We start from the raw sequence: 60,948 nt of genomic DNA, 5'->3' as shown, positions 1-60,948 counted from the left end.
CATACAAATACTTTCAGAAACGACTTCCTGACACTTAAATCTACACTCGATGTTAACAAATTTCTCTTCTTGAGAAACGCTTTCCTTGCCATTGCCAGTCTACATTTTATATCCTCTCTACTTTGGCCATCATCAGTTATTTTGCTCCCCAAACAGCAAAACTCATTTACTACTTTAAGCGTCTCATTTCCTAATCTAATTTCCTCAGCATCACCTGATTTAATTTGACTATATTCCATTATCCTCGTTTTGCTTTTGTTGATGTTCATCTTATATCCTCCTTTCAAGACACTGTCCATTCCGTTCAACTGCTCTTCCAAGTCCTTTGCTGTCTCTGACAGAATTACAATGTCATCGGCGAACCTCAAAGTTTTTATTTCTTCTCCATGGATTTTAATACCTACTCCAAATTTTTCTTTTGTTTCCTTTACTGCTTGCTCAATATACAGATTGAATAACACAGGGAGAGGCTATAACCCTGTCTCACTCCATTCCCAGTCACTGCTTCCCTTTCATGCCCCTCGACTCTTATAACTGCCATCTGGTTTCTATACAAATTGTAAATAGCCTTTCACTCTCTGTATTTTACCCTGCCACCTTCAGAATTTGAAAGAGAGTATTCCAATCAACATTGTCAAAAGCTTTCTCTAAGTCTACAAATGCTATAAACGTAGGTTTGCCTTTCCTTAATCTTTCATCTAAGACAAGGCATAAGGTCAGTATTGCCTCACGTATTCCAACATTTCTACGGAATCCAAACTGATCTTCCCCAAGGTCGGCTTCTACTAGTTTTTCCATTCGTCTGTAAAGAATTCGCGTTAGTATTTTGCAGCTGTGACTTATTAAACAGATAGTTCGGTAATTTTCACATCTGTCAACACCTGCTTTCTTTGGGATTGGAATTATTATATTCTTCTTGAAGTCTGAGGGTATTTCGCCTGTTTCATACATCTTGCTCACCAGATGGTAGAGTTTTGTCAGGACTGGCTCTCCCAAGGCCGTCAGTAGTTCTAATGGAATGTTGTCTACTCCCGGGACCTTGTTTCGACTCAGGTCTTTCAGCGCACTGTTAAACTCCTCACGCAGTATAATATCTCCCATTTCATCTTCATCTACATTCTCTTCCATTTCCATAATATTGTCCTCAAGTACATCACCCTTGTATAGACCCTCTATATACTCCATTCACCTTTCTGCTTTCACTTCTTTGCTTAGAACTGGGTTTCCATCTGAGCTCTTGATACTCATACAAGTGGTTCTCTTTTCTCCAAAGGTCTCTAATTTTCCTGTAGGCAGTATCTATCTTATCCCTAGTGAGATAAGCCTCTACATCCTTACATTTGTCCTCTAGCCATCACTGCTTAGCAGTTTTGCACTTCCTGTCGATCTCAATTTTGAGACGTTTGTATTCCTTTTTGCCTGCTTCATTTACAGCATTTTTATATTTTCTCCTTTCATCAATTAATTCAATATTTCTTCTGTTACCCAAGGATTTCTACCAGCTCTCATCTTTTACCTACTTGATCGTCTGTTGCCTTCACTACTTCATCCCTCAGAGCTACCCATTCTTCTTCTACTGTATTTCTTTCCCCCATTCCTGTCAATTGTTCCCTTATGCTCTCCCTAAAACTCTGTACAACCTCTGGTTTTGTCAGTTTATCCAGGTCCCATCTCCTTAAATTCCCACCCTTTTTGCAGTTTCTTCAGTTTTAATCTACAGTTCATAACCAATAGATTGCGGTCAGAGTCCACATCCGCCCCTGGAAATGTCTTACAATTTAAAACCTGGTTCCTAAATCTCTGTCTTACCATTATATACTCTATCTGATACCTTTTAGTATCTCCAGGCTTCTTCCATGTATACAATCTTCTTTCATGATTCTTGAACCAAGTGTTAGCTATGATTAATTTATGCTCTGTGCAAAATTCTACCAGGTGGCTTCCTCTTTCATTTCTTACCCCCAATCCATATTCACCTACTATGTTTCATTCTCTCCCTTTTCCTTCTCTCGAATTCCAGTCACCCATGACTATTAAAGTTTCGTCTTCCTTCACTACCTGAATAATTTCTTTTATCTCATCATACATTTCGTCAATTTCTTCATCATCTGCAGAGCTAGTTGGCATATAAACTTGTTCTACTGTAGTAGGCGCGGGCTTCGTGTCTATCTTGGCCACAATAATACGTTCACTATGCTGTTCGTAGTAGCTTAACCGCACTCCTATTTTTTTATTCATTATTAAACCTACTACTGGATTACCCCTATTTGATTTTGTATTTATAACCCTGTATTCACCTGACCAAAAGCCTTGTTCCTCCTGCCACCGAACTTCACTAATTCCCACTATATCGAACTTTAACCTATCCATTTCCCTTTTTAAATTTTCTAACCTACCTGCCCGATTAAGGGATCTGACATTCCACGCTACGATCCGTAGAATGCCAGTTTTCTTTCTCCTGATAAAGACGTCCTCCTGAGTAGTCCCCGCCCGGAGATCCGAATGGGGGACTATTTTACCTCCGGAATATTTTACTCAAAAGGACGCCATCATCATTTAAACATACAGTAAAGCTGCATGCCCTCGGGAAAAATTACGGCTGTAGTTCCCCCTTGCTTTCAGCCGTTCGCAGTACCAGCACAGCAAGGCTGTTTTGTTTAGTGTTACAAGGCCAGATCAGTCAATCATCCAGACTGTTGCCCCTGCAACTACTGAAAAGGCTGCTGCCCCTCTTCAGGAACCACACGTTTGTCTGGCCTCTCAACAGATACCCCTCCGTTGTGGTTGCACTTACGGTATGGCCATCTGTATCGGTGACAAACACAAGCCTTCCGCCGTCCGTAGTTCATGGGGGGGTAATGAAGGTAATAAAGCCAAAATAAGCTTATACAAAAATGAAATTCAAGCAGCATTCTGTTTACTAATTCTCTGCATAATGTCCCACTGTGACATAATATATGCCGCAGGTCCCACAATAAACAAGGTCTAATGGTTTTACATTGGTTGATCTGGGCGGAATCTCAACAATTCCTGACAAATGTTTCACCCAGGAATTGCTGCACGTCACAATGTTAATGTGACGGTGCACTGTATTGTTGGGAGGAGGGGGACGAAATCTTCACTTAAGAACACTTGATGAACAGCTTATACAATTCATTTCTGCAACATGGTGACGTACTTTACAAGTGTCACTGTTCCTTCAAAAATGAATGGCCCTACAAATCCTCTTGACAGATATGTCACCCACATTGATAATCCAGGAAGATTAACAATTAATTCTTCTATAATGTGAGGTTTATCACTTGTCTGGTACACACATTTGTGGTGATTGTTGATTCCATTCAATATACATGTTATCAGACCAAACATGGCTTCAGTCAGCTGTTTGTTATTCAAGTTCATTCACGGAATTCAAGGCACCTATCCAGATGATCTTCGTTCACTGCATGAAGCAACCTGGGATTGTAGGGTTTCCACTTTCCTTGCTTTAACCCATTTGCTTATAGAGCCACAGACGTCAAGTCTGTTATTACATTGCCAACTGTGAGATGGGCTTAGCATCTACGGTGTTTCTTGGTGTTTTTTCTTCTCTGTTAATAAATAACATGACATGTTATATACCACTGGAAACCTGAGAAATGATTCTATTTACTGTTGTGTAACACACTCAATTTCCTTCAATGTTTTGCGAGTTACAAGCAATCATTTTCAGATTTTGTTAGGTTAATCCACCCTCCCCCCCCCCCCCCCCCCCCCCACCCCCAATTTCATTAACACCCTCCAGAAATGGTGTAGTGTACAAAGCAAGGAAGAAGAACAATGATACACGATACACAGCGTGATCATGAGGGATGTCTTGTGGTGTTGCATATGTTCTAACATTTCCGACTTAAAGTGCGAGTGTGAATCTGGGTTATTTCGGTTTATTCCCCAAAACCTTCCACTTCTTTACGAGGTGACTTACTTGGAATTTGCAGCCACCCTTCTTTACTGGATAGCCAGCTGCTGGAAACCCTCTCGACTCCTCCTCCGTCGAATAATGCTAGGTACAGGAATTTTTAGACTCTTCCTACTTATGAAATAAGTAGACGCACAAACTTTGCTTTTCATCAATTAACAATGTATTTGATTTTCACAGACAATAAAACCTCACTTTCAACATAAATATATAACTTCCGGTGAGTCTCTCATACAGCTGAATGTCAGAAACAAATTGCATTACAGTTAAAAAGAAAGTTAGCTTTGATACCATAACTTTTCTTAACATAAATCAGAAAATAAGTCTCAGTAGGTAGGATTCTGCCATCCCATGCTCATATCCAGAATATTGTGTGTTTGAGATGGTAGAAGGCTGAGTGGTTCTAGAATTAACACAGAAATTCTCGAATCACTACAATGCCTGTATTTCTTCGGGTATACCACATGAACAAAAATTTCTAAAACAGTATATCTTCACTCCTCAATACTTCAATAAATAGTAACGATAGATTTTATAAAGAATTTCTATCAAAAAAACTATACAATTTGAGAAAAATGTATAAGACAAAACTGCTGATTTTCATACATTTGAATGGTAAATATTAGGTACTGTGGGGAAAAATATTAGTATGTCAGTGGGTTGAAATGCAGCAACACTTGATTTGCTTACACCTGATTCACACACAGCTTGCCGTATAGCCTTCTTTGGAGATCTTGTGAAAGCTTGTACCACTGCATCCACTCCTACTTCATCCACTACCAATTTTTTCCTTCCACATCATCCCTTCTTCAAGATTATGCGTAATTTTGTTATTGTTACATGTGATGTGCCATCATCTATGTACTGCTTCCATGTTTTCATATTTCCAATAACATTTTCAAATCCACTTTCTCTGCTACGTGGACAAGTTTCTAGCCACCTTGTTATCTACATCTACATTGATACTCTGCATAGCGGAGGGTACCCTGTGCCACTACTCATCATTTCCTTCCCTGTTCCACTCAGAAATAGAATAAGGGAAAAATGACTGCCTATATGTCTCCGTATGAGCTCTAATTTCTTGTATTTTATCTTTGGGATCTTTATGTGCAATATATAATGGAGGCAACAGAATCATTCTGCAGTCAGCTTCAAATACCAACTCTCTAAATCTTCTCAGTAGTGTTTCTTGAAATGAATGTTGTCTTCGCTTCAGGGATTCCCAGTGGAGTTCCCAAAGCATCTCCGTAACAGTTGCATGTTGTTCAAACCTACCAGTAATAAATCTAGCAGCCCACCTCTTAATTGCTTTGATGTCTTCCTTCAGTCTAACATGGTAGGAATCTCAAACACTCAAGCAATACTCAAGAATAGATTGCATTAGTATCTTCCTCTGGTGCCCAAAATTAAAGCAACAAACCGCTGTTTCCCCATCCTGTGTCTAATTCGTGACGTAATCGTACAAACTGCCAATCAGATGTCCGTACATTCATGTACTGCACTGAAGACATTCTGGCCAATGCACAACCACGCCAATGTTGTCAGGACACCTACGAAACGAGATAGTGTTTGCCAGGTAGCCCCACGTCCACAAGCACTACGTACACAGTCACAGACAGTGCAGTACGGCACAGAGATGATGCCTACGAGGATCTCTGAGGTGGAGGGCCACAGAAAGAAAGGAAGCAAAACAGTCGCAAACTGATGTGGCCCGATAGCTTAATGTGAATCGTTCTATTGTTTCTCAGATGTGGATATACTTTATAGAGATTGAAACTGTATCCTGAAGACCAGGGCAGGCTAATCACATGTGACTCCAGACTTGTTGGGTTTGTTGATTTATCATAACAGTTAGGAAGGTCTAGGGAATGGTAGCAGAGGCGGTGGAAGACTTACTCGGCTCATCGTATCAAAATGTTCTTTAGTTTTAGAACAGTCATAGTAAATATATACATAATTTTACAATATTTAATGTCAAATAAAAAATTGTATAATATATTGCACAAGATCAGCCCATCTCTCTCACTGCCCTTCTTCCAACACATCATATTTATTGACTCGAAATAATGATATGTTATCACAAGAAAATTTCAACAAGTCAGTGTCTTAAAGTAAGGATACAGGACACACCACTACATCTGCGGACACAGGCTACAGCACAAGGATCCTACGAGGAGAGATCCTGAAGGACTTCACACCCATTTATCGTACAGGACTCCAAGTGGGGAAGGCCGGCCACACAACTGCCGACAGTCTGCGCCTCGACGTGGCAGTCCGACAGCCGCAGCACGCGCAACCTCTCCAGATAGCGTAGATCTGCGAACGCGTCCTCCAAGAGGCGTCGGCAGTCCGAGACTTCCAGCTCCTCCAGCGTCGCGCTGCAGCCCCGCACGAAAGTCAGGCTGCGGAGCCGCTGGCACCGGACGTGCAAGGTGCGCACTGGGCCCAGACTGCAAAGCCTCTCGAGGTGTTCGTCCCAGATGTACTTGCTGAACACATTCACTTCCTCCAACGCCGGGCACACGGCAGCGTCCGCTCCGGACGTCGCAGCGGGGACCTCCGAGGCACTGCCGCGGCGGCGACCCTTCCCGGAGAAGAGGTCACGGTGTATGTCTCTGACCCTCCGTACGGGACCGTCCGCACTAGCAGCTTCGCGAACCGGCCCGGCGGATTCACACGTACTTTCGGACGGGTTACAAAAATACGACTGTTCTACGACGAATATCCTCCTCAACGTGAGGCGGTCGACCCACGACAAGTAGAAAAAAATGTTTTTCTGCATCGAGTGGTCTATCACGAGGCACTCGGTATCAAAACACCGGAAGTACGGCTCCCACGTCAGGGGGGCGTCGCCGTAGTGGTGGAAGACGGTGGCCTCCGGCCAGGCGACGTGGATCCCGAACGAGCCGGAGTAGAGGAGGTAGAGCGTTTCCAGCTGCGGCACCGCACCCGCCGTAGCTAGCACTTCCCTCACGTTCCCCACGTCGTACGTCGCGCACTGCCAGCGCCTCCACAGCGACTTCTCCTCCCGTAGAATGGCACGCCACCTGCTGCACGTGTGCGAACACCACGTCAAGTCACACAGCCGCAAGTAGGAGAATATTTCGATGAGAACCTCGTCTGGAAGATTATCTATTCCACAGAGAGCTGTTCCCGGTGCTACTGTCTCTCTGTAAACAAGGAACAAAATGAAATAGCAAGTTATGTAATGCTGCAGAAACATTTGCAAATATACGAGGCGGTTATCATTAAACTTACTTGACAAGGCCTGCACGATAAATGAGTTACTGTAGGGCAGTGAAACTTTTTGGAAATATTTGTAAGGATATGCAGAAGAGAATTAATTAATAAACCTTGGAAAGAAAGATATTTTAATTTGCATACAAGTGGGTACCATTTGTAAACTGTGTACCAAGTTCACATTCCCGGTTACAAACATTGCTCAAAGTGACAACCCTTGCATCCGCAACATCCCAGAGCCACTAAGAGATGCCATTTCATTTCACAACTGTTCACGGCACACTTCGAACAGTGGGCTATGAAATGCTTAGCTGTCGTTAAACGACTCGTGCAATGCTTGAAGATTGCACATTGCATCCAGCATTCTCAGACAGGGCAACAGCAATTTCTTCAACAATTTGTGGTACAACTGGTCCTTGGCCTCCCCCAGCAACAATTCTGAAATCGCCAGTTAATTCGAACTCCCGACTCACGTTCTTGCTGAAAGAGGACCTCTCTGAATTTTTATAATCCGTCAGTAGCCAAGCAGAGCAGAAGCACTTTTGCTACTGTTTTGATAAAACAACGAGTAAAGTCCTGCTCACCTCGTCCAGACCCACGTTGACTGCCTGCAAGTTGCTGTTTGTGCTACAATGTACATCACTGCACCAGTACTGATGCCTAACAGCTGACACTGCTAGAAAAGCACGTGCTGCTGTGCGCAGTCTGAACATCATTCCTGTACAGTTGGGTACACTTACAGTAAATAGTTTTCCATCTACACTGGGTCAAGTAACAGATGTTTAATTATAACCACTCTGTACTTTATGACACTGTAATTCTGTCAGAGACGACACAGGACATGGAATATCAATTGAACAGAATGAATAGTGCCTTGGAAAAATGTTATAAAATGAGCATCAGTAAACGTAAGACAAAGTTAACAGGTAGTCAAATTAAAATTAGGTGACACAAAAACTAGTAGACAGGTTTCACTATCTGGGTAGCAAAATAACAAACAATTGTAAAATTGAAAAGAATAAAAAATGACAATAGGGGAAAAAAGTGAATTGCAAACACTTGATTAAGGATGGGTTCAAAGCAGATAATATGAGGATCATATGCCTGGCTTTTGCTAATGAGCTAATATTGCTGGCAAACAACATGCAATAGACTTCTGTGCAATATAGCTCCAAGGACTGTATTTAATATGACATGCGAGAGCCTTTTATGCAACCCTGGCACTGAGGCAAATGCATTTGTTCAGATGTAGACTCTTTACAGCAACACACCACCATTCTCACCTCAACCCTCACAGGACCCTTCACAGGACGTAATCATCCCACCAGTCTAGTTCAAAATCAGATTTCCCAGACCACCACATCCAATTCCAGTACCATTGATCCCTCCAAAAAATTATTTAGGAGTACACCTCTTCTCAATCTGTACAATCCTAGTCTCGAATGTAGTAATCAGCTACATCGACAAGGCCACAACTCCCTAAAATGAGGTTAATTCTGTCGGAGATTTTGCCCACCACACTAAGAATAGCTTTTCATCGTCCTCCCAATTTCCGCAATAGCCTTGTCAGACCGTGTGCACCTTAGTCACCCATCTCCCTACTCTGTGACTGTCCCCACTGCAAGACTCACCCTATGCACTCTCCTACCACCACCTTTTCCAGCTCTGTAACTGGCAAAACATATAATATCAAACGGAGAGGCACTTGCGAAATGACATGTCATATACCAGCAGTTACGTAAACACTGTTTGGCCTTTTACATCGGCACGACTACCACCGAGTTAGCAGTTGCAATGAATGGGTGCAGGCAGAGGGTGTATAGCAGCAGTCATTACAACATCACAGTCATGACCTCAGAGCCTGTTTCACCACACGCATTATCTAGACTCTTCCCCCAGACACCAGTTTCTCAGAACTCCACATGTGGGAACTGGTGCTAAAACATGTCTTCAGTTCTTGCCACCCAACTGACATTAATTTATATTGATTTCTTCAGTTTCTGCGTTTCTTCACAGTAACTATTCTTTTCTTTACTCATTTGTAGTTTTCTACATCTTTCACTTTCTGACCTGTCTATTTTCTGTCGTACCACTCCCACCTCTATCACATTCAATGCAGTCAGCTTCCTGCTCTTATTAACTTGTGCACAATGTTTTAGCATTAATCTCTGTCTAGCATAATACCCTATTTTCCACCTTTAAGCTTTCAGGTTTTCAAATCTTGCCCAGAGCAGTCCCCAGCAATGAGTCTTTCCTTCCCATCCTCTCCGGTAAGTCTACCCTGAGCTGTAGTTCTGAGCAACTTTTCCGAACTCTACTCCTTTTTCTAAACCTCGCCAGTCCTTTACCTTCAACCCTCTTCCTTCCCCTTCAATCGTTCTGCCAGAAGAACCCACTGCCTTGAAAGCTTGCACACATACTACCTTTTATATGTGTGTCTCCTGGCACCACTTGGTGAGTACATTTTTTATCTATCCAATTACATTATGTTTTCAACAACTGTATTTAACAGCAGATAGATCTATTGATCAACATCCATGAAGCATATCAAGAGAGCCAAAGCCACTGTTTTGAGGCATACATTTTTCTGTCCTGTCTAGTTTGATTTTCCTTTGTTTGACAGCTTCTATTTCATTGAGATCATCCGACACGGGGACCGCATGGTAACCACATTTTTATAAGTTTTTGTGTTTATGGTATGTGAAGTTTAGAATTCAAATATAACTCTCCCAGAGCAATTCTGTGCAACTCTCAGAAACACACAAGTATATTAACTTTGAAGTTTTCAACTTTTTTTTAATATGCTAAACTAAAGTCAAATTAGGTATCTTGAACAGAATGACCCCCTCAATACCAACCAGTGTGGTTTTTGTAAACTATAGTCACCTGAAACCTAACTCGCACTTTTCCACGTGACATACTGAAAGCTCTGGATCAATGCAACCAGGAATATGCAGTGTTTCTTGATTTCTGAAAAGCATTTGATTCAGTACTGCATATACGCTTATTGTCAAAATATGATCATACGGGGCATCAAGTGAAATTTGTGACTGGATTGATGACTTTTTGGTAGGGAGGACACAGCATGTTATCTCGGATGGAGAGTCATCGTCAGATGTAGAAGTCACTTCGGGTGTGCCCCAGGGAAGTGTGTTGGGACCCTTGCTGTTCATGTTGTACATTAATGGACTTGCAGACAATATTAATAGTAACCTCAGAGTTTTTGCAGATGATGCCATTATGTGAAATGAAGTATTGTCTGAAAGAAGCTGCATAAATATTCAGTCATATCATGATAAGATTTCAAAGTGCTGCAAAGATCGGAAGCTTGCTTTAAATGTTCAAAAATGTAAAATTGTGCACCTCACTAAACATAAAAACGTAGTATCCTATGACTGTAATGTCAATGAGTCACTGCTGGAATCAACCAACTCATACAAATATAAGTGTGTAACTCTGTAGGGATATGAAATGGAATGATCACATAGGTTCAGTCATGGTTGGTTGGTTGGTTGGTTGGTTTAAAAGAAGGGGGGAAGGGGGGGTGGGGGAGGGAAGGACCCAACTGCTAGGTCATCAGTCCCTCGTTCCGATTAAAATAATTCCACAAGAGTGGGAGTAAAATAACCGAGACATACAAAACATAGCTGGAAGAAAGGAGAAAGCCACAAGACTGACAGAAGAGCAACAAACACTAAAATGGGCAAAATGAGACAAGAAAACCACACAGAGACACAAGAAACACATAGAAGAGATCAAAACAAGAGCTCAGATTACTGTGGCTGGATGACCATGAGAATAAAAAGGAGAAACCAGCCACTCTGCAACTCATTAAAACCTACACCCTAAAAGCACTAGGGTGGAGGTCACAGAGCGACAAAGTACATGCGCTAAACCTTAGATCAAATGATAAAACCCACCCTCACGAATAAAATGTAAAACTAAAGCTGCTGTTGAGTCACTGTCACCCAACACCGAAGGTAGGGTGTTGGGAAAATTAAAAACTTGCCGCACAGTGGCTAAAAGTGGGCAGTCCACCAAGAGGTGGACGACCGTCATTTGTGAGCCACAGCGACACTGAGGTGGGTCCTCGCGACGGAGGAGGTAATCGTGCATTAACCACGTGTGGCCAATGTGGAGCCGGAAGAGGACAACTGATTCCCTGCGAGAGGGCCACACAGAAGACTTCCACACATACGCAGTCACCTTAATGACACACAGTTCGTTGTGCAAACTGTTACGCCATTCCGTCTCCCAAAGCCGAAAAACCCTGCGGCGTAAGACACAATGCAGATCAGTTTCGGAGATGCCCGTCTCCAGAAGTGGTTTCCGCGTGGCCCGTTTGGCCAGCCTGTCGGCAAGTTCGTTGCCTGGGATTCCGACATGTGCAGGGGTCTACACAAACACCACTGAATGACAGGACCATTCGAGCACATAGATGGACTCCTGAATGGGCACTACCAAGGGATGGTGAGGGAAGCACCGGTCGATAGCTTGCAGGCTGCTCGAGCAGTCAGTACACAAAAGAAATGAGTTGCCAGAGCACGAGCGGATGTGCTCGAGAACACGAGATATGGCCGCCAGCTCTGCAGTGAGAACACTGCAGCCATCTGGCAAGGAGTGCTGTTCAATATGTCCTCCACGAACATACCCAAAGCCTACGTGACCATCAGCCATCAAACCGTCGGTGTAAACCACTTCAAAGCCACATTACGTGTCAAGAATCGAGAAGAAATGAGCCGCAGTGTTAAGATAGCCCTTAAGGCAGTGCGAAAGGTCCAGAAGAATCTGAGGCCTCGGTGTACACTGTGGAGGTGTACGTGAATGGACCTTGAGGAGAAGTGGTAACAGGAAGGACTCCAGTTCAGACAGAAGGGACCGGATGCGAACCGCAATCATAAGTCCTGACCTGGGACGCCGATACGGAAGATGAACAGCCGTGGTTGGGAAAAGGAGACGGTAATTCGGATGCTCAGGAGAACTACGAACGTGTGCAACATAACGGGTGAGCAGCTGTTCACGCCTAATCTTCAATGGAGGGACTCCAGCCTCCAGCAGGACACTGGTCAGCGGACTCGTTGTAAAAGCTCCCGTCGCTAGGCGAATGCCACAGTGGTGCACTGGGTCGAGTAAACGCAATACTGAGGGTGCCGCCGAACGTAAACCAGACTCCCATAGTCGAAGCGGGATTGAACAAGGGCTCTGTATAGCTGCAGCAGTGTAGAGTGATCTGCACCCCAGTTGGTGTTGCTCAAGCAGCAGAGGGCACTGAGATGCTGCCAGCACTTACGCTTAAGCTGACAAAGGCGAGGTAGACAATTCAGTCGGGTGTCGAAAATCAGTCCTAAGAATCGATACGTCTCCACTACAGTGAGTAGATCACCATTAAGGTAAATTTCTGGTTCCAGATGAACGGTACGACACCAACAGAAGTGCATAACACACGACTGAAAACTGAAAGCCGTGGTCTAGAGCCCACGACTGCACCTTGTGAAGCTCAGCAACACCAGTACTGGAGAAGCAGTACGAAAGGCAGAAATCGTCCGCATACGGAGAAGGTGAGACCGACGGCCCGACAGCTTCTGTTAGACCGTTAATAGCCACTAAAAATAGAGACACACTCAATACGGAGCCCTGTGGAATGCCATTCTCCTGAATATGGAGGGAACCGGTTGAGGCACCGACTCGGAACGGAAAATATGGAGCGACAGGCCTCTGGACCTGATGGGATACCAGTTCAATTTTACACAGAGTACGCGAAGGAACTTGCCCCCCTTCTTGCAGTGGTGTACCGTAGGTCTCTAGAAGAGCGTAGCGTTCCAAAGGATTGGAAAAGGGCACAGGTCATCCCCGTTTTCAAGAAGGGACGTCGAACAGATGTGCAGAACTATAGACCTATATCTCTAACGTCGATCAGTTGTAGAATTTTGGAACACGTATTGTGTTCGAGTATAATGACTTTTCTGGAGACGAGAAATCTACTCTGTAGGAATCAGCATGGGTTTCGAAAAAGACGGTCATGTGAAACCCAGCTCGCGCTATTCGTCCATGAGACTCAGAGGGCCATAGACACGGGTTCACAGGTAGATGCCGTGTTTCTTGACTTCCGCAAGGCGTTCGATACAGTTCCCCACAGTCGTTTAATGAACAAAGTAAGAGCATATGGACTATCAGACCAATTGTGTGATTCGATTGAAGAGTTCCTAGATAACAGGACGCAGCATGTTATTCTCAATGGAGAGAAGTCTTCCGAAGTAAGAGTGATTTCAGGTGTGCCACAGGGGAGTGTCATAGGACCGTTGCTATTCACAATATACATAAATGACCTGGTGGATGACATCGGAAGTTCACTGAGGCTTTTTGCAGATGATGCTGTGGTGTATCGAGAGGTTGTAACAATGGAAAATTGTACTGAAATGCAGGAGGTTCTGCAGCGAATTGACGCATGGTGCAGGGAATGGCAATTGAATCTCAATGTAGACAAGTGTAATGTGCTGCGAATACACAGAAAGATAGATCCTTTATCATTTAGCTACAAAATAGCAGGTCAGCAACTGGAAGCAGTTAATACCATAAATTATCTGGGAGTACGCATTAGGAGTGATTTAAAATGGATTGATCATATAAAGTTGATTGTCGGTAAAGCAGATGCCAGACTGAGATTCATTGGAAGAATCCTAAGGAACTGCAATCCGAAAACAAAGGAAGTAGGTTACAGTACGCTTGTTCGCCCACTGCTTGAATACTGCTCAGCAGTGTGGGATCCGTACCAGATAGGGTTGATACAAGACATAGAGAAGATCCAACGGAGAGCAGCGCGCTTCGTTACAGGATCATTTAGTAATCGCGAAAGCGTTACGGAGATTATAGATAAACTCCAGTGGAAGACTCTGCAAGAGAGACGCTCAGTAGCTCGGTACGGGCTTTTGTCAAAGTTTCGAGAACATACCTTCACCGAAGAGTCAAGCAGTATATTGCTCCCTCCTACGTATATCTCGCGAAGAGACCATGAGTATAAAATCAGAGAGATTAGAGCCCACACAGAGGCATATCGACAATCCTTCTTTCCACGAACAATACGAGACTGGAATAGAAGGGAGAACCGATATAGGTACTGAAGGTACCCTCCGCCACACACCGTCAGGTGACTTGCGGAGTATGGATGTAGATGTAGAAATTTCGGATAAAAATCGGGAGCAGGACCCGAAGACCTCACTCCTACAATGTGGCCAGCATATGATGTCACCAGGTCATGTCGCATGCTCAAAAAAGATGGCAACCAGACGTTAGCATCTGGAAAAGGCTGTTCGGATGGCAGACTCGAAGGACACAAGATTATCAGTGGTAGAGCTACCCTGGCGGAAGCTGCCCTGACACGGAGCCAGTAGGCCACGCGACTCCAGAACCCGACCCAACCGCCGACACCTCGTACGTTCCAGCAGTTTACAAAGAAATTGTGGGGCTTGATGGGCCGGTAGCTATCCACGTCAAGTGGATTTAGACTGAGTTTGAGCACCGAAATGATAGTGCCACAGCGATGGAAATTTGGCATCACACCAGATCAAGATGAAGATGATGAGAAGATGTCACTTGCAGTCAGACGAGAGATGTTTAATCGTCTAATTGTAGATCCGATCTGGTCCAGGATCTGTGTCGGGGCAATGTGTAAGGGCACTGAGGAGCTCCCACTCTGTAAATGGGGCGTTATAGGGTTCACTGTGGTGTGTAGTGAACACGAGGACTTTCATTTCCAGGCACCGTTTGAGGGAGCGAAAGGCTGGGGGGTAGTTCTCCGACACAGAGGCTCGAGCATAGTGCTCAGCAAAGTGCTCGGCAATTGTGTTTGCGTCGGTAGGTAACACACCATTGATGCTAATGCCAGGGACACCTGTTGGGGTCCGGTACCCAAAAAGATGCCTGATCTTCGTCCAGACTTGGAAAGGTGACATACGACTCCCAATGGTCAACACGTACCTCTCCCAACACTCCTGTTTCCATCATTTTATAAGCAGGTGAACGCGGGCACGGAGCCACTTAAAGGCTATTAGGTGCTTACTTCACTGTAGAGCTTGCCTACACTCTTTAATTGCCTCAGCAACTTCCGGCGACGACCAAGGGACTGTGTTTCGCTGGGGGCACCCTAAACAATGAGGGACCGCGTTTCCCGCCGCAGGAACGATCGTTGTAGTGACCTGCCCAACGACAACATCCATGGCACAATGTGGGGGAGATTCAGTGGTGACAACAGAGGTGAAAGCTTCTCAGTCTGCCTTGTTTAAAGCCCATTTGGGTAGGCGTCTGTGGGCATGACGCTGGGGGTGTGACAGGAAGATGGGGAAGTGGAAACTACCACACAGGTCATCTTGTGCTCTCCAGTGGATAGATGGGAGAAGGCCAGGACTGCAAACTGAGTGATCAATGGCTGAATATGTGCCATCTGCCACACTGAAATGTGTGGGGGCACCTGTATTTAAGAGGCAGAAGTCAAGTTGTGACAGTAAATTTTCGACCTCGCTACCTCAGCCAGTAAGCAAGGCGCCACCCCATAAGGGGTTTTGGGCATTAAAATCTCCCAAAAGTAGGAAAGGTTTAGGGAGTTGATCAATCAGTGAGCCAATACATTCAGGGGTACTGCACCACCTGGAGGAAGATATACATTGCAGACAGTTATTTCCCGTGTCATACTTATCCTGACAGCCACAGCTTCAAGAGGGGTTTGAAGGGGCACAGGTTCACTACATACTGAGTTGAGGACATAGACGCAAACTCCACCTGACACTCTTATTATAGTCGCCACGATTCCTGTAATATCCCTTACAGCTGCGGAGGGCAGGGGTCCACATTGCCGGGAACCAAGTTTCCTGGAGGGCATTGCAGAAAGCTTATCAGTTGCCGTAGCTCAGCCAGGTGATGGAAAAAACTGCCGCAATTCCACTGGAGGATTACACGATCGTGAGACTGGGTAGGCACGAAACAGTCAATGAGGCTGCCTACGCCTTGGGGTCACCTGATACCACCAGATGAGTACCTGTGGGATCGACATCCATTGTGTCTGAGGGCCCAGTGAGATCTAGGTCCTCAGTGGACGCCAGAATCTGCACCTCATCCTCAGACACACAACTTGTAGGTAGTGGTGGTGTGGGTGCCACTGCAGTGCCTTGATTCTTGGAGATCTTTTTCTTTTTAGGTTTCTCTCCCTGCTCCTTAGGTTTGTCCTGCTGGGAGGGCTTCACTGATTCAGTCTCAGGGACTGAGGAGGACCGTGAAGCCCTACGACCAGCTACCTGTGGTTGCTCCAGCCACTGGCAGCTGTCAGCTTTGCCACTGGTAGGAACCTGGGAAGGGAGTGATCCAAGGGATACCTCCTTCCTGGAGAGAGGAGCCGAAGACGATTTACGCTTCCTAGGCTGAGAAGTGGTGACTGACGTCCCCGATGGTTTGGGGGGGGGGGGGGGGGGGGGGGGCTCCTGAAGTAGGTTGTGCAGGAGCAACAGTGAGGGAAGTGCCCCCCACCACCAAGGGGGCAGGTGGAGTCTGACAGCTCTGAGAGCCAACTGTACCCGGCAGAACGGAAGATGGTACAACCGTTGTCATAGCAGCAGCATAGGTTGGCATCATATGCACAGGATGTAGCCTCGGTGTAGGTCAGTTGGTCGAGGGGTCTTGTATTCCATTATTTTTCTTTCTTTCTGGAGAATCCTGCAGTCTGGCCTGCAAGGCGAATGGTGCTCTCTGCAGTTGACACAGATGGGAGGTGGGGCACAGGGAGTATTGGGATGTTAAGGACATCCACAATCCTGACAGGTGACGCTGGAAGTACAGTGGGAAGACATATGGCCGAACTTCCGGCACTTAAAGCACTACATCGGGGGAGGGACATACGGCTTTACATCACAGTGGTAGACCATCACCTTGACCTTCTCGGGTAATGTGTCACCCTAGAAGGCCAAGATGAAGGCACTGGTGGCAACCCGATTTCCCTCGGACCCTGGTGGACGTACCGGATGAAATAGACACCTCACCACTCTAAACTGGTGCACAGCAAAAGAAGGTCCATGTGAAATATGATACTCTGCACCATATTTAAGCTCTTATGGGGTGTGATGGAAACAGAAACATACCCCAGTTTGTCACAGGCGAGTAGTGCCCATGACTGGGCAGAGGATGCTGTTTTGATCAAGACCGACCCTGACCGCATTTTGGACAAGCCCTCCACCTCCCCAACTTGTCCTCTAAACGCTCCACAAAAAACTTTCACTGAGAAGAAAGATTCCCCATCAAGTCTCGTACATACAATGTACCAGGGTGAATAATCTTCGCTGCCATCCTTCGCCTGGCATTCCTCCCATGGTGTGGCAGGGGAGAGGGGGGGGGGGGAGGGAGGGGGGGGAGTGATTTGGAGTCACATTTGTTAGCACTGAATTTTGACCTTGATCATTTAGACACTGCTTGTGTTTGACCACCAGCAAGAGATAATGTGCTACACTTCATTGTGTGTCATCCACCCACTCCGAACAGGGGCCCTTCCCACACCCAGCTGTAGCAAAGGCCACCCTGTCAGGATGGCAATTGCTGGGAAACCCGATGCCCCAGGCTCCTTGGCATACGTGGGGAGTTAATGGTGCAGGCATCAGCAGAGCAATCCCTGTGTAGTCAGGGGGCTACAACCAACAGGGTACATGGTGACCCCACCACAGCAGACGCTAGACGCTGGATATCAGGTGCAAACGAGCTAAGAAGTCCATTATTGTCAACAGCGCAGAAAGTGATACTGCTCAGAGGATGGAGGAAAACGCACCAAGGAGGGTGACCACACCCAACACTTAGAGAATGAACGGAAGTGCAGATCCGCGTCGACAAGCGATGCGAGAGGTCTCAGTGCATGGAGACTATGCACAATGTAAGGCACCCTTCCCCAATTGGCTCGCTCTTCGGGAAAATTTTGAAAAATGGAGGGCAAACCCTACAGGGGACAATCACATAAAGGCCAAAACGTGAGAGACTCCTTTTAGTCGCCTCTTACAACGGCCAGGAATACCTCGGGAATATTCTAAACCTGGACCCGCACGGGGGTTCAGGCGTGGATAAAGCAGGTGGTACACTTCTGTTTATTGATATAATACTGGGGAAGTGCAATCAGTCTACTAAAGAGTGTTTACAAATCACTCATGCAACACATCCTAGAATATTGCTCAAGTATGTGGAACCCATACCAAATAGGACTAACCCGGAATAATTAACGTATACAGAGAAGGGCAGCATGAATGGTCACAGGTTTTATTAATCCAGAGGAGTGTGTCGCAGAGATACTGAAGGAACTGAAACGGCAGACTCTTGAACACAGACGTAGCACAGAGGCATAAGCATTGTGGCTATGTAGTAGACTCCTTGTTTGACATGTAAGGGCTTGGGTGCGAATCCTGGTGGAATCAAAATTTTAAACCAAAGGTGCACATTCTGTGAGCATTTTCGTGAAGCATTAAACACAAAAAACATAGATTTAACTTTTATTCTTTTTTAATTACACACTCATGATGAACAATCATTTATAAAATATCAGTAGGCTACTTAAGAATTTTTGAGTGCAATGTTGTTGTTGTTGTTGTTGCGGTCTTCAGTCCTGAGACTGGTTTTATGCGGCTCTCCATGCTACTCTATCCTGTGCAATCTTCTTGATCTCGCAGTACCTACTGCAGCCTACATCCTTCTGAATCTGCTTAGTGTATTCATCTCTTGGTCTCCCTCTACGATTTTTACCCTCCACGCTGCCCTCCAATACTAAATTGGTGATCCCTCCATGGCTCAGAACATGTCCTACCAAACGATCCCTGCTTCTAGTCAAGTTGTGCCACAAGCTACTCTTCTCCCCAATTCTATTCAATACCTCCTCATTAGTTATGCGATCTACCCATCTAATCTTCAGCATTCTTCTGTAGCACCACATTTTGAAAGCTTCTATTCTCTTCTTGTCTAAGCTATTTATCGTCCACGTTTCACTTCCATACATGGCTACACTCCATACAAATACTTTCAGAAACGACTTCCTAACATTTAAATCTATACTCGATGTTAACAAATTTTTCTTCTTCAGAAACGCTTTCCTTCCCATTGCCAGGCTACATTTGATATCCTCTCCACTTCGACCATCATCAGTTATTTTGCTCCCCAAATAGCAAAACTCCTTTACTACTTTAAGTGTATCATTTCCTAATCTAATTCCCTCAGCATCACCCGACTTAATTCGACTACATTCCATTATCCTCGTTTTGCTTTTGTTGATGTTCATCTTATATCCTCCTTTCAAGACACTGTACATTCCGTTCAACTGCTCTTCCAAGTCCTTTGCTGTCTCTGACAGAATTACAATATCATCGGCGAACCTCAAAGTTTTTATTTCTTCTCCATGGATTTTAATACCTACTCTGAACTTTTCTTTTGTTTCCTTTATTGCTTGTTCAATATACAGATTGAATAACACCAGGGATAGGATACAACCCTGTCTCACTCCCTTCCCAACCACTGCTTCCCTTTCGTGTCCCTCGACTCTTATAACTGCCATCTGGTTTCTGTACAAATTGTAAATAGCCTTTCACACTCTGTATTTTACCCTGACACCTTCAGAATTTGAAAGAGAGTATTCCAATCAACATTGTCAAAAGCTTTCTCTAAGTCTACAAATGCTAGAAACGTAGGTTTGCCTTTTATTAATCTTTCTTCTAAGATAAGTCGTAGGGTCAGTATTGCCTCACGTGTTCCAACATTTCTACGGAATCCAAACTGATCTCCCCCGAGGTCGGCTTCTATCAGTTTTTCCATTCGTCTGTAAAGAATTCGCGTTAGTATTTTGCAGCTGTGACTTATTAAACTGATAGTTTGGTAATTTTCACATCTGTCAACACCTGCTTTCTTTGGGATTGGAATTATTATATTCTTCTTGAAGTCTGAGGGTATTTCACCTGTCTCATACATCTTGCTCACCAGATGGTAGAGTTTTGTCAGGACTGGCTCTCCCAAGGCTGTCAGTAGTTCTAATGGAATGTTGTCTACTCCCGGGGCCTTGTTTCGACTCAGGTCTTTCAGTGCTCTGTCAAACTCTTCACGCAATATCATATCTCCCATTTCATCTACATCTACATCCTCTTCCATTTCCATAATATTGTCCTCAAGTACATCACCCTTGTATAGACCCTCTATATACTCCTTCCACCTTCCTGCTTTCCCTTCTTTGCTTAGAACTGGGTTTCCATCAAAGCTCTTGATATTCATGCAAGTAGTTCTCCTTTCTCCAAAGGTCTCTTTAATTTTCCTGTACGCAGTATCTATCTTACCCCTAGTGAGATAAGCCTCTACATCCTTACATTCTCCCTCCAGCCATCCCTGCTTAGCCATTTTGCACTTCCTGTCGATCTCATTTTTCAGACGTTTGTATTCCTTTTTGCCTGTTTCATTTACTGCATTTTTATATTTTCTCCTTTCATCAATTAAATTCAATATTTCTTCTGTTACCTACGGATTTCTACTAGCCCTCGTCTTTTTACCTACTTGATCGTCTGCTGCATTCACTACTTCATCCCTCGGAGCTACCCATTCTTCTTCTATGGTATTTCTTTCCCCGATTCGTGACAATTGTTCCCTTATGCCCTCCCTGAAACTCTGTACAACCTCTGGTTTAATCAGTTTATCCAGGTTCCATCTCCTTAAATTCCCACCTTTTTGCAGTTTCTTCAGTTTTAATCTACAGTTCATAACCAATAGATTGTGGTCAGAGTCCACATCTGCCCCTGGAAATGTCTTACAATTTAAAACCTGGTTCCTAAATCTCTGTCTTACCATTATATAATCTATCTGATACCTACTAGTATCTCCAGGCTTCTTCCATGTATACAACCTTCTTTCATGATTCTTAAACAAAGTGTTAGCTATGATTAAGTTATGCTCTGCGCAAAATTCTACCAGGCGGCTTCCTCTTTCATTTCTTAGCCCCAATCCATATTCACCTACTATGTTTCCTTCTCTCCTTTTTCCTACTCTCGAATTCCAGTCACCCATGACTATTAAATTTTCATCTTCCTTCGCTACCTGAATAATTTCTTTTATCTCATCATACATTTCATCAATTTCTTCGGCATCTGCAGAGCTAGTTGGCATATAAACTTGTATGTCTGTAGTAGGCATGGGCTTCCTGTCTATCTTGGCCACAATAATGCATTCACTATGCCGTTTGTAGTAGCTAACCCGCACTCCTATTTTTTTATTCATTATTAAACCTACTCCTGCATTACCCCTATTTGATTTTGTATTTATAACCCTGTATTCACCTGACCAAAAGTCTTGTTCCTCCTGCCACCAAACTTCACTAATTCCCACTATATCTAACTTTAACCTATCCATTTCCCTTTTTAAATTTTCTAACCTACCTGCCCGATTAAGGGATCTGACATTCCACGCTCCGATCCGTAGAACGCCAGTTTTCTTTCTCCGCTTGAGTAGTCCCCGCCCGGAGATCGGAATGGGGGGACTATTTTACCTCCAGAATATTTTACCCAAGAGGACACCATCATCATTTAATCATGCAGTGCAATAAATAATTAGAAATAAGAAGATATCCACTTTTCATAAAAATGGCAGTTATATGTGTTAAATAGAATATATATGATATATGGTGTATGTATTCAAACAATGAGAGAGAGAGAGAGAGAGAGAGAGAGAGAGAGAGAGAGAGAGAGAGAGAGACAGAGAGAGAGAGAGAGAGAGAGAGAGAGAGAGAAATAGTAAGCAGAACAAGCTTCACTCAATTACCAGTCTTGCACACGTTATGTATTCTATGCTTCACGGAAATGCTCATACAACATACAACTTTGTTTAAAAATATGATTCTACCAGGAATCAAACACATACCTCCACATGGTGCACGAGCCCTCTACCACGGTGTGGCACTGCCCATCGAAAAAAATGAACCTTATTTTAAAAAATGGAAACTCCAGATCAGAATATCAACAATATAACAAAAAGACAGATTGCCACGCACAGTTAAGACAACACACTGAGTTGCAGACAGGCACAATGAATGCACTTACACATTAGCTTTTGGCTCCGGCTTTCTCCAGAAAAGGAAACACATACATTCATTCACACAAACAAGCACACCTTACACACACGACTGCCTGGCCCAGATGGACATGGTGGTCCTATGTATATGAGATGTGTGTGTTTAATTTTCTGAAGAAGCCTCTGGCTGAAACCTTATGTGTACATGTCTTTTTGTTGGGCCTGTCTACACCTTAACATGTCATCTTTACAGTGAATAGCAATCTATCTTTTCCTTATATTGTTGAAACTTATTTTAGCATAATTAAACATGCCCAGGAAAATTTCAAATTCAATTATCACAAGAATTTTTTAGAGTTGCATGTACTGTAGTGCTTTGGGAGAGACATTCAAGTTCTGAACTTCACGTACCGTAAATTTAAAACATGACAAAAATCTGATATGCGTGTGGTCCCCTTGTCAGATGATCTCAGTGAAATGGTAGCTCTCGAACAAAGGAAAATCAAACTAGATAGGGCAATTATGCTTGAGGAAAAACGTACACCTCGAAATGTCTATTGTTGAATATCAAACTACAACGCAGTAGTCAGACTATCAATCCTCTATGCAGCAGTGTGTCTATCCCTAACCAAAAAGATCCCAATAGTGTGCCCTCGAATTACAAAAAAGGAAATTCCTGCAAAAGGTAGTGAGAAGCAAAATCTGAAATGCCATAACTCCATTTTAAAATTGCCCTTTACAAAGGAAAACCCGGGAGAACCGTTCCAATTTAATCCTCGTGCCACTGAAAAGATGACTGAAATAAGTATTAGTGTCAGTGGTGTTGAGAAACAGCTGAAATTGTTAAAACTGAACACAGCTCCAGGGTCCGACAGATTCCCTGTCATTTTCTATATAGTGTTTGTGGCTGGGTTATTCTCTCTTCTAACCATTATCTATTGTAGATCCCTCAAACAGAAAACTATGCCCAGTTCTTGGAAAAAAGCTGAGATCACACCTGTCTATAAGAAGGGTAGTAGAGATGATTCACAAAACTATGTCCAATATCTTTTATATTGATTTGTTGTAGAATCTTACAACATATTCTGAGCTCAAACATAATGATGTATCTTTAACAGAATGACCTCCTCCATGTCAACCAGCATATATTCTGAAAAGATCAGTCATGTGAAACCCAACTTACACTTTTCTCACACGACCAACTATATCCTCACCCACAACTAATTCTCCTTTGAAGGCATTACCTACAAACAAATCCGTGGTACGGTTATGGGCACCCGCATGGCACCATCCTATGCTAACCTATTCATGGGCCATCTAGAGGAATCCTTCCTAAAAACCCAGAATCCTAAACCCCTCACCTGGTTCAGATTCACTCACTGACGACATCTTTGCTATCTGGATTGAAGGTGAGGACACCTTATTCACATTCCTCCATAACCTCAACAACTTCTCCCCCGTTTGCTTCACCTGGTCCTACTCAACCCAACAAGCCACCTTCCTAGACGTTTACCTCCACCTCAGAGATGGCTACATCAGTACCTCCGTCCACATCAAACCTACTAACCACCAGCAGTACCTCCACTTCAACAGCTGCCACCCATTACATACCAAAAAGTGCCTTCCATACAGCCTAGCCACCTGTGGCTGTCGCATCTGTAGTGATGAGCAGTCCCTCTCAAAATATACCAAGGGTCTCACTGAGACCTTTACATATTGTAATTACCACCTCATACTTGTACTACCTGTGAAACCAGTCATGTGATCTACAAGCTAAGCTGCAACCACTCTGCTGCATTCTACATGGGCATGACAACCAACAACCTGTCTGTCCACATGAATGGCCACCAACAAACTGTGGCCAAGAAACAGCTGGACCACCCAGTTGCTGAGCACGCTGCCCAACACAGTGTTCTTCATTTCACAGCCTGTGCCACCTAGATCCTTCCCACCAACACCAGCTTTTCTGAATTGTGAAGGTGGGAACTCCCCAGCAATATATCCTATGTTCCTGTAACCCTCCTGGCCTCAACCTTCATTAGCCATTGTCCTTACCCATCCAGCCATTTCCCTGTTCGCATTCCAGTATTACACAGCCTTCCATTCCCCCAGCCCAAACTTTTTGTTTCTCTCTTTATCTGCAACCACCCCCTCTCCCCCCCCCCCCCCCCCCCCCCGTCTAACCACTCGACTGCACCTAGCTGGCCTACCCTCTCTTCACCTTGTCCCTGCACACTCTCACTAGTAGCATTTTATCGTCCCCCACCACTACCCTGCTACCCCTACCCCAGCCTCTTCCTTACCCCCACATAGTTGTCTCTCCTACCATGCACTGCTGCTCGCAGTCTGCCTTCAGCTGCCACACACTGTGGTCGCGTGTGTGTGTGTGTGTGGGGGGGGGGGGGGGGGGGGGGGAGGCGCTGCAGGTGTGCATGTGCATGTAGTTGTCTATTTTCAACGAAGGCCTTGTTGCCAAAAGCTCATTTTCCATCAGTCTTTTTGTTGTGCCTATCTCTTACTCAGTATCTCAGCTATATGGTGAGTAGCACATATCCTTTTCATAATACTGTTACATTCCCTTCTGGATTTTCCATTGTTTGAAAAATAAACATCAGTAAGGTACAGGAAGAGTCCAGGTTCAGAAAAGGAGTTAGACTAAGAAGTCCCCTATCCCCATATTTATTTAATATGTTCACTGAGACAGCTATTCAGATCCTGAGGGAGAAGATAAAGAAAATAAAATGGTTAGAGGATGCAATGTGTTGTTGTTGTTGTTGTTGTTGTCGTGGTCTTCAGTCCTGAGACTGGTTTGATGCAGCTCTCCATGTTACTCTATCCTGTGCAAGCTTCTGCATCTCCCAATACCTACTGCAACCTACGTCCTTCTGAATCTGCTTAATATATTCATCTATTGGTCTCCCTCTACAATTTTTGGCCTCCACGCTGCCCTTCAATACTAAATTGGTGATCTCTTGATGCCTCAGAACATGTCCTACCAACCAATCCCTTCTTCTAGTCAAGTTGTGCCACAAACTCCTCTTCTCCCCAATTCTACTCAATACCTCCTCATTAGTTATGTGATCTACCCATCTAATCTTCAGCATTCTTCTGCAGCACCACATTTTAAAAGCTTCTATTCTCTTCTGGTCTAAACTATTTATCATCCATGTTTCACTTCCATACATGACTACACTCCATACAAATACTTTCAGGAACAACTTCTTGACACTTAAATCAATACTCGATGTTAGCAAATTTCTCTTCTTCAGAAACGCTTTCCTTGCCACTGCCAGTCTACATTTGATATCCTCTCTACTTCGACCATCATCAGTTATTTTTCCTCCCAAATAGCAATACTCATTTACTACTTTAAGCGTCTCATTTCCTAATCTAATTCCCACAGCATCACCCGATTTAATTCGACTACATTCCATTATTCTCATTTTGCTTTTGTTGATGTTCATGTTATATCCTCCTTTCAAGACCATGTCCATTCCGTTTAACTGCTCTTCCGGGTCCTTTGCTGTCTCTGACAGAATTACAATGTCGTCGGCGAACCTCAAAGTTTTTATTTCTTCTCCATGGATTTTAATGCCTACTCTGAACTTTTCTTTTGTTTCCTTTACTGCTTGCTCAATATACAGATTGAATAACATCGGGGAGAGGCTACAACCCTGTCTCACTCCCTTCCCAACCGCTGCTTCCCTTTCATGCCCCTCGACTCTTATAACTGCCATCTGGTTTCTGTACAAATTGTAAATAGACTTTCGCTCCCTGTATTTTACCCCTGCCACCTTTAGAATTTGAAAGTGAGTATTCCAGTCAACATTGTCAAAAGCTTTCTCTAAGTCTACAAATGCTAGAAACAGGATGCAATGTAGCACATTAAAATGCACACATGGAAAATGAAAGCAATGGTAGTACAGAAAAATACAGAAGAAATTAAAACCAACATAAAAATTGATGACGTCAGAACTGATCAGATGAAACAATTTTGTTATCTCGGTAGTGTAATCCCACAGGACTGTACATGCTTAATGAAAGTGATGAGAAGGACTGCAGGCATTTATGACTAGGGTAGATGCTTTAACCAGCAAACATATGATTACAGATGTCAGAAAATCATTTGTATGGAGTAAACTGCCCTATGGGAGTAAAACTTTGATCTGGATACATTGGATAGGAATCAACTTGAAGTTGCAGAAATGTGGACACAGTGGAAAATGACAGGAAACGACAAGCAACCTGGAAGTCTTAAGGGTAGTCAACAAATATTAACAAAAAATTAAAAGAGAAAACTAAAATTTATTAGGCATGTCATCAGACACAACACTTTCACCGTTCACATTCTTGAAGGGAAAGTGGTGGAAAAGAAAGGGAAAGAACAATATAGGAAGAGGTATTCGGAAGACATCAAGAAGAGGATACCATCTGGAATATTTTTTGACATTAGTACAGCCTTTGATGTTACTGATCATGAAATTCTCTTGCATAAGTAAAATAATTATGGAATTCGAGGCCAGTCCGAAAGGTAAATCGAGTCAGACCTCAATAATCGTCAACACAGTACAGAAATAGAACTCAAACACAAGTGAAACACAGGAAGTTCTAGTCTTTGCAGTAATGAGGAAAAAAAATTATCAAGTATGGAGTCCCATTAGTGTCAGTGCTGTGATCTGTCCTATTTTTGCTGTATGTAAATGACTTGCATGATAAAATACATGATGGAATCACAGTACTTTTTGCAGATGACACAAACATTCTAATTAAATCGCACAGTGACAACAATCTGCAGAAAACTGCAGCATCAGTTATGCGTAGTTTCACACATTGGTTCAACACCAACAGCCTCATCATAAAATCGGATAAAACTGGGGCAATTAACTTTCACACCATATAAAAACCTCCATCCTGCAAACCCTGTTTTCAAAATTAAAGGAAAAAAGTCTCAAATGTCAGTGATACAAATGATATACATGTATATGAAACTGGGCAGAAGCTGAACCTACACATAAACACAGTAAGCACAAACTTACACAAATGAGGAGTGTATCGTACTGGAGTTATGTTATTTAACTATATGCCGCCTCACTTAAAACACCTATCAACATTAAAAATATTTAAGGTAAAGTAGAAACAATTCTTGCTTGACCACTACTTCTACTCCATCTCTGGACCGTCATAATACGTAATTTACTTTGAGTTTATCATGTAATCTCTCTTGCTAACCTCTGCTATTAAATGTATAAGCAATGTAGTATGTCAATTTATATTATTATCACACTGAGTGTGTTGACCATCTAGTTACAACAACTGCTCTAATCATTAATTAATTATCTTTAGCCTTGTCCTACATCATATGTAAAAACAATGTCCTAAAAATGATTCTTGGACTAAATAAATAAAAAAATAAAACAAATACATGTACAATTACGTGGAACTGAAATGAACAGCCAATGACAGGAGTGAGTGGATTCATTGACACAGCATTAGCCATTAGAATACATAAGTATATATGAAACTTTAACGGTGCACTTGCCTCGAGACAGTTGTCCCTTTGATAAGGTCATCCATTAGAAGAGTTCCTTACAGTTGCCAGTAAATCTCAATCCCTGCTTCAACTGCTTCCAGGCATCACTGAACAGGGAATCAGGTATTCCTCCTTCCTGAATATGAGATACTACTCCCAGTTTGCAGCAAATGTTACACACTGCAGAAACAACATCCTTGGAAGTGTTCGACCAAATTTATCAGTCATCTGTGGGCGAAATATCTAATTAGTCATCTTATGCATACAGTGGGAAAAGGACAGGATGTCATGGCAGCTAGCAAATAACAAGCATGCACAAACATAATAAAAATCCTAGAGAAAAAGAGTAAAATTATCTCACTTAATATTCACTCTTTTGTTTCATGTTTCAAACAATAACACACAGTTAAATTTATGTTTTTGACAATAGGGCTTTTTATACACCTACATAAAATGTATTCACAGTTCTGAATACCGAGAATCATCGGCAGTATAATGGAATGATGACAACGAAACTTTTTGTGGGACAGGGACTCGAACCTGCATTTCCTGCTTATTGAGGATCATTGCTTTAACATTAGGCTACCCAAGCATGTGTCTAAGCATCATAATTCTGACCAACACAGACACTGAAATATTGTAATTTTATATATCCGTGGTCCAAAAGTTACAAAAATGGAAAGACAGTTGAAAAATTATCATCATTACCATAGCAGGGTTCACAGTTCACAACTGCCAAAAGGTTACACAATTTAGCAGAATTAAATTTTGGGTAATGTTCCATATACGTTAAAAGTGTGAAAATTTTTGTACTCTAATCGTCTACAAATGAGCAAGTGTGTGCTAATGCAATTGTAATATCTAATTAAAAATAAGAGAGGAGGACAAAAATGTGCTAGTTGTCAGAAAACATGAATAATTTATTTATAAGTTCCTATATTTGTCTTTTTATTTGGGGTACACTCTGAGTGACAACAAGTGGCACACAGAGTGTTAGTCAGCAGATATTCCGAGATCACAGCAGTTGCTGCATGGTGCGCCTAGGGGAATGTCAGAGCATTTCATCCCCATACTTCCATGGACATAAAAAATAATTAATAAATATGCAAATGTTGAATGTATGAATTGAAAGCTATTAACAGTTAGTACCACAAATATCTATACTCTACAAACCACTGTGAAGTGCATGGCAGGGAGTCTGTCCCATTGTACCAGTTATTAGGGTTTCTTCCCCTTTGATTCTTAGAGTTGTTTGGTGGGTCCATTTGGGGGAGGGGACCAATCAGTGAAGACATTGGTCCCGTCGGATTAGGGAAGGATGAGGTAGGAAGTCGAACATGCTCTTACAAAGGAACCATCACAGCATTTGCATGAAGCGATTTAGGGAAATCACAGAAAACCTAAATCAGGATGGGCGGACGAGGATTTGAACCGTCGTCCTCCCAAATGCGAGTCCAGTGTGTTAACCACTGTGCCCCCTCACTCGGTCATTCTTAGAGTAATCATTAAAAGCCAATTCTTGAAACTTGTGTTAGTAGGCTTTTTCAGTCTGCCAGTTCAATTTCTTCAGCATGTCTGTGACACTCTCCCACAGGTCAAACAAACCTCTGATCTGATTCAAATGGCTCTGAGCACTATGGGACTTAACATCTGTAGTCATCAGTACCCTAGAACTTAGAACTACTTAAACCTAACTAACCTAAAGACATCACACAACACCCAGTCATCACGAGGCAGAGAAAATCCCTAACCCCGCCGGGAATCGAACCCGGGCACCCGGGCGTGGGAAGCGAGAACGCTACCGCATGACCACGAGCTGCGGACCTTCTGATCTGATGGTAGAGCATTTGCCCGCAAAAGACAAAAGTCTCGAGTTCGAGTCTCGGTCCGGCGCACAATTTTAATCTGCCAGGAAGTTTCATATCAGTGCACACTCCGCTGCAGAGTGAAAATCTCATTCTGGAAACCTTTGGTCATTCATGCTGACCTTCTCTGTATAAGTTCAACATCCCCTTAGTCCTATTTGGTGCGGGTCCCACACACTTGGGCAATATTCTGGAATGAGTCACATGAGTGATTTGCAAGCAACCTCCTTTGTAGACTGAGTGCACTTCCCCAGTATTCTACCAATAAACCGAAGTCCACCACCTGTTATACCCACAACTGAGCTTATGTGATCATTCCATTTCTTTTACTGAGAAAATTCTGGTCCTATGTACAATTGTTGAGGTGTAAAGGCTTCTATCCAGTCACTTGCTGACCAGTCTGGTGTGGCAGTTGAAGATAGCAAAACAAAGACTGGAAGTTTTAAATTTCACGTTCAAGAAATCATTCACACAGGAAAATTGTTTGAATGTGCAATCATTTGACCATCAAACAGACAAGCATCTCAGGCATGGAAAAACAACTGAAGGAGTTGAAAACAAGTTAAGTCACCAGAACTGGATGAAATCCCAAAGCGACTGGAAGAAAGCACGAGTGACTCCCGTGCATAAGTGTAAAAGAACAGACACACAAAATTATAGACCAATGTGCCTAACATTGGTTTGCTGCAGAATCCTTCAACTTATTCTCATTTCAAATATAATAAATTTTTCTTGAGACCAAGAAGCTTATGTTTGCGAATCAGCATGGTTTCAGAAAGCATTCTCATGCTAAATTCAGGTTGCCCTTTTCTCACAAGATACACTGTGAACTATGGATGAAGGGCACAGAAAGATTCCATATTTCTACATTTCCAGAAAAGTGTTCAGCACCGTGCACCACTGCAGACTCTTAAAAGGAAATACAAGCATATGGAATAGGTTCACAAGTATGTGAGTGGCTCGAAGACTTCTAGTTATAGAAACCAGTATGTTGTTCTTAACAGCAAGTGTTCATCAGTGACAAGGGTATCGTCAGAAGTGCCCCAGGGAAGCGTCATAGGATCATTCTTATTCTTTATATTCATAAATGACTTGGCATACAAGCTAAGCAGCAATCTGTGGTTGCTTGCTGACGATGCTATGGTGTATGGTAAGGCATCAAAATTGAGTGATTGTAGGTGGATGCAAGATAACTTAGACAAAATCTCTAGTCGGTGTGATGAAAGGAAAAATGTAAGTTAATGTGGATGAGTAGGAAAAACTAACCTGTAATGTTCGGATACAGCATTAGCAGTGTCCGGCTTGACACGATGACATTGTTTAAATACCTGGGCGTAACGTTGCAAAACGGTACGAAATGGGACAAGAGTGTTTGGATTGCGTTAGGAAAGGCGAATTATCGACTGCAGTTTATTGGTTGGATTCTATAAGAGTGCAGTTTGTCAGTAAAGGAGACCACATTAGGATGCTAGTGTGCTGCTGGGGGGATTGTGATCTGTACCAGGTCTGATTAAAGGAAGAAATCAAAGCAATCCAAAGGTGGGTTGCTATATTTGTTACTGGGAGGTTCGAACAATACGCAAGTGTTGCGGAGATGCTTTGGGAACTCAAATGTGATTCCCTGGAGGAAAGGTGACATTCTTTTTGTGGAACATTGCGTAGAAAATTTAGAGAACCAGCATTTGAGGCTGACTGCAGGACACTTCTGTTGCCTCCAATGTATACTGCGCATAAGGACCACAATGATATGACAAATTAGGGCTTATACAGAATCATACACACAGTCGTTCTATTGCAACTGGAAAGGAAATGGCTAGTAGTGGTGCAGGTTATCCTCAGCCATACAACAACATAAGGTGAACTGTCGAGTATCGATGTACATAGTGTTACACCCAGATATTTGTATGAGTTGGCTGATTTCCACAAGCTCATTGATATTTTAGTCATAGGATGCAATGTTTTTTTTTTTTTTTTTTTGCATTTTATGAAGTGCAAAATTTTACTTTTCTGAACATTTAAATCACATTAATACCACACAGGGAACAGTTGAAATTGTACTCCTGAAAAATCTCTTTGTAAGTAATATGAGGTTGTGTGGAGTTTTAAAAAAATTTATCAATATGGGAATCTGATTATTTAAAGAAGATAAAAATAAAATTATTTATTTATGGAAGAATCTGAATGATGAAAGTAGAGCTGATGCAGTCAGAAAAACTGAGCAGTAGTAGTTCGCCTCAAATAGTCCATAGACAGCCTACTGTTTGAAGAACCCACAAAGTGGAAGCGAATTATGTTAATTCCATATCTCTTTGTTCGCTTTATGTCCCCAAAGCAAAGTCATGTCTTTCACCATCATTCATATTGTGAGAGACTGTGGAGAGGTATCAGACTTTGCTATGTGGTACAAAACTTTGTTGCAAGTCCTGTTATCAATTCAACTGTTTTAATCTGCCAGGAAGTCCCGTATCAGCACACACTCTACTGCAGAGCAAAAAATTCATTCTGGAAACATTCTCCAGGCTATGGCTAAACCATTCGCCACAATATCCTTTCTTCCAAGAGTGCTTGTCCTGCAATGTCCACAGAAGAACTTATATGAAATTTGGAAGTTAGGAGGTGAGGCAACAGTGGAAGAAGAGCTATGAGGACAGGGCGTAAGTCTCGTTTGGGTAGTTCAGTTGGCACAGCTCTTACCCAAGAAAGGAAAAAGTCCTGGTTTCGAGTCCCGATTCGGCACACAGCTTTGATCTGTAAGGAAGTTTCATATCAGCGTACACACTGCTGCAGAGTGAAAAATTCATTCTGGAACAATTGTATTTTTGTTTAATATCTAAGAGCATTTCACTGTCATATTTATAATCCTACTGAAAACATATATTTTCCCATATTTCTCTGGTAGTTTCAGGCTTTTAATACACAGCCTGACAAAAAAGTGAAGAACCCAGAAGACATGGTCAGATGTCAATGAAACTTTGTATATGTGCACACCACTGGATGCCATATAAATGACAAGAGTTGCAATTCTATGTGACATGTACAATACCCACCAGAGGGCATTAATGTTGTTTGTGTTTAGTGTTGTTACGAGGTCTGACAGGATATATAAGGGGCATGAACAGTGTCAGATGTTACGTAATCACTGTGAAGGCAATGGAGATGACATGTATTCATGTGAGCCAGTATAATCAGCTAATTGGAAGGGGTCTCATTATGACTCTCTAAAAAACAAAGCAACAAAAACCCCATTAACTTTATTTTCCCAAGTGATAGCCTGTGCTTTGAGTAATATTTTGGAGGAGGGGTGGGGGATTTAAGGAACATTCCTTACATTGTATACAATATTCAATGTAACGGTAGAGGATTTGTTGTTGTTGTTGTTGCTTTTTGCAAAATCAAATACAAAATGTAAGTGTAGGCTACATTTCTTTCCGGTCTCGGTGGTTTCATTAAAAGGTATGGCAAATTATTTTCTACAATACTTACACTATAGAGTACATAACCTCCAAATTCCACACTGCCTGGATGATAAACAAAAAAAATGTAATTTATTTTCAAAAAGTTAGAAAGTGTTATTTTGTACCATCACAGTGTTGAAAATGACAAAACTTCCAAACTTTGAAATGCCACTAAAAAAGACATAAAATGCTAAAAGTTGGTATGGTTATTTATGTTCATGACAGGACGAATAAGCTGTTTCGTCCAAATCTCAGGTGGTGGATGAGGCGACCTGGACGACTTGAAATATTCTGTGTAGGTCTATGTGTAAATTTGAGCTACCCATTTTCATTTTATCATAAATTCTGTATTATTGTGAGATGATCCTTAGACTAATGAGTAAACAAAAACTTGACAACAAAAATATAAATGATGTTCATTAAAGTCATTCGGATGCAGTTGCTTCTATTTCAGGTGGTGTTTATTACGTAATATCCTATCAGGCTTATACTATAAGATTAATACCTCAGCTTAGTTTTAGAACTAAAGTGCTATTTCACTGTTTGCTACGAAACTTTCTCAGTTCTTTTATGTGGTTTAATGTTCTTAATTTTGTATCTCAAGAACACGTTGTTGAGAATACAATGCTGTTGGTAAATACAAATTTTAGAAAAACCTTGTTTTAGTAAAAAAAACTGTGGTTCTGACAGTTTCCAAAATGTACTTTCATTTTAATAAGATGGTGAATGTTACAGCATTACTATTACATATCAATTTAAGGTGTATACTACAGCATTCACTATATCACCAGTTTTAGCTGGCTAGCATCAATCTTTTTAAAGTTACGGGTATTTTTGTTTTGTGACATTCTTCAAACAGTGATCAATTTCCATTTTTTAAAAACTGTTTTATACATCAGAAGGGGCTGAAATAATGGACTTTTCGTTTGATCCTTGAGTACAATCAATAAAGGAAATAGCAATAAATATATTACCTAACATTTGGCTGCTTTGACACATGCCCACCCTACATATGGTGTGCGTAACATGAATAAAGGAGGGGGGCAGAGGTAAAGAGGAGGGAACTATGAAACGCTCGCTAAGGGTAACTCGATTTAACACCTCTTATTAACTATTCCAATATTACAGAAAACTTAAAACTTCTGTGTGTTTAATGTGTTATGGGACAATGTTTGGCCAGCAGCACACACACACACACACACACACACACACACACACACACACAGTTCAGAAAAGGTCTTTTAGTGTCATACTATCCTCACTTAAAACTCAATTCTTGTGGGTACAATTTAAGTGCTGCACCAAGTGAGTATGTCTACCAGTCCGTTGTGCGTAACAGTGAAAATATCACTACAGCTTTTTTACTAATTTTTCTATACATAATCATGGAACAAGAACTAGTTTGAACTTACTTTTACTAAGATAAAACCAACAAAACTGGAAACAGCATTTTCTATCAGGTAATAAAAAAAAATTATAAGTAAAGCACACTACACAATCAAGTATTCCTCAGAGAAGTCAGAGTGGTGATTAATAATGGAAGGCGATAATAACAGCACCCTGTCACATTACAATCCTGTAACAACTTTGCACGATCATGTCAATAACTACAGTGTTCAATAGTAATGCCTTGTCATTCTCCCAGGTTCAAAATCTCTCTCATTATGGTCAGATGCTGACAGCTTTTCAGTTTAACTAAGGGAAGGACATGCGAGTTTTCTAAACATATTGGATTTACAGCGGGGAATATAACATCAAGTTCGCGGTTCCAGACACATTGACAGCAGTGTTTGATGTGTGCAGCGATGAAGAGTGAAACTGTTTTTATATCAATGAACGTTATACATAGGGACCAAACAAATGACGTGGTGGTGTTACGCCGCAGAAATATTTAGGAGGATGAATTGACCGTTTGGATATACGTTTTCTGTGGTTTTCCTAAGTCACTTCGGGTAGATGCGAGAGGGTTCCTTCACTGTTGCCACGTCCGACCACCTATGCTATCCTTTTAAAGCAGAATTATATGTTCTAAGATTATGCATTATGTATTTGTTTTGCACTTATTATTTTCATTGATTTATAATGAGAAATTCTACATTATTGTGAGATGACCCTTGAATGAATGAACCAACAAATTAACTAACTGGGGTCTTTTTTAACCTATACACTGTCTGCCGATGAAACATTTCCGTTCTTGCATCGAAGGAAAGGATTTGATTTGGTGCCAGTCATGTAGCAAACTGTAACTGTATATACATTAACTTAACTTTCAGGTTTTCGTAATTGCCGAAATCAGAAAAAATCGCCAGCAGATCGTTTCCGAGTTGCAGATATTAATGTGGGGACTTGACGATGCCAGATTCAGAATAAAAGGAAGATAACAGTACATTATTACACTATGCGAAAATATTATTGTAATAAGAACTATTCTCAGGAACTCAACAGCAACGATATCAAACATTAACATACACTACACAGTACACTATAAATAGAATAAAGTTCCCACAGATGTTATTTAGCCTCAGCGCAATTTCATGAATATTGCAAATCACGCTGGAAACAAATGAATTCCGCTCCCAACAAATTCGAACAGCCATGAACAGAAGCACCATAGACATAAATAACATAGATTGCGCACGCTTCTATCTCACGTGCCTTTATTTGCATATCCCACACTCATGGTCTACGGGTCTTACATAAAAGTCGCGACACGAACTGCTGTTAGTGTTAACAGTTGTTACTTGTCACCGTTTGACAGGTGGAGCGACACTAGTGCTCCAAGTGGCGACTAAGGACAACGTCAGATGCGTCTATAAGAAGCATAATGTCCCTTTCCTACGTGACGTACGAAATATTTGAATTAGTTTTTTGCCTCCAAGAACTTGTGTAATAACAGAAGACATAGATGTTTCTAAAAATGATTCTAAAACAAGCGCAAGTAGGGATAAAAATCATGAGTCCATAGGCAAGCTACAACACATTCGAGAAGAAACACTTGTGACGTTGGATACAACTACAGGTTGCCACGTCGATATCAAAAGGATGTAATCACCAATTCACTCGTATGAAGCACAGATACGTACCTCTATGAGCAAAAGGGATCAACGCCCCACTTGACGTTCCGTAGGCCTACTGTGTTTTAATCATTGTCGCCTGTTGCCACATTATATTATTCTAAGTGCGACAAGAAACTGCCAAATAGTGGGAGACATATGTTGTGTGTGTAAACCCTAAGTGCTCAAATACAGAATTGCTGCCATATGTTAAATTTGCCATTAGAGACATTTCACCCAATGACATATTGACTAGAATGAGATTTTCACTCTGCAGCGGAGTGTGCGCTGATATGAAACTTCCTGGCAGATTAAAACTGTGTGCCCGGCCGAGACTCGAACTCGGGACCTTTGGCTTTCGAGGGCAAGTGCTCTACCAACGTTTTTTTTTTTTTGTTGTTGTTGATCTCATTTTGTTCTAGATTGTTCGTTGAATTTGTTCTTCGCGGACGTCTGATGACGCCTGTTCAGGTTGATCGTTGATTCGTTCACTCAGTTTTTTGTTACAGAGGGTAGCTAAAACCTCTGACCGAACACGCTGAGCTACCATGCCGGCTCCAACTGAGCTACCCAAGCACGACTCACGTCCTGTCCTCACAGCTTTACTTCTGCCAGTACCTCGTCTCCTACCTTCCAAACTTTACAGAAGCTCTCCCCGCGAACCATATTCACTAGTTTATCTGTACCTTCTGCTTCAATAGTGATATATAATGTCACTTATCCCACATTTTATTTGTATGCCTTCCACATCCCTCTAATGTATGCACTGATGGAAGCATAAACATTCTGACAAAACCAGTATGCCTAAGTTCTGTAATAAATTTAGAACAAACAGCTTATTTTAGTCGTTCCATATTTCTGCACGTTCCTCCTTCAATGGCATGCTAATCTGGCTTAACAGCAAGTCAACAGCATCCTATAATCTTCAAATTTTTTTTGTCCTTCACTTGATCCTTCTAATACACTTTCTGTTGCTGTCTGCACTTGAATTGACACTAATTTTCCTTGTCCCGTAATAGTTTGCAAGAAGTGTAGTGATCTGCACATTGACACTTTACACGCTTTTGCAAGACACGAATAACTGCACTTAATCTAGCCACTACATCGTCAAAGTAGGTGTGTGTTGTCGATTCAGATGAATCTCGCACTGGAGATTTGAACTGGCTGCCTCTGGGCCACGGTAGTGTTTTACAGCTTTAGACTGATTGCCGAATCTTTTCACAGTTTGCGCTTCATCGTCAGCTGAGGACGTAACGTTAGCGACAGCTCTGGACCTGGAACAAATCCCGCTCACTTAACCATATGCTAAGCCCCGCCCACGGTCACCCACATGTTCCAGCACCAAACTTCTTAGTGTCACAGGTATACCAGTCATGAAAACTAGGGAAAAAAATCAGTAATTAGTACTAATTTCTATTTTTCTGGTACCACTGCCAAAAGAGGATATTACTAAAGAAATAAAAATATCTATATTGAGTGTGTGAAGTGAAAACAAAAATAAAATTGTTTCATGAACCTTCTTCTGCAGTATCTTAAAAATCTGGCGTTTGTTAATCACAGTGAGCGCCAGTTTCCATCAACTTACTTACAAGGGAACCTCCCCATCGCACCCCCCTCAGATTTAGTTATAAGTTGCCACAGTGGATAGACCTTGAAAAACTGAACACAGATCAATCGAGAAAACAGGAAGAAGTTGTGTGGAACTATGAAAAAATAAGCAAAATATACAAACTGAGTAGTCCATGTGCAAGATAGGCAACATCAAGAACCGACAGAACACACGAGCGCCGTGGTCCCGTGGTTAGTGTGAGCAGCTGCAGAACTAGAGGTCCTTGGTTCAAGTCTTCCTTGGAGCAAAAAGTTTAATTTTTTATTTTCAGACAATTATCAAAGTTCAGGCGCTCACACATAATCAACTTCGCTCTCGAAAATTCCAGGACATGTTCAGATTTGCTTGGACATATGCAGGATTTGACGGTCTACACACGGAAAAATTTGAAAACGTAAAAAAATATGTTTTGACAGAGCACAGGGAAAAGTGTGCGAGTGTGAGACTTTTGGATTCATTTGTTGCAGTTTATGTGACAAACTCTTATGTTTTCATCACTTTTTTTGGAGTAATTATCACATCCACAAGTAAAACTAAATCGGGCAACGTAGAAGAATCTTTTTACCCATTCGCCAAGTGTACAAGTTAGGTGGGTCGACAACATATTCCTGTCATGTGACGCATATGCTGTCACCAGTGTCGTATAGAATATATCAGACGTGTTTTCCTGTGGAGGAATCGGTTGACCTATGACCTTGCGATCAAAAGTTTTCGGTTCCCATTGGAGAGGCACGTCCTTTCGTCTACTAATCGCACGGTTTTGCGGTGCGGCCGCAAAACACAGACACTAAACTTATTACAGTGAACAGAGACGTCAATGAACGAATGGATAGATCATAACGTTGCTAAAATAAAGAAAAATTTTTCGCTTGATGGGAGACTTGAACCAAGGCCCTCTCGTTCCGCAGCTGCTCACGATAACCACGGGACCACAGCGCTCCTTATCTCGGAATGTCCATGATGTTGCTTATCTTCGCGTGGACTACTCAGTTTGTATATTTTGCTTATTTTTTTATAGTTCCACACAAATTCTTCCTGTTTTCTCGATTGATCTGTGTTCGGTTTTTCAAGGCCTATCCACTGTGCCAACTTATAACTAAATCTGAGGGGGGTGCGATGGGGAGGTTCCCTTGTTAGTATAAGAAAGTCTGTTGAAAATATCTTTTAGTAGCAAAGCCAAGGATGCAGTCTATTATCTCGAGTGCCTAAAGTCAACTTGTGCATAAAGAAGCCAAAATCATTTTCTTCATTTGTTTGTGATTATCTCATCAAAATTAAAGAATACACATGTGAGATAATGTAGATATACTTAATGAAACCAATCAGATATTTCTGTATATGGCATACTTCATTAGTATTTCCATCTGTAACATGCAAATTTTTACTAATGAACTCTTATGATAGCTTGCATGTTCCAGACATGAGATTATTTTACTTTAAATTAGTCTTTAGTGTTCGAAAGTGTAGTAGCTTCTGGTGAGTGATATGTTATTGTTGTAAAGTCGTTGCAAACACCTTAGTAAAATGAATTGTTGATTTTCTTAGTTGTAGAGCTGTCTGATGTTTAACATTTGTATATAATTTCGTCAGTGTCATTCCAACCCATCTTATTGTACTTAAATGAGCGTTGGAATTCAGTTTTGTCAGCACTTGGAAACAACAGCCAGGACTAGGTAATTTGTGTATGATAAATTTAGCAAAACTGCATACCTATGTTTCCATTCTGACAATGCATAAATTCTGTAAATACTAGCAGTTCCAGTTTACCGTAATGTATTCACATAATTTGACAACATCCTGACAAATGATCAGGGTAGTGAGCATTATATTCAGATGTTTTGTTTTTTACGTTACACTTTTCAACTTGTTCTACACCTATGAGAATCATCTCATTTTTGGGTCTATGGAACAAAAACTGCATATAAACTAATAATTGGGATGTGGATCTAAGAAACATGCTAGCAAACTGGGACGGCATGAAACAAATATCACATTATGTTTTTTTAAGGCCATAACCAGTGTTCTTGATGTATTGCTAAATTCTTTTTCCACCCTGAAGGGGGGATGTAATGGACAATGTAAACATTTATTTAAAAAATCATTACAGCCATATTTACTAATGTACCAATCTAAAATTTTGCATGTGTAAAGCAGAAGAGCTGTGTTACAACAGAAAAATATAATAAAATATGCAGGATTAATATTTTGCTAGAAGTTAGAATTTTTAATTTTTTTAAATTTCTTTTTAATAAAAAGCCCTTAACTCCAATTCCAATCATGCAACCAATCTGAAAATTTTACTCAAGTGTTTTGAGAAGGTTATAAGAACTACAGTTATTAATTTATGGCACAAATTGTATCATTAACGAAGTTTTTAATTTTGCACATTCAAAATTAACTTTTTTCTGCATACAATCATCTAAAAATCAGAATGTAATTGCAGGATCTCGAATGTTTTATTTCCAGGGAGTCAGCAACACATTGCGAGCAGTTCCTGAAAATTTCATAGCATTAGTGCATATGCTTTTTGAGAAAAAGCTTCTAATAACATAAAAAACGTAAAACAGAGAAAATGAAGAGCAAAGATTTTCTTCTCATACTTCTACATGTAAAAAGATTACCTCAATTTCAAAATCCTCCATACTGATACTCCTCATCCTCCAGGTTTCTCTTCTGTCCTCTTCGAATCTGCCTGGCCTGTATATGCAGGTAAGATACTGACTGATCTGTTAGCTTTTTTGACCCTGCTCTCGTCGATGGTGAAAAATACTTTCGTCGTAAGCACACCAGGACCTATATAAACTCTCTTCAGCACTTCAATACTGCCATTATTTCCGTTATTGTAACATAAAACTGCACCATAAACACCTATTTTGAGAACTTCAAGTCCACAGAATGTCCTTCTTGAACACCTAACCCAAATTAAATTATTGAGGTTTTCAGTTGCATTTTGTGTCTTTCCATGAAGACACTTTCTCATTAAATCAGGGTTTGCAAGAAACCTGAACCTGTGCGTAATTGCATTCATAACAGGTTCTGGTAACAAGGTTTACCTGAATATGTCTCATTTCTGTTGTTGAACTTACACCAACCATCTTTCGGTCACAGATTGTGCATTGGTGTTTGGTTAGTGGATACTTTGTGGAAAAAAAAAACTGGCCACTCAGCGCGCATCATTGCCTCTAAATTATGTGTGTTTTTCGTGATAGCTCTCCCATAAAATAACTGAAGAGAATCAATTTCTTTCAGACTAAGCCTGCCTTTTCCTCCAAGAGATTTTCCATCCTCAAGTACTTCACCTTTCTTCTCTTTCGACAAGCGACAAAACCTACCACCTAGTCCCTTTTGGATGTGGCCAACACATTCCAACTTTTCTATTGTCGTATTGTACGGATTTTTATCTGTTATAGCTTTGAATGAAGAGGAGTCCTCATCACCAAGGTATCTAATAACGTACTGGTCCTCAGATCTGGAGAACATCCTCACAACTGCAGCAGGTTCCATGCCCCCACTTGAGCCACTATAATTTTAGAGCATGCTACTGCATGCTTTACTTGTTGAACACTGGTGGCGGTATTCAGACATAATTTCTACATCTACAACTTTACCTGAGTCAATACCAATAACTGATGCAACTCCATGCAGAGATGTGTGACCCCTTATCATCCAGGTAACATCTACACACACAGGTCAGTAACATTTGTAGGAGATACACTGCCATGAATATCTACCCCAGAATCAATTTCTTTTTGGTTTATTTCCATCAGTTCCTCCACTGCTTTGTTGATAGAAGCTTTGGCAGTATCACATACAGCATCAGACATTTCTTTATTTACTTTTTCAGACCTTGCACAAGGTGGAGGCATATTCAGAAAACCACACAATAAATTACCTCCTTCCCTGCCCTTTCCAAGGCATCTCAGAGCACATGTTAACCTAAAATCGCTTTCATAGGTACCAGTGTCAGTCTTTTTGGAGGAGGAAAATGAAAATTAATAGCCACACGAATTACAAATTAATTTAAAATCACAAGCTTTTCCCACTCCTCTTTCTTCAACAACAATAAGCCATTCCGTATTTTTACAGCTAACACATGAACATGAAAACTTCATGGCCCGGCAGAGAAGCTCTAAATCAATAAGTCTGAACCCAGAGGAATACATATCAACATCATTCACGCACCTGTACAATTCTCCTGTCCCAGATTGCGATGCTTCATTTCAAGCTGCTTCCTCTTTTTGGGTCTAGTTTAGCAGGGGATACAACCTGTCGGCTTTGACCAATGACGTCAGAATTTGCCAGAGAGAATGTATTACAAAGATGAAAGAGCTGAGAAGAATGTTCAGAAACAAAGGAATGCGAGAGAGAAAAACTTTACTTCACATATATAGGGGCCAGTAGTATTTTCACGTTAACGATATCGGGTATTTATGTCTTAGTATTTCTCCGCAAAATACAATGGAAAGAAATGAATGGAATATATTACTAGCAAAGAGTACATCACGTTACATGCACGGGTATGTCAGTTGTATCTTGAAACTCTTTCGAACTATATTGCTTAAGTGCAGTACGGGATACAAGTTTAGCGTACGTCGATTTCTTAGTTTTAAGTAGCATTGCTGTCCTGTTGTTCACTTGAAATATGTATCGCCTGTTTCACTAAACCGTAAATGAAACACCCGATACAAATTAAAAGCTCATTCGAAGTGTGTTGCCTAAGTACAGTACGGAAAACGAGTGTGTCGGAAGTCGATTTCTTCGTTTTCACTAGCATTACTGTTGTGTTCTTCACTTGAACGATATATCCTCCGCTTCAGTAAACCCTAAATGAAACACGGCATACAAAGTTTAGTTGTGTCGGGGGCTTCGCAAGTACACATTCGAAAATGTCGTACTGATACTAGAGCTGGAAAACTAAACAAGATCGACAGCTGTCAAATTTCTGTTACGTACTTCACAACACGAAAATACACATATTGGTGGAATAAAACAGTGAAATATGGCAAAATAGTGAAATACAGTGAAAGAAGCAAATGGAAAAGTGAACTTACCACACGGAAACGTCGAGGAATAACGGAAGCTCGCCTAGACAGACAGTTAACGAAAATCACATACCCACACTCACAACAAACACGACATTACGAAACCTCTCCCTCCCTCCCTCCCTCTCTTCCTCACACACACACACACACATTCCCCAACTCCCCTTCCCTCCCTCCCCTTCTCTGAAATTAACTGAGATGTTTGGGACGGTACATTTTGCCAACGTGTTTAGTAAAACACTCAAACAGGCAATATGTCCGCGGAATACTTTGTCTCCACGAATACTCATCTAGGTGGCTTTCAAGAGTCGAAATCTGACGTTTCCCTTTCCCTATAAGAGATTTTACCGCTGACCAGTAACCCTCTATCCTGTTAGTGCAGGCGCCTGGCGATAGAGATCTAAATTCAATGTTGTGGTTTACTACTAGATGTTGATAACCCCTATCCCCTAAATCCCTATATAAAGAAAACCCGTCTAAAATAACAATAGAACCCTCTGCAACCTGATCTTCAGTTAACCTAACCAAAACTTCCTTACTTCTATTTGGTACTACTGTAAACACTATATCGTCACAATGCTGACTCATACGACATTCATGCAAACAGAGCCACACAGGATATCTTAAACACCAACCGTTTGTGATTTTCATTATGTCTCTCAGGGCGAGCTCACATTTCTCGAACCACGTTCCCCTCGTAATAGATCGCCATAACCGGTCTCTGCTGCCCTACCATACAAATAAGTCGTGAGTGCGGCGACTTGATACACTGGTGAGGCGCATATGTTCGCCGCACTCACGACATCGGACGTATTCAGCAATGAGACCGCACATTTGCAAGAAGCAAATTGTGGTCAACATGTCTTCGCCCATGGCTTCTCTTAAATCGTCAAGATTCATTGGGATAGACAAATCCATTCCTATAAAAGAAAATAAGACACTAAAAATTGCTCTACAGAAAAAACTAATACTCCAAATTACCTCAATATCACTACGAAAACTATTAAGTACCGTCTGAATAAGAAACAAACAATTAACTTAATTAAATCACACGATTAATAATTTAACGAATACCAAGCGATCGCTTTTAGATTCACATTCAATTATTTTAATGATTGCGCTTATTGGAACACAGAACTGTTTCATTATCTACGTCTCGAAGTGAAGACATTACTATCTATGACTAAGGTATGACGTCATTGGTCAAAGCCGACGGGTTGTATTCCCTGCTTCATTAGACCCCTCTTTTTTATTGGTAACCCGATTTCCACGAAACTTTTGTTTCCTAAGCACAGTTTTTCCATCACTCATTATGCATAAATCTTGACTTCCACGTAAAGGTTTGCGAATTCAATCCTCCATCTACTAATATGTGTATTGTCAAAACATAAGTAAACTACATGCAAGAAAATTTTCAGGTGAAGATATAGATGCCAGCCAGAGATATAGATGAAAGGCAAAGATATCGAAAGAAAATAGCCTTCACACTGACAAAAATTCCGTTTCAGCAAGCAGTTTCAAAATGTTGGAAAAGGTGGAAGTGGCTGCCAGTGCAGAGTTAATCAGTTTAACAATTTGAAGGCATTTCTAATGCTGCTATCACGATAAAATTCACACACAATAATGATTAAACTGTGAAGATCATGAAAATAATATTTTTGAAAAATCGATTTTTTGGACCAAAATCCATTACATCCCACCTTAAAACATTGCAGAAAAACTTTACGCTGTGTGAATCACACACATAGAATGTTTGGGTCGCACTAGCAACAATACTGTGATTAGGCTCCCCTGCAGAACTTCAGCCAAAATTTGTATTTTGTCACACATACTGTCTGAATTTTGAAACTTACATCTCATCTAGTGTGTTTGCTCCACTTTCTCTGAGTTCTTCCTCTTATTCTTTTTCTGGTTGTACTACTTAATCCCAACATTGAGGTTACAGTTTTCAGCTTTTCTTTTCCTTACACTGAAGCAAATTTCCTCTGAATCTATTCACCTAAATACCGAGTACTTGTGTTTAAAGAGTATTGTGTAAGTTCAGGTGCTGTCTTCTTCACCTACATTTTCTGTAGAAGTTGCTGTCACAGCTGTGACCAAATCAGCTAGTATAGGGTTTTGTAACGTCTGTCTTCCAACTTGATTGAAAACCAAAGGATACATATCTAATGCTCATACCTGAAAGTCCTTAAACTTTTCTGTACTCTTGCATTACATCTATATGTACTGCATTGGCATGATTTTGACTGAGTTAGTATAACAATGACAAATCTTACATCACTGTAAGATGATCCCTGAATGAATAAATAAACATTGCAACCACGTGGATAGTTTTTGGCATTTAAAAAGAATACATTCATGTGGACATATGCACTGTACAAATGAAACTGGAAGCAACAGAGATACACACTTTCATATCAGTCTATGGAAGTTACCAGGAGACAACATACTGATGTTAATAAAGGTTCCACTGTACCACAGGCCATCTTGACAGCTGTCTGGTAACAGCCTGGAGTACGGAGGGAGAAGGAGTAGCTATAGGAAGTGAGGTCATGTTACCCAATAGTGTAAAACTCTAGTAATTTATTTTCCAGTGAGAGAATTTCCATTGCTGCAACTGGACTAGAACCACAATTTAGTACTTTACCTTGAGACATATCTGTGTAAAAATTTCATTGTTTCTGAATTTGCAAATGCATAACTTTCCATCGAGTTGTCATGTACTTCTACAAATTGGCATTTTTCATCTCTTACCAGGATCACTGATTGCAGCAAATCGAGGACATTTAAGTTGAAAATGTTTTGCTTTTGTGTTGTCTACAAGGACGATCCATTAATGTACGATTGTTCATCACATTCTCTCAGGTTCAAACAAATAACACTTCCTCTTCTCCCCCCTGCCAACCTATTTTGTCTAAATTAGGTTAGTTCAGCTGAGAGTCAACATTTGCTCTCCTAGACGCTACCACCCACTTAATACTGATTCAAATAAAAATGTTTTCCACTATTACAGTTTTTTATGCAGAACAAAATCAGAAAGCCATTACATTACTCTATTATTCATCTGCGTCCACAAGGGCTCTTTCTCACAACAATGTAACAACACATGTCCACATTTGTGTAATTTTATATTGTGCACTAGGTTTTGTTTGTGTTGTCAGAGGACTCATAATATAATAGTTCATTTCAATATAAATATGTTACCATTAGAATAGTAAGTTGAAGTTTCAGTGTTGACAGATTATCCATGTAAAGTAAAAAGATAGACTGCTCTTTCTTCAGTCACTTACATATAACTAAACGGAATTATAGAAAAAAAACTGTGTGCATGTGTTTCTTTCTTGTATATATTTCCTCAGAAGATCACTTTTCAGATGATGTTTTGTTTCCCCTCACCTCACAGTTTCATATCCCTTGTGTACTCGCATTTTTTATTCCAATTGTCCTGTCTCAGGCAAAATCATTCACTCTGCAGGTGAGTATCTGTTCTTTCGAGAACTGTTACTGTCTTCATATATATAGTTAAAGGCTACCCAGCCATTGACCTTCGTCTGTGCGAATGGGCACAGGGTGGCCAAACTCTTATAGGAATCGCCAAAGTGTGCGTGAGTAATGAGTGGATGGGCAAATGTCTATAAGGTACATTACATATGTAGACTTGTGGACAGTTGTGAATGTGAGTCTCGCGGGAAGTGTGGAAGGGATAAGTACCTTCAGTCGCGCTATTCGTGTGTGTCCTCGGTGGCTCAGATGGATAGGGCATCTGCCATGTAAGCAGAAGATCCCGGGTTCGAGTCCCGGTTAGGGCACACATTTTCAACTGTCAACATTGAGGTATATCAACAACACCTGCCGGCAGCTGAGGGTTTCAGTTAGTCATCATTTATTGTTCTACGAGTTTTCACATATCTCCATAAGATTTTCAGTATTATAAATTGTGTGCTGCATGGGTGTCTAATAGTTTAATTTTGAAAAAGCAAGATTTGCAACTCGCCACATGGAGGAGATATCGAGTCACAGGCAGGCCCAACAAAAAGACTGATATACATGTGAGCTTTAGACCAAAAGGCCTTGTTCATCACCAGATAGTGTTCGTTTGTGAGAGGGTTGTGGTTGCATGAATATGTAAATTTTCTGTGTTAGAAGAAGGCCTTTTGGCAGAAAGGTCACATATATAGCAATATTTTTGTTATGCCTCTCAGTAACTAAACAGCTTTTCTTAATATCATTTTTATTCCATCCTCGATTTTCCCTTGTTTGATTTCAATTTTTAAAGTATTTTCGCACAGTGGTGCGTGTTTGAGTAACCATAAAGAATCCTTGTTATGAAGTCACCTTAACTAATCAGTGTAGAACTACACACTAAGAATTATGTACAGTATAGAGATAATTAGATAGCATTGAAAGTTGTCAACAGTAGTTCACAACTCAGGCAGCCACAGGTACTGTGAAGGATACATGCAGCACATTATAAAACAGTCGGATTTTTGTGATGGGTGAGAGCTGGGAACATACATTGTATACTTTCACTGAGAAGCAATGTAGCACCATTTGTAAGTTGTACATTACTCTGTAACATTACTAGGATGACAGTTTCATTAACAAATATTTACCAATCTTCATAAGTGATGAGCTTTCAAATGTACCACATCATATTTCCAATGGGTAAGTTTAATTATGCAAAATAGACAAAGTAATCAATAAGATGCAAATTCTGTAAAGATATTCTTTTATTGTTGTTGTTATAAGTTGTACATGACCTGCTATTGGATATCTGTAGTTCAAAGTAGTCAATCAACTAGTTTTGATAGGGTGATAAACTCAAGAGTTTATTAATGACAAAATGTAATGGTTAGGAATGATTTCACTTTTGACTATCATAGATGATTAAAAAACTTGAAGTGCTTGCTAAAATGAAATATTAAACTCTGAACACTTCAAAACACAAAAGCATTTTTCTCACTGTATCCACTGCAAACAATTAAGGAAATTCAGTGTTATTACTGTTTTATGGAGCCAAGTATTTTAATTGGTGAAAGATAGATAATAGTGTGTTTGAAACAAATTACAATTACCATTACTAAAATGATCTAAAACTGAAAACCAGTATTTGCTTGGCAAAGGTTGCACAGAACAATAAAGTATCTGCTAAACATAAAAATAAAAAAAGAATATACTGTGTACATTAAATTATGCCCTACAGTGGGTGTGAAAGTGTAATAAATCAAGATAGGGATATGACATCACATGTATGTTATGTAAAACAAATCAAAATACTGGGCACCAAAAATATAGTACATTGGGAATAGGATCTGCAAATACCATTGATCAAAATATGGGAAATGAGTTATCACATTAACATTCATTCAGTTGCACTGAAACACATAGGCTACAGGCTCTGAGCTTTCACATGGATCAGAGTAGATGCAAAGTAGTAGTTTTAGAGTTATACATATATAGTGGGGAGAACCTGGTAGACATAGACTACTGCTGAGAACAAATACAGAATACATAGATGATTTCTTTTGGATTCTCACAACAGCCTTAATAAATTTGAAGGAGAACTGTAGGGTCCTGCCCACTCGTCTCTTATACGGTGCCTGACGGATGTTGCTTTCTCGGATAGCTATACAACATTTCAAGCAAATCACATTAATAGTTTTTATTACAATAAAGAAGACTGACAATACTTAACTTTCGATTTACAACGAGTTGTCTCAAGTGATGGGCGACATGCAAACATTCAGTGCCCTTCACTATATACAAGTCCATGTAAGCATTCACACTCGCTCATAATTCACTGCTATGGTTAATATAGCTGCTCATCTAAGCCTCTCTGTTAGTGTCTGTCTCCTACTGCCCGGCAGAGGCTGGCAGGAATGGCGCTTAAGTTCTATTCTTGTAGAGGCCGCTCCTGTCGTGGTGTCATCCTAGTCCACAGGCTATTGGCTGATGTCATCACACAGCCGTCTCTGCTCTTCTGTTCTTCATCTTCATGCTGTAGCTTGTCGATACATTGGATCATTCCTCACCCCAAAAGCGGCGGACCATCATCGGGTAGGCAGTGTGACCACTGTGGGGGAGGCTGGAGTGTGGACGAATCGCGGGACCAGAAGCTGTAGGCGCAGGGGACGTCAAGCTTCCGTCCATACCGCGCCATCCGGCCTTCACCCTGGCAGAAACCTCCCCCAGAAAACGACCAGAAGGATACACGTCCATCTCCTGCTGCCATGAACCAGAAGAAGAAGGTGGCGACTAGTGCGGCGTGGGCGGGTCCAGCTCCATCGGTAGGACGAGAGGAGGAAGAGGAAGCGATGGCTCTTTCTCCATGGCGTCGTCCCACAGTGTCGTGATGTCACCATCTGGGGGCTGCTGTGGCTGCGCTGTCCTCTGGATCTATGTATCTGGGGAAAGAAACACTGAAAGATCATCGTGCACATGATAGAGGCAAAGTTGATTTTAATGGCAGCACTGCAAGCCATCTGGACCTGAAATAAGATACATGCAAGAGCCAAGTCGACAGACGATCGCCGGCCAGTATGGCTGAGCGGTTCTAGGCGCTTCAGTCTGGAACCGACTGACCACTACAGTCGCAGGTTCGACTCCTGCCTCTGGCATGGATGTGTGTGATGTCCTTAGGTTAGTTAGGTTTAAGTAGTTTTAAGTTCTAGGGGACTAATGACCTCAGATGTTAAGTCCAATAGTGCTCAGAGCCATTTGAACCATTTTGACAGACGATCTCGGCTCGCGCTTAAAGTCTGCTGTCACTAAACACCCTTTAAAATACAATATCAGTAATGGGACAATGCCGGTCTCAAGCCACTCTGCATAGTTGCCGGATGTATCCAAGATAGTGGCGATTACGTCCTCCAAGACTTGGCAACAGTGGATGATGTCATGCAAGATGACAGCCATGACGTCATTCAAGATGGCGGGAAGTTTGAATTTTGGTGGGGAAATGCCACACCACCCTCCCGCAGAAAAAATGGCGCGAAGTTCAAATTCCAACAGGATAATGCACCACACCTCTAATGTCTCTACTGAGCAAAGAAAATGGCGGGAAGATATTTAACTTTTGCTACCTCCACTAATCTAAGTCACCCGACCGCCATTTTCCTCCTACGAACTGGAGCCCAGTTTGAATTCCAACATGATAATGCATCACACCCCGGTTATCTCTACTAAGCAAAGAAAATGTCGAGCAGATACCTCACTTGAATTTTGGTGGGATGACAGGTCACTTTGGATTTCGCTGCTGGTGCGAAAGAAAACTGTGGGAAAGAAAGCACACTTGTACTAACCTCCTCCTAAGAAGGCGAGTTGGTCAATGACAGTGAGAGAAGGGTCTTTTACCCTAAGACGGCGAGAATGCTCTGCGACTCCCATACGCAGAGAGATGGATCATAAATTAAATACTGTGCACGAAGTCTAAGAAATATGTAGAGTGCTGTCTGGTATACTTTGATGATTTATGTGTTCGAGAACTAACTGTGAATGGGCGTACTGATCAGTCATCTATCCATGTTCAAAATGATACTCGCAAAGTAGAGAAGGGATGGTTTAGCTACGATACTGAAACTGGCGACAGATACTGTCACATGATTGGCCGGTGTAGGAGTTACTGTAAAATTCTTCACACTATCAAGTGTGTTGCTTAATTTTACAGTACATCGGCAGTGTCTTTTCTATCCCATCCATGCATTGGTGAGCTGTTGGATGCCACATAATGATTGACTGACGACGCTTGTTTGAGTTAGGGAAAATGTTCGGTGGATGGGTGACAACTTCTGGGGGTAGCTAGCAGCAAAAGAGTGATCGTGTACGTGAATGCAAAATGAGGAATCACTCGAAATGGAGTATGGAGCCACAATCTATTCCATCAATGCGACATACAAGACTAAATGTAGAGGTCGTCAATCACTTTCAGGTGGTAGTTTGGAAACTCTCCACAACACAGCCAAACTCTTCTAGTTTCCTTATGTTGCAACTGTCTTTTATTTAAAATCATCCAGTGTTATGCTATACATCGTAAGAATATGATTTACACCATGTGATGTCTAGTTTTCTGTGAGAGGCCGTGGATCAGAGCATCTTAATGTCAGTTTAGAACCTGACACAGGCATCGAAGTCTTGGCAAAAAAAGGAAAATATTTGCCATTGTAGAAAAGCGTGTTAGAAAACAGTGTTTGAAACAACTAAACAGGACCAGAGGAAGTATCTCATACGATCATTCACCTAGAGTATAGGTAATCAGACTTTAAAGTGGCCTCTGCGATGGCTGCACTCTGCGCTATTCTGGGGAAGTATTGTGAAATCTGTTTCTCCGCACTGGAGGTCTGCTGCAGCTACGTGTCATTGCGCCCGCATCGATGGCTAGGTGGCTTGTAAATCGCATAAGCTTTTATAGTGCATAATTGGTATATGTTGGGGGGTAGAGAATAACAATGATAGCATGCTGGGCTGATTGATTTGAATGTACACGGATCGGTAGCACTTGTATCTAGTTTGGGGACAGACCACATTGTGCGCAATTCCACCGTATGCTCAAAACACGGTTCTGCCGCAGTAACTCAGGTCGTTCTGTTTCTACACGGGTTGCAGAAGGTTGTGGATATGTCTTCTCACACTTCTGCTCTGTTCAACCTTAAATTGGAATGAACACTTGTGGAAAGCTGTAGCAATGGGCACGACTACAAGATGTGTAGGGTGTGACTAAAACCAGGTTGTAATTTTACTGTAGTAGACAAGTTCGAGGAAGGTGACTCGTTTAAAGATATGAGAGTGTCTGAAATATAATTGAGCCTATGCAAGTATGTGCTTGAATGGAAAGACCTGATTCTAAATGATGGACATAGTTTCTAACACATAGCGTAACATTAGAAGCTAATGTACATTTTTCTCCTTAGGTCCTCAGTCGGCACATCGTCTACTACTACTGTTTGTGCTCCTTCTCAATCAGTCATTGCCTATAACTCAGCAGATATATCGCGGAACCTCTGATATGGTCTCGAGACAGAATGCGTTGCAAATACTAAAGAATTTTCTAGTTGGAGCAGTGTTAGGGAGTCGCAAATACCTATTACATATCAATTCCAGTAGGCGAATCACTTTCAAAGTTCATTGATTTTATCACGAGGTTGCATTGTTGGCTGATAGATAATACGTATTCGTACGATCACCGTCACGGTATTTGTCCAGAAAACACCACCTCATTCAGAGCTAATGTTGTACCTCGATTTGTAAAGCGGATATAGCATTTGACATGGATACTTGTGTGCACCTGTAGAACCAAGACCGCTTGTGACAGTAGCATGCAGTAGTTATTGGGATCGGATTCTTTTCTTTAACTTCTGGTCGATTACATCTATGACACTGTGGTAAGACTCGCAAGAAGAACGTAACAGACATGCACACCGATAGTTGATTCTCGGTTGGTATTATTTCGTATCGTAGGCAAACAGTTATTGACGAAGTATTATACTAAGTACTAGCGCTGGGTGCGTGATATGTTCGTATTTGACCATCAGGTTTATAAAAACACCTGTGTTTGTGTAAAGGAAATGACTATGTCCAGTCCCAAGATGGGTTCGGATTTGACTTGGAGTACTGTGATAGCAAAGGGAAGAGTATGTCAAGTAGTGAGTGAGATACAGATATTTTCATTTCCAGAGCCACAGCCTTCAGCGGGGTGTATTTCCAATACTTCGCTCATTGCCGAATGCTGTCAATTGAGATCACAATCGTAACATTTAATTGTAAGTATAATGATAGAAGATATATGTGGCCAGTTTTCTAGAATGTTTCTGTGAATGCAAAGTCTGTGGTGGTGTTGATTCACATTCCCCGTTAATAGCATCAGCCTTCCGAATGCAGGGGCCTGTTGGAGTGTAGGAATCTATCAAGTTAACTTTGCAGTCGTCTAGACGACCGAATAGCGAACTAATACTTGGTATGTGTTGGGTGGCTTTCGTGATCAAGTGGAAATTTGAGAAGATTGTGTATGGAGGTGCGTTTGCGGTGGAGCGCTTTTCCCTCCTGTGTAAATTGTTCGGTTGAGCACTTCTGGACATTTGTTGAGGGAAGATCAGTTGTGGTGTGTGGATACAAAAAATGGTTCAAATGGCTCTGAGCACTATGGGACTCAACCGCTGTGGTCATAAGTCCCCTAGAACTTAGAACTACTTAAACCAAACTAACCTAAGGACATCACACACATCCATGCCTGAGGCGACCGTAGCGGTCGTGCGGTTCCGGACTGTAGCGCCTTTAACCGCTCGGCCACTCCGGCCGGCTGTGTGGAATACACATTTGCCTGTTCTCTAGACATGGGAAGGACCTTAGTTGGTTTGTAAATTATCTGAGTGATTTAGTGGTTTACAGCATGCTGCACCTCTCTAAAGTTTGGGGTTTGTAGAGAAATAATTTCCGGTCTGTATCTTGGGAATTATATTGCGCTAGCGATATGTATGGTGCTGTCTAGTGCTTGATATCGAGAAGTGCCGCGAAAATGGTATAATATTATGGCGAAATAACGGGTGTTCTTGTAATCCCCGAGTCTGGATATGTGCGTGGAAAACCGAATGAGCAAGGAAGCACAGACAGTAATGCGTGTCTTGTGAGCAGGTCTGTAGGCTGTGCTATGCGTTATTTGGACGGTTCACGAGTACTGCGCGTGTCTACACATCACTGTGAAGCATTATTTAGGAACAGTTTGCAATTGTGTACTGAAATTATTTCGAAAAATTAGGAGTTGTTTGCGTGTCTGCAGACTGTGTCTTGTGACCCTAAGCACGTCAGGGTGGGTGTTTTGTGTCAGTGTGGTAAATATACTCCATCCCTAAATAATTTATTTCAAAATAAATAGAGTGCACTTCTTCCTTACTCTATACAGCAGTCCAGAGCAGGCTGAGTAATTTTCACGCCATTTTCCCCCTACAGACCACCACCTTGGATTACATCACAGGAGGGAAGACAGCACCATCTGGTGGCAGTACTGTGTACTAGGTCAGTTGTACTCTAAATCTCATGGTGGAGAGATTGTTTGCAAAATAAGGACTTGCATCCAAGAGTTGTTTTCTCACTATTTTCCCACATCATCTTGGGTTATGTTACAGGAGGGATGACAGCATCCTCTGCAGGTGGTACTGAGTACTAGCCTTTATAAAAATGGCTCTGAGCACTATGGGACTTAACATCTATGGTCATCTGTCCCCTAGAACTTAGAACTATTTAAACCTAACTAACCTAAGGACAGCACACAACACCCAGCCATCACGAGCCAGAGAAAATCCCTGACCCCGCTGGGAATCGAACACGGGAACCCGGGCGTGGGAAGCGAGAACGCTACCACACGACCACGAGATGCGGGATAGCCTTTATACAGGAGCCTTATACATGAGACTTAGACATGAGTTATGTAGGAGTTGTTTGCATGTCTGTATGCTGTGGCACATGTCAGAGCACGTGTTCTGTATCACTGTGATAAATATACTCCATTCCTAAAAAATTGCTCCAAAATAAATGAAGTACACTCTTTCCTCTCTGTATCAGCCTAGTGCAGGTTGCGTCCTTTTACCACCAACCCCTAGGAAGAGGTGGCGGCCGGATGATTTAGGTTAGTGGAGGTGAGCTTTGTTTGCTACAATTTTCTTAGGTTGGTAGCAAAAGCACAAGTGACATTTCCTTACTGCCAAATTTCAAACTTGGCGCCAGTTACTAGGAGAAGGTGACAGTCGGGTGACTGAGGTTAGTACAAGTGCGCTTTCTTTCCCACAATTTTCTTTCGCACCAGCAGGGAATCCCTAAGTGACCTATTTTCCCACCAAAATTCAATCTTGCGCCAGTTCGTACCAGGAAATGGCGGCGGGTGACTTAGGTTAGTGGAGGTAGCCCAAGTATGATATCTTTCCGCCATTTTCTTTGATTAGTAGAGATAATAGAGGTGTGGTTCATTATTCTGTTGGAGTTTCAACTTCGTGTCATTTTTTCTGGGGGAGGAGGGTGTGGCAGTTTCCCGCCAAAATTCATACTTCCCGCCACCTTGAATGACGTCATGGCCGCCATCTTGGATGAAGTCATGCGCTGTTGTCAAGTCTACACGACTCCATCTTGGACGACGTCATCGCCGCCATCTTGGATACATCTGGCAACAATGCAGAGTGGCATGAGACTGGCGTTGTCCCAATACTACTATCATGTGGTGTGAATCGATACATACGAGTTTTCTTCCTCGCCGGATGCTGAGGAGGATGGAGAAGAGGAGCAGTGTCTGATGGCGGTGGCTGTGAAGCAATTCCGCCGGCGATGGCCCATCTCCAGGGTGTGAACGATAGGAGGTAAGAAGCAGTTGTAATGTTTAATCACTGGTGTGTGTGGAGTGAAGTTTGGCCATTTACTGCTTGAAGGTACTGACGAAATGTTCCACGTCACCGTTTCACTGTGGATGGGACGGTACACTAGATGCTGTATGCCATTGGGTTCACAGAATGTTTCAGATTCAATTGACGTGAACTGAGGGTCGTTGTCTGACACTATTACTTCAGGTAAACCTTCGAGGCAAAAAATGGAGGACAACACCTGAATTGTGCTACGTGACGTTGTCCAGATTATTGGCACAGCCAAAGGAAATATGCTATAAGAGTCAACCACAAGCAACCAACGAGTGTTCCAAAATGGTCCTGCAAGGTCTATGTGCACACATTGCCATGGTGATTACGCTTTGGTCACGCAGAGAATGTTTTGTGGCAAAGAAGAGTGATTTTTCGCACATGCATGACACTGTGACATCATCTGTTTCATTTGGGCACCCATATCCTGCCAAGTACAGTGTCGACACGCTAAGGAGCCATCCCCCAGTGTCCTTGGTGAAGTAACTGCAAAGCTTTAGGGATCAACATACATGACAGTCCACTGTCAGTTTGAACAAGAATTACACCTTTCTGTACAGCGAGGCTATTTGTTCAAATCTGAATCAGCTTCCGTGGCCTACGCAATTTTCTTATACACTCCTGGAAATTGAAATAAGAACACCATGAATTCATTGTCCCAGGAAGGGGAAACTTTATTGACACATTCCTGGGGCCAGATACATCACATGATCACACTGACAGAACCACAGGCACATAGACACAGGCAACAGAGCATGCACAATGTCGGCACTAGTACAGTGTATATCCACCTTTCGCACCAATGCAGGCTGCTATTCTCCCATGGAGACGATCGTGGAGATGCTGGATGTAGTCCTGTGGAACGGCTTGCCATGCCATTTCCACCTGGCGCCTCAGTTGGACCAGCGTTCGTGCTGGACATGCAGACCGCGTGAGACGACGCTTCATTCAGTCCCAAACATGCTCAATGGGGGACAGATCCGGAGATCTTGCTGGCCAGGTTGTTGACTTACACCTTCTAGAGCACGTTGGGTGGCATGGGATACATGCGGACGTGCATTGTCCTGTTGGAACAGCAAGTTCCCTTGCCGGTCTAGGAATGGTAGAACGATGGGTTCGATGACGGTTTGGATGTACCGTGCACTATTCAGTGTTCCCTCGACGATCACCAGTGGTGTACGGCCAGTGTAGGAGATCGCTCCCCACACCATGATGCCGGGTGTTGGCCCTGTGTGCCTCGGTCGTATGCAGTCCTGATTGTGGCGCTCACCTGCATGGCGCCAAACACGCATACGACCATCATTGGCACCAAGGCAGAAGCGACTCTCATCGCTGAAGATGACACGTCTCCATTCGTCCCTCCATTCACGCCTGTCGCGACACCACTGGAGGCGGGCTGCACGATGTTGGGGCGTGAGCGGAAGACGGCCTAACGGTGTGCGGGACCGTAGCCCAGCTTCATGGAGACGGTTGCGAATGGTCCTTGCCGATACCCCAGGAGCAACAGTGTCCCTAATTTGCTGGGAAGTGGCGGTGCTGTCCCCTACGGCACTGCGTAGGATCCTACGGTCTTGGCGTGCATCCGTTCGTCACTGCGGTCCGGTCCCAGGTCGACGGGCACGTGCACCTTCCGCCGACCACTGGCGACAACATCGATGTACTGTGGAGACCTCACGCCCCACGTGTTGAGCAATTCGGCGGTACGTCCACCCGGCCTCCCGCATGCCCACTATACGCCCTCGCTCAAAGTCCGTCAACTGCACATACGGTTCACGTCCATGCTGTCGCGGCATGCTACCAGTGTTAAAGACTGCGGTGGAGCTCCGTATGCCACGGCAAACTGGCTGACACTGACGGCGGCGGTGCACAAATGCTGCGCAGCTAGCGCCATTCGACGGCCAACACCGCGGTTCCTGGTGTGTCCGCTGTGCCGTGCGTGTGATCATTTCTTGTACAGCCCTCTCGCAGTGTCCGGAGGAAGTATGGTGGGTCTGACACACCGGCGTCAATGTGTTCTTTTTTCCATTTCCAGGAGTGTAGTTCTGCGGAAGAGATTGAAATAGTTCAGAATCATGAGCATCGATGTGACTACAAGATGCAGCAGAAGTATCAAAGTCTCTGTCAGGGCCAATCGGAACATGTGAAAGTGCGTCCGCACTACCACGTTGCGCTGTTGGACGATACGCAATCTCGTACTGGTATTGAAACAACAACAAAGACCATCTTTGCAATTTTTGGGCAGTTCGTACAGTAACCGGTTTCGTCGGAAGAAACAAAGGCGGAAAATGCTTAATTTGTGAATAGTTACACTGAGCTTTGGACAACACTTTTGATGCGAAAGCAGTAGGTCTGTCTTTATCACCAATTATGTGCAAAAGCACTGCACCATTTCGGTAACAGGAAGTGTCAACTTGCAATACAACTGGCTTGCCAGTATTAAAGTGTACTAAGATCGTTGACTGAGCAATGCATTTTTAAGTTTTTGAAATGCTATTTGGCACTCACCAATCCCAACAATGGGAACATTTTTACGGCGCAAGCGATCCAATGGCGCCGCTATTCGCGCAGCGTTCAGTATGAACTGAATGTAATTGTTCATTTTCCCTAAGACTGACTGCAATTCTGTGACATTGCGAGGAACTGGCAAGTCTCGTATTGCTAACAAATACGACTAGAGGATGAGTACCTTAACTGTTTCTGACAAGAGCAAGATACTACAACGCAGGTTTAAAAAAATCGCACTTGTCTAATCTACACTTTAGTCCTGCATCAGATAACACATGAAACAGAGCACATAAATTTGCAATGTATTCTTCAGGTGTTCGACCTGCTGTGACAATATCATCCAAATATTTTGAACAGTTTGGCACTTGTGCAGTCAGCTGCTCCAAATGCCATCAGAAAATGGTGGGTGCGGAAGCACTGCCAAAAGGCAATCGCAAATATTTAAACAAGCACAAGTCAGTATTCACTACACACAATTTTCGAGATTCTTCATTGAGCGGTATTTGAAGGTACGCATGAAAAGTAGCGTCCAGCGCCTAATTTGTCCACGAGATCCTCTGGGCGTGGCAACGGATAAGTATCAATCACAGTTTGTGGGTTGACTGTAGACTTACAGTCAACACAGAGATGAATGCGACCTGAAGGTTTGGGGGCAAAACCAGTGGATTTGCCCATTGTCTAGCTTGTATGGACACAATAACTCCACTACCTTGCAATCCTGTAAGTTCAGGAACGACTTTGTCCCCTAATGCAACGGGAACAGTTCTGGCCCAGCATTGTCTTTCAGCGAAATATGTGCAACACAATTGTTGGCCTTGCTGAAGCCTTCAGAAAAGAGTTCCAGGAATTATTTTAGGAAGCTAGCTACACTGTCTTTTACGTTGAATGGAGACATTGACAACACATTGTCTTGAATGTTAAAGCCAAACAAATCAAAAGAATGGAGACCTAAGACGTTTTCACAATCGCGTGATTGTAGCACGGTAAAAGTCACATATCGCGTATGGAGCGATACATGGCAGGCATTGTGCATTTTCCAAGAACGGGAATGTCTTGTCCATTATAAGCAGTCAGAAGCATGTTAGTTTTAGACAGGCGTGGGGAGCCTATCAGTTCATATGTGTGACAACTGAGCAATGTGACAGAGGCGCCCGATTCCAAATGACATTTCCCACGTTTCCCACAAAGAATCAAATTAACAAAAAGGTTGTTTGACTGGCGTATCAATAAAGAAACTGCACGCTTGCTAGGTTTGCTAATGTCTATTGCAGGTTTGGAATATGCTGCATTAATGATATGGGTCTTGTGACTAGGATGTTGTGAGTGGGCCGAATTCATATGTTTGTTCCGCTGCAAACACATGAATTGCACATGTCCTTTCCTACCACAAGCGTAGCACTGAGCTTGTTGGGAGGGGCAGTCTTGGCGTTAGTGTTGTGTATAACACCATGGGTAAGACTTCATTCTGTTCGCCTGTGTAGCCACCTGTTTAGTAACTGGTTACGTGGCGTAGAGAGATGTTGTTTACTCTGCTTCGCTAGAACAAGCTGCCGCCGCTGAATGGGCCGACCGTGAAGAAGCAAGTCAACCCGACAAACAGCTGGCTGCTCAGATTTAGCGGCTGACAGGGCACCTGAATCGTACTGATCTAGTATTTGCACTACCTGCTGAAAGATGGACTGGGCTGTTTCAAAATCTGATCTCTGAGTTTGGCATCAGGTACATTGTACGCGATCGCATCAGGCAACATAATATCTGAAAATAAAGCACTGTGGGCACATTAGAATTTGTATTTCCTTGTCATACCCTACAAATCTGTTACCCACTCGCGATAAGTTTGTTCTGACCGTTTTTTGCAATGAAAGAATTGATACTGAGCTGCTACCGCATTCACTTGCTGGTCGTAATAGTCACTTAACGACTGTACCACTTGTTCACAACTAAGTTCACTCGGTACTTATAAGGATATATATACATATCCATATACACTCCTGGAAATTGAAATAAGAACACCGTGAATTCATTGTCCCAGGAAGGGGAAACTTTGTTGACACATTCCTGGGGTCAGATACATCACATGATCACACTGACAGAACCACAGGCACATAGACACAGGCAACAGAGCATGCACAATGTCGGCACTAGTACAGTGTATATCCACCTTTCGCACCAATGCAGGCTGCTATTCTCCCATGGAGACGATCGTAGAGATGCTGGATGTAGTCCTGTGGAACGGCTTGCCATGCCATTTCCACCTGGCGCCTCAGTTGGACCAGCGTTCGTGCTGGACGTGCAGACCGCGTGAGACGATGCTTCATCCAGTCCCAAACTTGCTCAATGGGGGACAGATCCGGAGATCTTGCTGGCCAGGGTAGTTGACTTACACCTTCTATAGCACGTTGGGTGGCACAGGATACATGCGGACGTGCATTGTCCTGTTGGAACAGCATGTTCCCTTTCCGGTCTAGGAATGGTAGAACGATGGGTTCGATGACGGTTTGGACGTACCGTGCACTATTCAGTGTCCCCTCGACGATCACCAGTGGTGTACGGCCAGTGTAGGAGATCGCTCCCCACACCATGATGCCGGGTGTTGGCCCTGTGTGCCTCGGTCGTATGCAGCCCTGATTGTGGCGCTCACCTGCACGGCGCCAAACACGCATACGACCATCATTGGCACCAAGGCAGAAGCGACTCTCATCGCTGAAGACGACACGTCTCCACTCGTCCCTCCATTCATGCCTGTCGCGACACCACTGGAGGCGGGCTGCACGATGTTGGGGCGTGAGCGGAAGACGGCCTAACGGTGTGCGGGACCATAGCCCAGCTTCATGGAGACGGTTGCAAATGGTCCTCGCCGATACCCCAGGAGCAACAGTGTCCCTAATTAGCTGGGAAGTGGCGGTGCGGTCCCCTACGGCACTGCGTAGGATCCTACGGTCTTGGCGTGCATCCGTGCGTCGCTGCGGTCCGGTCCCAGGTCGACGGGCACGTGCACCTTCCTCCGACCACTGGCGACAACATCGATGTACTGTGGAGACCTCACGCCCCACGTGTTGAGCAATTCGGCGGTACGTCCACCCGGCCTCCCGAATGCCCACTATACGCCCTCGCTCAAAGTCCGTCAACTACACATACGGTTCACGTCCACGCTGTCGCGGCATGCTACCAGTGTTAAAGACTGCGGTGGAGCTCCGTATGCCACGGCAAACTGGCTGACACTGACGGCGGCGGTGCACAAATGCTGCGCAGCTAGC

The 60,948-nt window shown here is 42.5% G+C and overlaps 1 protein-coding gene across 1 annotated transcript; it reads right to left on the bottom strand.

Annotated features, from left to right (window-relative positions):
- Window positions 1–5,862: 5,862 nt before the first annotated feature.
- Window positions 5,863–35,876, bottom strand: LOC124553915. Its single transcript, XM_047127936.1, has 3 exons — window positions 35,793–35,876; window positions 27,786–28,004; window positions 5,863–7,128 (listed from the first exon to the last, which is right to left on the bottom strand). The coding sequence occupies exons 2-3, from the start codon at window positions 27,818–27,820 to the stop codon at window positions 6,126–6,128; spliced, it is 1,038 nt and encodes a 345-aa protein (XP_046983892.1). The 5' UTR covers window positions 27,821–28,004; window positions 35,793–35,876; the 3' UTR covers window positions 5,863–6,125.
- Between the last annotated feature and the right edge of the window lie 25,072 nt (window positions 35,877–60,948).

The sequence above is a fragment of the Schistocerca americana genome, chromosome 11 (assembly GCF_021461395.2).
Source record: "Schistocerca americana isolate TAMUIC-IGC-003095 chromosome 11, iqSchAmer2.1, whole genome shotgun sequence".
Classification (NCBI taxonomy): Eukaryota; Metazoa; Arthropoda; class Insecta; order Orthoptera; family Acrididae; genus Schistocerca; species Schistocerca americana.
The sequence above is the reverse complement of the archived record's forward strand: the minus strand, read 5'-3'. Positions and strand labels throughout refer to the sequence as shown.

What these genes read in the sequence shown, in the direction of transcription:
- LOC124553915 (XM_047127936.1), bottom strand. Translation starts at nt 27,820, where the DNA reads ATGGATGACCTTATCAAAGGGACAACTGTCTCGAG. An exon ending in AAAGGGACAACTGTCTCGAG is followed by an intron (nt 7,129 to 27,785) that starts GCAAGTGCACCG and finishes CCTTGTTTACAG; the next exon opens with AGAGACAGTAGCACCGGGAA.